General features: G+C 34.2%; 3 protein-coding genes and 2 pseudogenes across 7 annotated transcripts; 2 read left to right on the forward strand and 3 right to left on the reverse strand.

The window, feature by feature from the left end:
• Positions 1-7,995: 7,995 nt before the first annotated feature.
• On the forward strand, positions 7,996-10,551 carry LOC125204885 (putative FBD-associated F-box protein At1g78730). Of its 3 annotated transcripts, none has more exons than XM_048103645.2 (5): positions 7,996-8,067; positions 8,165-8,227; positions 8,908-9,765; positions 9,851-9,988; positions 10,074-10,551. In XM_048103645.2, the coding sequence occupies exons 2-5, from the start codon at positions 8,210-8,212 to the stop codon at positions 10,437-10,439; spliced, it is 1,380 nt and encodes a 459-aa protein (XP_047959602.1). In that variant the 5' UTR covers positions 7,996-8,067; positions 8,165-8,209; the 3' UTR covers positions 10,440-10,551. The 3 variants fall into 3 exon arrangements, with proteins under 3 accessions (XP_047959602.1, XP_047959603.1, XP_047959604.1); XM_048103647.2 differs by having other exon boundaries at positions 8,016-8,043; XM_048103646.2 differs by having other exon boundaries at positions 8,011-8,227.
• Positions 10,552-12,899: 2,348 nt separating this feature from the next.
• On the reverse strand, positions 12,900-22,438 carry LOC125205157 (protein ROOT HAIR DEFECTIVE 3-like). Of its 2 annotated transcripts, XM_089061721.1 has the most exons (23): positions 22,279-22,437; positions 21,286-21,435; positions 20,794-20,860; positions 20,618-20,720; positions 20,062-20,132; positions 19,851-19,914; positions 19,705-19,770; positions 19,301-19,348; positions 19,135-19,197; positions 18,986-19,042; positions 18,689-18,847; positions 18,539-18,607; positions 18,372-18,463; positions 17,435-17,513; positions 17,005-17,170; positions 16,541-16,665; positions 15,950-16,212; positions 15,753-15,849; positions 15,506-15,655; positions 15,131-15,235; positions 14,035-14,129; positions 13,819-13,915; positions 12,900-13,504 (listed from the first exon to the last, which is right to left on the reverse strand). In XM_089061721.1, exons 1-23 carry the CDS (start codon positions 22,280-22,282, stop codon positions 13,253-13,255), a joined length of 2,442 nt encoding a protein of 813 aa, XP_088917847.1. In that variant the 5' UTR covers positions 22,283-22,437; the 3' UTR covers positions 12,900-13,252. The 2 variants fall into 2 exon arrangements, with proteins under 2 accessions (XP_088917847.1, XP_088917848.1); XM_089061722.1 differs by lacking the exon at positions 14,035-14,129 and having other exon boundaries at positions 13,268-13,504; positions 22,279-22,438.
• Positions 22,439-29,714: 7,276 nt separating this feature from the next.
• Positions 29,715-37,837, forward strand: LOC125199024 (WD-40 repeat-containing protein MSI4-like). Its single transcript, XM_048097212.2, has 15 exons — positions 29,715-29,913; positions 31,161-31,224; positions 31,458-31,544; positions 31,720-31,782; positions 32,486-32,551; positions 32,682-32,756; positions 33,243-33,318; positions 34,257-34,455; positions 34,689-34,770; positions 36,182-36,255; positions 36,338-36,449; positions 36,590-36,664; positions 37,015-37,094; positions 37,194-37,293; positions 37,406-37,837. The coding sequence occupies exons 1-15, from the start codon at positions 29,792-29,794 to the stop codon at positions 37,511-37,513; spliced, it is 1,383 nt and encodes a 460-aa protein (XP_047953169.1). The 5' UTR covers positions 29,715-29,791; the 3' UTR covers positions 37,514-37,837.
• Positions 37,838-40,491: 2,654 nt separating this feature from the next.
• Positions 40,492-43,745, reverse strand: LOC148923002 (putative disease resistance protein At4g27220; annotated as a pseudogene).
• Positions 43,746-52,105: 8,360 nt separating this feature from the next.
• On the reverse strand, positions 52,106-56,565 carry LOC125185511 (disease resistance protein SUMM2-like; annotated as a pseudogene). The gene is made up of 2 exons (XR_016132446.1): positions 56,435-56,565; positions 52,106-56,084 (listed from the first exon to the last, which is right to left on the reverse strand). The product of XR_016132446.1 is annotated as a disease resistance protein SUMM2-like (transcript).
• Between the last annotated feature and the right edge of the window lie 15,524 nt (positions 56,566-72,089).

A 72,089-nucleotide genomic window follows, 5' to 3' on the forward strand; every position in this document is an offset into this window, starting at 1 on the left:
AATTGAAGAATTCGAAAATAATATCTTTTATATTTCTTGGAGGATAATTTTTACCATTCCTAAACTCTTTTTCTAGCCTATAAATACCAAAACCTAATTCACAATCTCGATCTCAGAACCTCCAATCCTTTCCCCTCTACACATTCTTCCATTCCATATTCCACACATCAATTCATCCATCTTCCATTGGAGCGGAGTTCTGCAGATCTAGGCAAGAGAGACTGAAGATTGAAGATTCAACCTTGGGTTTTATCTATTTCTTTCATGTCTAGTACTTTTATTGATTTTTACTACTTGTTGAGTAGTTAAATATCTTTTGTATGGTTTTTGGTGAAGACTATTATGAACATGTTTTGATTTATTGAATTGAACTTTTTCTTAGCTCTTGTGATTGTTTTGCTTGTTCTTGTGCTTTTATTGTTCTTTTGTCTGGCCAACTTTAGAACTATGTCCGTTTAACTAAATTAATCGAGAGATAGCTAGTTTTACGTGGTAAAAGGAACGGGTACAACACATAGGTTTATCTGCACTCGAGAGAGGGGACCCTTTGTGAGGGCTTGAGTCTTAGGAACTTAAGGAGTTAGAATCTAATCTATTAGAAGGAGACTTTGATAGTTATAGTCTAATCTACTGGATAGGTACACTCGAGAGGGGGCTTATCTGATAATCGTGACTTTCCTAATAATCCTGGAGACACATAAAGGTAAAGGTTTCATGAGATTAATCATCACTAGGTTATATTAGTTGGATCCCAAAACTCTACATTCTTTAGCCTGTTTTGTATTATTTTATTTTATTTATTTATATTTATGTCTAGTTTATAAAACCAAAAACCAAAAATAATGTGTGTCTATAGATAGTATATGGCGCTTAGTATATGATAGACAGTTGCAATCTTATTACCCGTGTTCGATATCCCGGTACTGACCTTTAGCTATACTAGATCTACCCTATAAACTTGCAGGTATTTTTAGTGCTAATAAATAGTGCATCAGGCACGTCCGCCGTTCGTTTGATTGTTCTTCGATGGTGGATATTTTCAAAATGTTTCGTTCTTTGCTTCCGCAACTACACATGCTCAAGATATTTACCGAGAGCAAATTTGAACGTTGGGTAAGCATGCGATTGATTTTCAATAAATTAGCTAGGATAATATATACGTTTATTAAGATTGGGGTGCACTAGGGTCAATAAGTTATATTCTGTCAAAAATCAAATCAAATCTCGATGGTCGTGATAGTATTATCAGAGCTACATTATTACACTAAAAGAGTTCATTGTTAGTCGAGCTACATTATTAAAATACACGATCTAGCCGAAGTACATTATTAGACTACACAATCTACACTTTTAGATGACACGTGGCATTAATCTAACGGTTACATCACAAGATCCAATGATTGAGATTTGCTTTGATTTTTGACAGAATTTTATTTATTGATTTGATCACATCCCAAAGATGATATACACATATATTGTTCAGGACAATTTGCCGTTGAAGATGCCTAATCTTAAGGAATTGGTAGCTGTTCTTGAGAGTGATTACTGTGACAAGAGGCCTCTCGTGCAATTCATAGATTGGTTTAGTATGACACCTTCTTTGCATAGATTTGTGTTAGAGGTAACTATCTATTCATTTCTTGAAATCTTCCAAGTAACTTATTTGATGTATAGTTGGATAATGATTAATTACTCCTTCTTCTTTGATTAATAGGCATCACACCAAGAGATGTACAAAGCGTGTTATCATTGTTATGGAGATGATGACATACATGTCTCCTAGCCAAATGGACGATGAAATATTTGCGAGGAATCGCGCAAAGGACCAACTTCGACACTATCCTCATGTCAACATTCTTTAGACCAGGTTTGTCGTTTTCATTTGGAAATGAACATCAAAATATCAATTTTATTTCTGGATAGTCATGTTTGATTTTATTACTACTACTAAATTATAAGCCTGCTTTACTTTTATGATATGTATTGATGAACTATAAATAAACTTAATTTGTGGGATTAAGTTATAGTCCATTTGAATTAAAATACGAAACTATAATGGACTGATTACATCCCCAATCTACATCCCTAGTTCGGCATACCATGGATGCAAAAAAATTACTTTAGTATACTCTTTTAAACTAATACTCCTCAAATAATGTCATATCTTAGTTAAATCAAGCACATTTCAATTGAAGCTCAGTAGACTATTAGTTTGCACTATTATAGTATAAATTCGTATTGCACACTCTTGGCTCAATGTTACAAGTAATTTGGACAACCTTTTAATTAATTAGGAGTATTTTTGTGATTTAAGTTATGCATTAACTATTTTCAACTTTAAACTAGTACTTCAGATCAACCTCGTCTTCATCATCTTCGTCGTCATCACAACTCAACTTTCTTTATCTTCATGTTATTCTTGGTCATGCAGTGATGAGATTAAACTTAACTCATGGTTATAGTTATAGAGTTTATCTCATCAACATCAAGCATCGAATACAAACAAGAGGAAAACCTGAAAGTAATGTAAAGAAGCACAATTTATGTAGAGAATAAAATGAGGGAGGGGTACTTCAGATAACAAAGTTCTCATTTTTGTGATTGTAGTCTTATACATTATGTTTAGTACCTTCGTGTATTTGGCTTATGAAATCGGTCTATATTTTGCCTATTTTGACAAATACATTAGAGTACTAGTCCATGACCTAATTAGAGTACTAATCCATGCCGAATTAAAGAAGCACAATTTATGTAGAGAATAAAAACTAGAAAGAGGGGAAGGGTACTTTAGATAACTATTTCTCGTTTTTGTAAATTTAGTCCTGAACATTAGGTTTGCGATGAGAATAAAATCAGAAAGACGGAGGGGTACTTCAAATAACTATTTCACGTTTTTTAATTCTAATCCTTAAAACTCGTGCACACAAGATATGTGTGTATTTTTTAAAATCTGAAATTTTCGATAAGAATCACATAATATGAGTACTATTTTTAAATATTACTTTTTATTTTAATTTTAAATTTTTGATCAAGAAGAAAAATCACAAAAAATGGTAGATATGAATATAATATTAATTAATAATTTTCCGTCGATTTTACTAGCTCACTTTTCAATTTGAAAATACCAAATATTATGATAACGATAGCCTTCGTATTTTCTCTTTTATTCTATTTTTTGACCAAGTTGGAGGATTGACACAAGATACTAAATTACAACATAGATGCACTCTGAAAATTAAAACCAAAAAGATACAGAGAAAAGTTCTGAAGAGTCGTACCATTGCTAGTAAGGCATCAAAACCATTTGTAAAACGCATACAGAGCCGCTCTTTTTCTTCTAAATGCTCAGTCTGGAGTATAAATTTTAATGAAAAATTTATAGTAACAATATACGAGTGAGGGAGTGATCAATTGTTAACTCACTCTCTAGTTGCTAACTATAATTAATTTAAGATCATATAATTTTAGAAATCTAGTGGTCTAAAATTTGTCACGTGTAATTTTCATTTTTATTAACTAAATTGAAAAAGATAAAAAAAAACTACCAAATTAGGGTTTTGGATGAAAATATCAATATAGTGTTTTGCAAATATCAACATAATGCTTTGAGAATGTCAACACATTGCTTATGTCGACACATGGATTTAAAAATGACATTCTACGTGTATTATATTTACATATTTTATATACTGTGTTGACATTTGTTGTTGTACGAAAAAATTGAAATTTTTTTAATTTTTTTTCAAATTTTGACATCGGTACATATGCAAGTGCGATCTCGTTAGAATCCTTATGAAATTATCGTTAATTTGATATATGTTGTGCGAAAAAATAATTTAAATCAAGAAAGTTATGTGTTTTAAGGTTATGTGGTATTTTTCAAAAGTTAGTTATAATTAATTTGTTATAAATTGACCTTAATACCCTTATTGACGTTTTTTTGTTGGTCGTATCGACATTCCGAACTGATAATCTAGGCTCTTTATTTGAATATCTAAGGGCTATTATTTAATTATAGTTTGCAATTAAGTATTTAGTTAGCAATATAATACTCCCCTGTAAAAGAGAATAACAATAAAATATGTAGAGCATGTTTATGCATAAAAAATTGTTGTTAGAAAAATGAATCCTAGAAATATGATTTCTAACAACTTTACATTTCTTTTTTAGGAAACCATTAAATTTTATACAATTTAATTTAAATATTAAACTAAAAATAATTTAATTTTCATTAATAAAATAAAAAATATAGCAATAACTATAATCAATCATTTTAAAATTACAATAATATTTTCCTAATAAATTAACAATTAATAATATACTGATAATAATTACTTATTATATTTATTAGAGTGACCTAAAAAAAATGGTCCATGGACTATGGATTTATCTTGCCATAGTCTCTGGACTTTAAAAATATCGTCAGACATCCTTGGACTAAGGGTCTCGAAAATGGTCCATTTTATATACCCTTTTGGAGGTTTGGACAATTTGATCTTTTTACACTTTTAACATTTTAAATATAATATTATTTCAGTTATATACTAAATCTGATATTATTTCAAAATTATTATTCTTCTTCCCTTTTGTCATCCTTCACTTTGTTTCTTTATTTTAATATTAGATTTAATTTTATAAAATTAAATTTTAAATTTTGATTTTTAAATATCAATTAATTTTTTTAGTTTAAACTATTAATTCATGGACACTATAAATATTGATTAAAACTATTATTTTTTATTTAATATAATATTCAGCTGAATTGAAGAAGTATAGAAAAATAATATTAATAATGATGGAAAAATAAGAGCTATTCTATTTAGAATTTGTTCGGTTGTTATAATTGCTTATGACTGAATATTATGAAGTTGACTAAAAATTTGATCCTACTAAAATTTTTATATAGGAGTATTTTTGTTGAAATTTTCTAGTAAATTTTGATTGTCTTCAAATTAATAAACGAAAATTATATTAGGCATACATTATATGCATATTTATTTTAGAATAAATCATTTTATATGATCTATTTATGATTAAAACTATTAAATATTGATTAAAACTAAGGCGTTGTCATACCTTATTGATTAAATATTAGATACTATCAAATATTGATTATGACTATTAATTTTTGTTATTTAATAATATTTATAATTAAAAATTTTTATGATATTTATAAATCGAAATTTAAAATTTAATTTTATAAAATTAAATCTAATATTGAAATAAAGAAACAAAATGAAGGATGACAAAAGGGAAGAATAATGATAATTTTGAAATAATATCAGATTTAGTACATAACTGAAATAATATCAGATTTAACATGTTAAAAGTGTAAAAAGACCAAATTGCCCAAACCTCCGAAAGGGTATTTTCGACCGAAAACAATGAAAAATGGTCATTTTCGAGATAAACCCTTAGTCCAGGGATGTCTGGCGATATTTTTAAAGTCCAGAAACTATGGACGAGATAAACCCATAGTCCAAGGACATTTTTATAGTTCACTCTATTTATTATTATAAAAATAATTAAATAATTAGATTAAGATTTATAATTACTACTACTAGTTTATAAAATCATAATAATCAATAATATAGTAATTGCATAACTATTATTATAGTTATAGTTATTTATTGTTATTATAGTCGAATGTAATTCATAATTTCAAAATTTCGATAAGACTATCTTGATTCGTTATTAATTTATAATAAAATTATAAAAATAAGCATTATTTAAAATTATATACTCCTTTCATCTTGTTCACGAACAAGATGATCACCTCTCCTTTTTTGTTTGTCTCAATTAAGATGACCACATTCAAATTTTGAAAATAATCTCCTCTCTCCTCTCTCCTCATTATAATATTCAACTACTTTTTTCCTCTCTACTTTATTCCACCTAATAACACTTCCTAAAATCTCGAGTCACTCAAGAATGTGGTCATCTTGAGTGAGACGGAGGGAGTAATTAATAATTAAATAATTATATTATAATGGCTTAATAAATTATTAGTTATTGGCATACTAATTAAACATAATAATAAGTACTCCCTCCGTCCCGTTTAAGAAGACACGTTTTCCTTTTAAATTTGTCCCAACTAAGATGACACATTTCCTTTTTTGGTAACTTTCTCTCTCCAATTAATACACTCAACCACTTTTTCTCACTCCTATTAAAATATTCATCTTTCTTTATCTCTCTATTTTAATACTTACACTCATCTTCTCTCTTCAATTAAACACTTTAACCAATAACTCCTAAAATCTCGTGCCGGCTAAGCAATGTGTCATCTTAGCCGGGACGGAGGGAGTATAATTTATACATATATAAATGTGGAGTTTTGAAAAGAATAACAAAAATGCCATTACGAATAATTTAGTAAATTCAGCAAAATAAAACAGTTTTTAATTCATGTAATAATTGACGGAAGTGGATTATATGAGTTTTATTTGGAGTAATGGCTATTGGTTACAATTGGAAGTGGACCTGTGAATCTTTTATTTTAGTGAGAATAGTGGCTCTTAATTAGTCTTGTAATGTGGTGAGACAGTTAAACACTTGTCCATAAAAGGGACTATAATCTTGATTGGGTCATCCGATGAAGCCCCGTAGAAAAGGATCTTTGCAGTCTTCATGCAGACGAGGATGTCTCTTCCTAGAGAAGAATCACCCCAGACACGCAAAAAGGCAGATCAGATGAGGCAGCTGGAGAGGTTCAATGTTGCAGGTGGTGAGGTTGCGATCGATGATGGGCTCGACATTAGGGGTGGCCGAAGGTGACAACCTTCTCAGCCAGGGAGAAGATGATGACACTGATCTCCACTCCGCAGAGGGTGCAGAGCTCGCTGGCCTGCTTGAAGAAACTGACTTGGTGGTGGTTTGTGTTCCCCATGCTAGGCTTCTTTGCCACAGTGTGTTGTTGGTTTTGTGACGAGTGATGAGAGATAGAGGGAGGTGTGTTGTTGGTTTTGTGACGAGTGATGAGAGATAGAGGGAGGTTTGTGTGATTTTTTTTAGAGAGAATGGAAGATTTGTGTTGGATATATACAGGATTGTGGGATGGAGAGCTGGAAATTTGGATTCTTGGTTATTTATTATTGTGTGAATTTTGTTTTTCTGGTGAGTTTATGTTTTAGTTGTCGTTATTGAATGTTGATTAATTGATCAATCGTTATTTTGAAATTTGGAGCACAAATCAATCTCATACACATATGTTCCACCATTAATAATAATCTATTTATAAAGAATTTAAAAAATGGTATGTAAAATTATTAATATGCAAATTCAATATACTAACAAATACGTTTATAATATTATAGTGAAATAATAAATTAAATATAAAATTTCATCAAAAATTTTATCGCAACAAATTGGTGAAACATGTAATGGAAATTGAGAAATGTATAAAAGTGGTGATTTAATTACCTACTTTTATAACTTATGAGTGAACCAAAATCAATTAAGAAATTATGATTTAATTGACTAATCATAAAATAGATATAAATAATTTAATTAAACTATCATAATGTTAATAATAATATGTATGTATAATTTTGCCAAAATCACCAATCAATATATTTGTGTTTTATTTTCTTTTCTTTGTTTAATTTTATATTTTTTAATAATTATTTTTATTTTATATATTTATGATTTCAGATTATATATAATGATATTTTTATGAATTTTATAAAATCATTATATTATAAAATAAGTTTAAATAAAAGAAAATGGGACGTGCATCTCACATGGATGATACTACTTATAATTAAATACTGTATGTTTTTAGATTATAAATTATATTAAAAAAATAAAATAGTTATTAATATATAATAAACATAAGTTTCTAAAAAATTTAGAAATAAGATTACTTTCTAAGTTTAATTCTAAAAATATTAAAAAAACATTAGATTCTAAAATTATATTAAATAAATAAAAAATTAAGGAATTAGATTCTAATGATTAATATATTGAATATGTTAATTTAGTTTTCAGATCAAAGCAGTATCAATTTAAGTAACCGCTGCTCTTCTTCTCCAGAATTCCCAAGTTGTTGTTCTCGTCTAAGTTCAAGTGTTTAATTCTTCACCTAATTATCTTCTTGTTTCCATTTTTTTTAATTGTATGATGTTAATTTAGTTTTCTTCACTCCTTCGTTTCTCTTCTATAGAAGCATCGTGGTAGGGCGGCTGATTAATAGAGTCCGGCGGCAGTCATGGATTTGTATGAACCGGTAATTTCTTCGTTGCTATTTATACATTGATTATTGTTTATGCTAATAATTTGATTTTCAGGGATTGAATTAATATGCCTTCAATATATTTGTGTGGTGGAATTAGCATGAAATATTAGGGTTCATAAGTTTTTCTAGTAGAGTAGGAATTAGCATTCTCCCAAATTAAATACTCCTCCGTCCTTTTGTAGTAGTGACATTTCTTTTCGACACGAGAATTAAGAAAAATTGTGATAAGTGTGCTAATAATTTGATTTTCAGGAATTGAATTAATATGCCTTCAATATATTTGTGTGGTGGAATTAGCATGAAATATTAGGGTTCATAAGTTTTTCTAGTAGAGTAGGAATTAGCATTCTCCCAAATTAAATACTCCTCCGTCCTTTTGTAGTAGTGACATTTCTTTTCGATACGAGAATTAAGAAAAATTGTGATAAGTAAATTAAGTAAATAGAGAATAAAGTACTAAGAGAGAAGAAAGGTGGTGTTTTACTGTGCCAAAATCCTTTTCCTGACTCTGCTAGTATTAGAGTTAATAGATTTTCGCAGGGTCATGAAATTAGGATGCTAAGGGGCAAGGGCCTAAGGCTAATTTTGTGCTTTTCAGTTGTGATGCTCAGGGTGATCGAATTAGGTTGCTCTCGGATGAAATATGGGGCTAATATTGTAATAATTTTCAGGTTGATCGAATTAGCAAGCTACCGGATGAACTGTTAGGGTTGATATTGTCTTTCCTGAACTTGAAAGAAGCAATGGCAACTAGTATACTTTGCTCTCGATGGAGGTACGCATGGATCTTCACATCCAATCTAGATCTACATGTCGATTTGATGGAAACATCACAAATATTACGGAAGTATGGAATTTATAGCAGCACCATGTTAGAATCCATGTATGTTAGCTGGGTTGATCACCTACTCACACTGCTCCCCGAATCTTCCATTAATCTTGTTAAATTCAGAGTGTCGTTCCATTTTTTATCTTCATCTTTCAAATCACGGATCAATGATTGGGTTAGCTACGCGGTGCGTAGAAAGGTTGAGAGTCTTGATTTGATCTTGATCACCTCCTTAAATGAAAAGTGTTACAATTTTCCATACAAACAAGGAAATTTCCCCGACAATCTGAAGCTGCTGAAGAAATTGTGTTTGTGTTCTGTGGATGTGAGTGGTGAGGCTGTGGCATTTTTGTTGGGGAACTGTCGTCTCCTCGAGAAACTCTCGGTGTCTCATACGGATGCGCTTTCATTTCTAGAAGTTGTTCAGACCTCTCCGCTGTTCAAAAGCCTTGAAATCATCGGGTGCAAGAGCCTCAAATCATTTGTGGTTCGTGAATCGGAGCTTGTCTGCATCAAGTATGCCGGTCCACATTGTAAATTCGTGCTCGTTGATGCTCCTCTGCTTGCTCAGCTCTGGATTTGGGCGGCTCCGCGTACGTCTGGTCTTCCTTCCATGGCACACATTTTCAAAATGTTTGATTCTTTGCTTCCACAACTACACATGCTCAAGATATTTGCCACACGCAAATTTGAACAATGGGTACGCATGTGATTGATTTTCAATATATTAGCTACGATAATGTATATGTTTATTAAGATGATATACATATATATATGTTGTACAGGACCGTTTGCCGAAGAAGATGCCTAATCTTAAGGAATTGGTAGTTGTTCTTGAGAGTGATTACTGTGACAAGTGGCCTCTCGTGCAATTCATAAATTGGTTTAGTGTGACACCTTCCTTGCAAAGATTTGTGGTAGAGGTAACTATCTATTCATTTTCTAAAATCTTCTAACTTATTTGGTGTATTGTTGTATAATGATCAATTACTCCTACTTGATTAATAGGCATCACACCAAGAGATGAACAAAGCGTGTTTTCGGTATTGTAGTGATCATTACTTGCTTGATGGTAGTGATGCTTGGGTTCGGGAGATTAACAGAGATTTTCCTTTTCTTCAAACGACTCCTCCTCGCGGGAAGGAAATAGAGTTTGTTGGTTATCGTGGCGTGTTTAATCATCTTCAATTGATTATACAGATTGTGAAGCACCGTGCTGCTATAGACAAGATAATTATTGATCCACGGCCATTCGAGATTCGCAGTTATATGCCGTGGGATTGCATTTCTCTTAACCAAATGGACGATGAAATATTTGCAAGGAATCTTGCAAAGGACCAACTTGGAAATTATCCCCATGTCAACATTCTTTAGCTCAGCAGTGTTTGTCGTTTTCATTTGTTAATGAACATCAAAATATCAATTTTATTTCTAGATTTTCACACTTGATTTTATTACTATATATAAACCTGCATTAGTTTTATGATATGTATTGATCAACTATAAAATAAACTTAATTTGAAATAATAAAATATACTCCATTTGTATTAAAGAATACGTGTCTATAAGGGGCTTCTTGGTATGATGAAATGGAATAAAGATGGAATGGAATGAAATGGAATGGAATAGAGATGGAAATGGAAAGAGGATGAGAATGGAATAGTGATTCTATTCCATTATTGTGCTTGGTGAATGTAAGAAATACTAATGGAATGGAATTGTGTAGTGTGTAAATTATGTGTAGTGTGTGTGATGTGTGCAATGTGTAGTTTGTGGAGTGTGTGTGTATAGTGTGCATATTGTGTGTGAATTTTTTTAATAATAATTGTAAAATTTTAGTTTTATTATATAAATTTAAAAAATTCTAAAAATTGGGTGATATTGAATTTAAATATAATATAATATATTTTGTAATTTGTTAAAATCTAAAATAAGAAGAAAAAAGAATGAAATTGAATGGTCATTCGGAAGGAATGACTATTCCATGGGAAATGAAATGGTGCTAAAGAAATAAAATATCAAGCAAATGAATAAAATGAAGGTAGGAATACCATTCTACTATACCAAGTAGCTCTTAATAGACTCATTAGCTTGAAACCTGGTGGTTGGTCGATTAACATCCTACATCCCTAATTTGGCATTAGATGGATGCAAATAAATAGTTTAGTATACTCTTTTAAACTAGGGATATTAACGCTTAATATCATGTAATTTTTAAAAAGTTGGGTTTTTTCCACGAGCTTTGAAATAGGCAAAAAATACCACGAATTTTATCCCGGGTTTATTATTTCCCACCAATGAAAAATTTCGGCTATATTAATAGATTGAAGAATAAATTTGGAGGGTGTGCTTCAAACAAAACTATTCTCAAAGATTGAAAATCTTGAAACTCTCAAGTTTTTGTCGAGAGATTACCAAAAAAATGATATTATTTGCCGGAATTTTTTCATTGGTGGAAAATAACAAACTCAGGATAAAGTTCATGATATAATTTATCAATTTCAAAGTTTGTGGGAGAAATCCAACTTTTTGAAAGTTCCATGATACTATGATACTAGGTGTCAATATCAGTTTAAACTAATACTCACATAATGTCATATTCTAGTTAAACTAGTTAAATCAAGTACAGTTTAATTAAAGCTCGGTAGTCTATTAATTTGCACTATTAAACACAATCTTGGCTCAGTGTTACAAGTAACTTGGACAACCTTTTAATTAATTATTTTTGTGATTTAAGTTATGCATTAACTATTTTCAGACTCTAGACTCGTACTTTAGATCAACATGGTCTAATCATCATCGCCGTCATCATAACTTTCTTCATCTTCATGTTCTTCTTCTTGGTCATGCAGTGATGAGATTAAATGTAACTCCTCTCTCATGGTTATGGTTATAGAGTTTATCTCTATTTTTGACCATCTCATCAACATAAGCATTCAATAACTTCACCTCAACATTCGTGCACATACAACAGAGGAAAACATGAAAGTAATGTAAAGAAGCACAATTTATGAAGAGAAAAAAAATTAGAAAGAGGGAGGAGTACTTAAGATGACTATTTCTCATTTTTGTGATCTTAGTCCTGAACATGATGTTTAGTTCCTTTGTGCAGTTTTTTTTCTTTTTTGCCTATTTTGACATATGTCATTAGTCAACCCCTTTTGACCCAATTAGAGTACTAGTCCATGCCGAATTAAGTGACTAAGTATGATTAATTATTTGTTTGTTTTTAAAAAAAATTTAAATCAAAACTGCTTTAGTCTTGTCTTTTTTCCTCTCATTCTTTTTTATCTTCACCTATTTCTTTTTACTCTCACCTCATTTCAGTCTTCTTTCCTTCCAATTCAAATTTCATTTATCTAATTTATTTTTTTGAAAAACAAACCAAGTTTAATTTGATTGGCACTACAAATTGATCACTAAGAAATAAAAAAAAAAAAGAAGACATTTAATACATTATTTAATGGAAAGAGGGGGTGTGATCAATTGCTAACTTTTATAAATTGCTAACTCATCAATGCAGTGTATTAAAAATGTCAACACGATAATATTAAAATGTCAACACATAATTTTGTTGAACTTCAATATAATGTGTTGATATTATGTGTTGACATTTTGATGTCACCGTATTGACATTTTTAATACACTGTATTGATGAGTAAGCTGAGTTATCAACTTAAATAGTTAGCAATATAACGCACCCAGTGTGTGAATACATAAATATAGCTATGCGTGTATTTTTTTTAATCTGAAATTTTCGATAAGAAACACATAGTATGTATCTTTAAGTATTACTCCGTATTTTCGATTTCAATTTTAGATCTCCTTCCAAACTTGGCAGAATCAATCAAAAGAGCTGCATTGCTTCATAACACACAAAATGGGTCATCAAAATTCCCAGTGCATGTTTAGATTTTCACCTTCTAGTGATACAAAACTGAAGGTCGAAGAAAGGACGGACCAGTCCACGACCGCGACAAACAGAAGCAAAGGTGACGAATGGATGAATCAGAAATACAACTCTACAACACCCACATTCGAATATACTTATACTATCTACCTTTCTCATTGTACTCCTTTCAACTATGTCACATAGATTATTCACCAACAAACCACTAGAGCATCCAGCATTATGCTCTACGACTAATTAGAAGCCAGTAGTGTAAGGAGCAAATGCAAATCAGAGCTTACTGCGCTTTTCTGCTGCTGGATGAGGGGCTCGAGTATTCTGTTCCGTTTTCTGAAGTAGTTACTTCAGAGGAAGCACTTGAAGATATTTCACTGTGATCATTTGTTGTGCTTCGTAAGGTGTTGGCTGGAATGGCAGGGTTCTGCTGAGGATCTGCATTAGCAGGCCTTTGGCCTTCCTCTGCCAGCCTTCTTAAGAGGTTCATAACAGTAGGGAGAAATCTGCTCGCCAACGCTAAAATTCCAGGTAGCTGTAAGAATAGAAATGAAACAAAAGCAGTCATTGATTGAATTATGTTAGTAAGTCATAAATTGAGCCCCAGTGTCTCAAACTACTCCCTAGATCCACATTTGATAGCGGACATCCTAGTCGAGTAAATTTCTATCATTGTATACCAAGTTGATCTGTTTTTAATGTCTAAGCCCAGCAAAAAACAAATTGTATTAACCGGTATAAAGATTCTTATGGATAGGGTATAAAGATTCTTATGCTCTATCCATGAAAAGTCTCCACTTAGAACTTCAAAAGTTAGAAAAAAGGGCTAAACAGGAGTAGGATACTTACAATTCCATTTTGGAATACACCAGCAATGTCTAATTGCACATATACGGCTTTGCCGACCAGACACATAACAAAAATGACACCAAAATACAATGGATTTCTGTCAAAGAAACAATAGCATAGGCAAAGATCAGTATATAGATGTTAACGTATGAACTACTTAGGGTAATTCCACTGCCTCCCAGAAACAAGAAATCAGATCATATGTGAAAAGAGTACCTCAAAAGGGACATAAGTTCATTAAAACCCAAAACAACCAAAGCAAGTATTATCCATGGAGATGGTAACCAGTTGTTATTTCGCCTGCTAGCCTCCTAAAATTGTGGAACATAAGAAAACATAAGTACCTACGCAGGACACACCTGTATCTCTCTTTAATAGGGGTGGCGAAACGGGTTACCCGTGGGTATCCGCACCCGACAAGTCGGGTACCCGTACCCGTTTTAGCAAAATTTGTTGTCCCAATACCCGCCCCGCGACATACCGGGATTACCCGATACCCGTGTCGGGTATCCCGTACCCGCCATTGCGGGTACCCGTACCCGACCCGAAATCCTAATAAAAAATTTGAAAACCATAATAACCGTCAATAGTCCCTAATTTACTTTATTAATATCGATGGTAAACGTTGAATATATTTAGAATAAAAGTGAAGGGACACTCTATATCTAGTTCCGGTGAGTTTTCAATTGTATATTAGTTGGAATATGAAAATGTTTTAAAAGAACTCTTAGATTATACTATAAGTATAAAGTACTACCACTACTCCGCCTTGATAAAGACATTTCATTTTCTTCACTCATTTTGGAAATATAATAATATAAATATTCCTCTCTACATTATTATTTCTCTTACTTTATTTTTTCTAGTTCTAAATATTTATTTTTAATTTTTCAAAATGAGTGCGTATATTGCTATTATTATTTAACTATTTACTTTTTTCATCCACTTTAACTATTTGAAACACCTCTATTAATATGGAAAGGGTGGAGTATTAAAAGATGGAATATGGCTAATACTAATAATAACGGGTATTAACGGGACTAACGGGTATACCCACACGGGTAGCGGGTATACCCGCTACCCGCAAAATTCTAAAACACACTACCCGATCCCGCCCCGTTTCCCGTTATCGTCGGGTAGCGGGTACCCAATACCCGGCGGGTAGTTGGTCGAGATGGAAATTACCCATTACCCGCTACCCATTTTGCCACCCCTACTCTTTAAACAATTGGAGAACCAATCTATATATGGTGTAGTTTTATGATGCACGCTGCACCAGGAGTTTCTGAAGCATTAAGCATGCAAATATTACCTGAGCAGTAATCGCTTGCCTAACTGTATACTCAGTCTGCTCTTTAAATCGCCTCCACAAAGTTTTACACTGAACTGGAGTTAATAGGGTTTTGGATAATGGAACCTGAAAGCCAAAAGTAAAAAAAAAAGCCAAGTATTAAGTGTCTGAGCTTGACTAAATATCTCATAATGAATCCAAACCCACCCTCTTTAATTATCCAATTGCTCATACATCAAGAATAATATTACACAAACCAATCATCAATAAAAATATAAGAATTTCTAATAGCAAAAAGTATTCTACCTAGTAGGTTACACAGGATAAGACACCAAAATGATTTCACTCTCAAAAGCAAGAAGGCCAATAATACAAGTAAAGAATAGCACCAAATACCTCATCCCAACTACTTGAGGCAAGAGGATCCTTTGAAATACCACTACGGGAAGCAGCCCCACTAACAAGAGCAAGAGACAGCGTGTTTTCAATAGGATCAACATCATCATCCAAACGAACAGCAGCCAGAACAGAAAGTACTTTCAAAGACTGGATTCGTAAACAAGAACAATTGAACATGACAAAGTTAATACATCATTACAGAAACCAGTAATCCCAAGGTAAAAAGTAGTGAAGAGTGTCATACGGCAGAGCGAGCAGTTATGGTGATTGCTCGAATATCTTCTTTGCCAGTCCAGACTCGTGGCATTTCGTCAGAATCATGGCTAAATTTTATTATAAACCTGCCAGAAATAGTCTGATTAGTTCACATTGGCAAACAAGTATGAGAAAAATCTCCAAGACACGGCCCTAGGTTATTAAGAAGCAGAATTCAGCACCTACCTGTCTTTCATATGGTTCGAAACCCTTCCGGCTGCTTCTTTTGCCTTTGCTTCTACCACCCCTCGTGCATAGTCCTCCAACCTCACGAGCATTTTGTCCTTTGTTATATCATCTATTTCAAAACCAGAAATAGCACTAGAAAACCCACTAATTACTGCTTCTGTCTCACGGCGAAGAAGCTTTCTTATTGCTGGCCATGTTTCGTCACTGGCTCCTTCTAACAAAGCCTCAACAGGTGCAGCCAACGATTCGTTCAATTTTTTCTGAACATGGAAACCATCAGAGATAGAAACAAGAATTGCATCATACAAAATAAACACACACCAACCTTTCTGGTTATTATAATATAATCTCACGAACAGCTATTTAGAACTAGTGAGAGTGCAGCTAAGAATTTATAACCTTAACTTTGACAGCGTATCAATTATATAGATAAAATGATATATGCTTTTCATAATGACATAATCTAAACATGTATCTTTTGTGGCATAAGTTGGAATAATATTAGTATAAAAGAGCTTGAAAAAGTCAACTACATGCATATTACTGTAAAGAGGTTTTACATAAATTGGACTAGGCAGAATTGCATACCTCAAACAGGGTAGTAAGATCAGACAACTTGGCAGCATGAACTGCAGCAATATGAGCATCTATATCTTGCTTAAGCTTCTCTCTCACTTTAGAAGAGTCCCAATTTGTTTGACAAATCTGTGCATCTACAAATCATACATGGCCCATTGAATCAAGATATTCCCAATCACAACAATATATTAAGTAAATTCTGACATTAAGGAACATCTCATTATTCAGTATTCACGAGATAAAATGTTCTCAACCTCATCAGGAACAATCCTAGAGTTTACTAAACAAAAGAAAAATATCTCCCACTAGCAGTCATTCTTATGTGTCTTATCCAAATGCATTCCAAAATGTTTTCATTAACCAGGAAAAGAAGAGAAAAAGCAAAAAGAAAAGTGAATCTTGTGATTCAGCAAAGAGAGTTCTTTTCCATCAAGTAACACCAGGCATGGCATTTTATATATATAGAACTGTACCTGTAGATGCTTCATCAAACTGTGCCATACAATAAGCGGTGCAGTCACGAGCAGCCACAGCAAATCCTTTACCCTCATTCAAGGTATTATCAAATACTTCTTTGAGTCTGTCCAAGGTCCCAGAACATATATGTCCCAACAGGGACTGGTATGCTGGTTGGATGAGCTATTTATATACAATTAAAAGACAAAGGAAATAAACTGTCAAAAAAAAGAAGAAAAAGGAAAAACAAATAAATGGATGAGAACAATCAAATGTGAAAACAGTACATGCCCCCTGAATATCAAGTCTTATATAGAAAACTACCAATGCGAGCTAATAATTATGAAATAAAACTGATTGTGGAGGCATGCAAGACAACTCCAGTTTATGTAAAGTGTAAGCCAGGAATGTTAGGTTAGAAACAATATGAAGCTTTAGAACAATTACATGCAAAAGCTTCTCTTCCAATTGTTTCCGCTTTGAAGATCTAACACCTTCATCAAAATATGTAGCCTCTGTGTCATACCTATTGAAGGCAAGAGTAAACACAACACACAATTTAGCATCTTGATTTTCATAGAGCTAATATAGTTTACACTTTACAGTCAAAAGTACAAAATAATTAATCGGTTTTCCTGGAAGTTATCACCAATAAATTAACCCATTATCTCACTTTTGTTGACAAATAAAAAGGTTTGGCTTCACAATCACAAAAGTAGCATGATATTTATTTTCCTTCTCTTTTCTTCATATAATAAAAATAGGTATAAAAGATGTTCTCGTCAACACAATATGAGTTTTAGTAACCAAGTGGACACAAAAAAATATGAAAATGGAAGCATTATAGACTTGAGGGACAATTCTCGGCTTAAACTAAAGCCTATGGGCTTCATAGCACTCAGACCAATCAGATGTGATGAAAGTCCTCCATATTTCCTATAACCAGACCCTCAACCATGTTATCCACTTAAATAACGAAGAGCCTAAAGTTCTTCAATTCCACACTGCTTAAAGGCAATATTTTATGGTAATCATCAATTATTGTTAATATTATCCCAATTTTCCAATTACCAGATCCATCTACCATGTTGATCACTTCAATGCACTATGATACCAATGCGTCTAAGGTTTCTTAAATACTATCACAACGGTCAAAGGAAATACTTTAAAACCACACTAGTACTTTATGATTGTAACAAACTGGTCCTTGTTGCTTCGGGAAAAAGTGTTTAACATTGCATCTTCAATATACTGTTTCATGGACAAACATTTTACGCTCTACATAAACTTGTGAATTTGTCAATAGCAACAGAATCTTGATCATGGCATGCAAATATATCATGGAACAGCTAGAAAAAAAAATGCAGACAAGCAATTTACTTACTCCGATAAGCAAGCATCAAGAATGGAGGTCAGCTTCTTCCCAAACCCAGGTACATGCTGTGATTGTACTATCTCTTCTAAATGACTCCATGCCTTCATATTATAGGCCAAAAAATTAATGAAATACATCAGGGTACTACCCTGTTACCTGTAAAGCAGAAAAAGTACCTCATTCTCAACAAAAGATGAGAACTTCATCTTTGCAATCTCTTCACAGCGTACAGTGGCAACCATGACCTACGATAAAACGATGAATTACATGAAAGAAATTGCATGAACAGTTCAGTGTGGATTTGAAACAGACGTTAAGTTTAATACCTTGTGAGCAGGCAGGTCAAGGTCCTTATTTTCCTTAATGACCTTCCATATCTGTTGTGCACTGAATGAAAATCCTGAAGCAGGCACCACGCCACGCCTATCCCCAGCAAGCCCGCCAGGTACGATAGAATGGAAAAACCGTTGTCTAAGATTCGCCACCTTTAATAAAAGCACATAAATCACTAGCGTTAAATTCGTATCTGCATAAAACAACTACTCATTCTTCCCCATTCCTCAGTGAGCACAACCCTTTCATATACATCAATGCCTCAGAAGAATTCAAACAAGAACACAAACCTGTTCTTTAAATTGTTCTTCCTTCTCTTCATAACTAGAGAGAGCCACAACCTCAACCTGCAATTCGATCATTTAGCAAAAGAATTATATTTAGTTTTTTACACAATTACACAGAAAGATAAAAATTTTATTAATAAGCGACATCTTACATTGAAAAATTCACTTAATGGAGTTTCCTTATGTGCTTCTGGCTTAGGAACAGAATCCCATATCTTTTAAAAAAGTGTGCAGATAACATGGAAGGAAGAATGTTAGAAACCAACTGCAATAAAACCTACAAGAGGTAATAGGAACAAGAAGCAGCATATTATGTACCTTCTGAATGTCCTCCCTTAAAATTGGCTCCAAGTTTTCCAATGGTGTCTATCACAATGCAGAGCAAAAGAAAAAATTTATACTTCCTCCATTTTTTAAAAATAGCAACTCTTTCCTTTTTAGTCCGTTCCTTAAAAATAGCAACTTTCAAACTTTCCACTTTAGGAAACTTTTACACCCCTAATAAAGTGGACCCCATCATCCACTAATATTAATTTTATTACTTTTTTCTCTCCCTCTCTCTTACTTTACCAATTTTTCTCTCCCTCTCTCTTATTTTACCTCTCCCTCTCTCTTACTTTACCAAATTGTGCATTAAAACCCGTGCCGTTTCAAACCTCCCTATTTTTAAAAAACGGAGGGAGTATCACGAATAAATCATAAACTAGGAAAGAAAAACATACCCTGGTTTTATCACGAATAATAAACATCAAAGTTGTCCTACGAGGACTGAATAATCTCATCATAACCTATATGCATAGTAATATGTAAATCAGCATATTGATCTGATAATTTAAGTGAAGTGTGCCTAGATTAAATTGACAGTCACCTGAAATACTGTTTTTAAGAGGGGTTTATTTGCAGCCTGTTCACGCCCTATATCATGACACCACCTGCATAATATTTTTTCCCTTAGCATCTCCAGATAAACACAATTAGAAGACTGTGACAACTATCTCAATATAAGTTAGCTAGCAATAAGAACCAGTCAAACAATAAAATGACAACCAGGTCACCATTTGTGCTATCAAGAATCTTACATATTTATGAGTACTATGTCAGAAACAGCAAGAGCAAAAAGAGCACTCTGCTTTTCAAATGCAGTGTCATCCTGAAAAGATAAAAAAACAGTAAGAGAATTATAAGACTAAGATGTTCATAATGTGAACTCAAACAAACACGCACATATGCATAAGAACCTCAACCTAGAAGCAATAAGCAAAAGCAACATAATCAAAATTGGAATGCCAATGAATGCAATCAATAGGAAAATGCCTAGGTTCTCCCATGATTTCAAAGACTTAAAGAAGATCGAGGGTGTAGAAACTGGAAACACAAAGCATATAACAAGGTGCAAGATTATTTTCAGAAATTCAGAATTGCAATAATAGAAGAACAGGGTATAGGTAAAGATCCATCAGAAGTTTGGGAGAATAACTGTGTTGCACTTGACAAAAAAATAGAAGGACCAGCACCAATGAGAACTGAATGGAATAGATGAAATCTTTCAAGATCTCTAATAGTGCAGAAGATATGCCAAGAAAACAAAAAAAAAAAGGATATATGTCAATTCAGCAAGTAGAAATTCAATAGCACCTCCCCTCTTTCTCTTCCATCGCTACCCTCTAAATCCATAACGAGAGTACAAGGCTCAATGCCAACACAGTGTGCCATCCATATGCCTTTTGTAGTTTGTGACCTGAAAAGATCCAAACGTTATTTTACATCCGAATAGAGAAAATTACTTTAAGCTCAAGTCAATAGGTACATGCCTCCCCCTTAAAGCATCCATTTCTCTGAAATTCGTACCAAAAAGGTGATTCAACAATGTACTCTTCCCTGCCAAATTTCATAAACAGTATTACAAAAAGTCAGTTGCTAATTTAGCATATATCAATACCATAACCACCAAAAGTACAAATAAAACAAAATTCAAGCAAAATATAATCCATGCTTGCATGAAACTGAATAAACAATACTTCCTCCGTCCCAGATAATTTGACCCAGTATTCCATTTCGGGCCGTCCCACATAATTTGTCCCACTTCACTTTTACCATTTTTGGTAGTGGACCCCATATTCCACTATCTCATTCCTACTCACATTTTATTATAAAATAATACTTTAAAAGTAGGACCCACATCCCACCAACTTTTTCAACTCACTTTCTATTAGATTTCTTAAAACCCGTGCCGGGTCAAAGTGTCCCAAATTATCTGGGACGGAGGGAGTAACAAAAATCCCTGTCAAATCCAGAATACACACCACTGCTCTGAGGACCCATGATGGCTACAACAGCATAAGACAACCCACACTCAGCAAGTTTAATTTCCTTCACAAAATTGTCAACTCCAGCAACATTGAAAGTTCCATCCCCTTCTATGAGGTGAGTTGAACAACAGTGGTCTCTTTTATCTGAAAAAGCAAATGCAGCTGTATTAAAAAAATGTGACCTCTGCATTCTGCAATACCATTCACTTCTAAACAAAATATCCAAAATATGTACCGAAAGTAGAAATTAGTACCATTTAACAGTTGTGGATTATCATGAGGTGAAAACATTACAAACAAGCAACTGAGAGCATCAAAGCATAAAATAAGCAATGTGATTTAACATATAGCGCAGAAACACGTGAAAGCCAACGGAAACGGGAAGGAAAAGCTACTACGTTGCATGTGATATAATTCTGATATCTGGTACGTGTTCCTACGAGGAACAGGAAACTCCACCATATTCGCTCTCATCACAGATATTTACATGGTACAAAAGTTCAATTCAACAGAAACACATGAACAAAATAAAGTAGACCGGCTGAGAACTTTATTCCCAATGATATACAAAAAAATAATCCCGATCAAATGGAACCTTATTCAACTAAATGACAATCCATTTTCCACCATCTCTAGCATTTCAACATTCACATCCACATCAAAACAACACACTATACCAAATTTCAAATCACACAGAGCGCCAATCACGATTCAGCGCACCTAAACACTACTTTTTGAAAACAATTGAACTAGCATCCGCCTAAACAACATAACACGAGCAAAACAGCAGACAATTTTGACCTGCTTGCATTCCAAGTCGAAGAAAATGAAACTCGCTATTCAACTAAATTAACAAATGAAAATTGCTAGATTGATTCTCTACACCCCAAGCAATCACTTTACAGTTGATAGGAACAGATCACTGAGATTGAAGATACTGTTGCTGCACAAAACTGAAGATTTAGTTCAACAGGATCGGAAACCTACCCATATCGGCGAGCAATGAGGTTGCTCCGAACAATGGCGGTGGATTGGCGGAGACGACGAGATCGTAGAACTTGAAGAGAGAATGGGAAGTTGGAATTTCAGTAGATGATCTCAATTGGGGTCATTCATACAAATAGCTTGTGATTGTGTGTGTGTTCGTGCGTGTAATATACATATAATATTTGTATATATTTTCTGTATTCAAACTGTAAAAAATGACGATGGGAAAACAATAAGAATATCAGAAGAAAAATATGGATTCTATTTTTTGTTTGTTTTATGATGGATTTTATACTGATATTATGGAATTAAAATTTTACAAAATAAAATTTCATTGTACTACTACTATTTATTATTTAACTTCTTTTTGTTTGGAAGGAAATGAAAATAATTATTCTCTCTTTTACTTTCATTTTCTCTCTTTTACTTTTTTTTCTCTCTTCATCTCTCTATCTTTTCCATTTTCAATTTTATTCTCTTTTTACTTAACTCAACTCACCCACCTAACACAATTATTTTTAATCTTTATGCTAAAAAGAAACGACTCCTTTATTATTATAGAATAAAGGGAGTAATTTATTGCCCTATAACGTTTGAATGTGCTCTATTTTTTGTGGACGGCCAAAAATGGTAATTGTGCTCTATTTTTTGTAGACGAATGAAGTATTATTGATTGGATACAATCAGTGGCAGATATAGGATTTAAGGTTTGAGGGTACGAATTATACAACAAATAATTATGATATAAATAAAATTATAAAATATAAATATAATTGTAAATAGTAAATACTAAGAAAAATTTATTTGAGGTACTAGTTTATTAAAAATAATATTATATAAAATAATAAAAATAATAGAATATAATATAAAAAATAAAAAGCAATTAAAAAAAGTAAGAATATTTTTATTTGAAGTATGAGTTTTACTACAAATAATATAACTGATAAAATATAGTAATAGGGTATAATATAAAAAATCAAAGCAATTAAAATAAATAGTACATAATACGAGAAAAAAACATAATATAATCTAATATCTAGGAAAGAAAATGGCAGTACAAATAAATACTCCCTCCGTCCCAAGATAAGTGACTTGTATTCCTTTTTGGGGTGTCCCACTATAAGTGACCTATTTCCATTTTTAGCAAAAAGTCATATCTCTTACTTTATTCTCCACCTACTTTATTCTCTCTTCTCTCCTCTACTTTTCACTCTCTCATACTTTACTCTCTCCACTTTAACTTATTTAAATACCATTCCTTCAATCACGTGCCTAAAAGAAGTAGGTCACTTATCTTGGAACGGATGGAGTACTACTCTACATAACTAAAAGAAACAAAAAAAGTATAGAAAATATGAGTGCAGAAATAAAAAAAATATATAAGCGCAAGTGATCAATATCAGTATAAGTCAAAATGTGAATTGGGGAGTACTACATACTACATACTATATTTAATATGAGGGTACATTAGTCTTTAAAAAATTGTTACTCTCTAGATGCATAAATTTCATCAATTTAGTATTAAATACACAAAATTTTAATAATTTTTTAATATTATGGCCGGCATAATGTGGCCATTTAGCATCACTCTTAAAAAATTGATACTCTCTAGATGCATAAATTTCATCAATTTAGCATTAAATATACAGAATTTTAATAATTTTTTAATATTATGGCCGGCCATAATGCGGCCATTTAGCATCACTCTTATATTAAACTATTCAAATCCGCCTGAAGAAACTTTTTAATTGATTTATTGAGATTTTCCTTGTTACTTAATGGAGTTTATAACTATGAGTGTGACAATAAATATTTTAATTCTACCAAATATGTATCATATAAGTCATAATTAAAACTTGTTGTCGACAGATTAGATCATTATTTGGGCAATCAAGTCAGATTAGATCATTTATTTGGTCAATCAAATCAAAATCACGTAATATGGGGACTTGGGATATTTTGTGGTCGAAATCCAAATTTTATGGAATCATCAACTACTAGTCTATAGAATGCATGTCATTGGAGGTGTTTGGTATGGCAAGCAACAAATCTATGTGACCAAATTTTGTACAACCAAAATCTAGTTTATTTGACCAAAAATAGGTTTATTTATGCATTTAATTAAAATATTTAGATGCATATATAATACATGGAAATTGCATAATATTGTGGTCATATATTTATAACTTTTGTATTATTTTTTTATTTTTTTAGAACCATAAATATAATTAATGCATACTTTAATTCAAATATTAAAAACAATAGAAAGAAAATTCAAATATAAATATAAAAAATGAGGTTAAAAGCTAATAAATCTTTTTAACTTATCCAATTGCTATATTTATAATTTTAATATATAACTAATCCATCAAATTATTAATATAACCTTATTTTGGTTGTACAAAATTTGGTTGTTTATCATTATTCGTATGGCAAAATAGTAGTATTAAATGCCCAAAAACAAACCATTTCACATGTTTGATTTGTCAAATACCCTTTCAAGAGGGTTTGCAAAAATGCTAAAGACCCGCCTCGTTTGTACCCATTTCATTAGTTAAGGTATTTCCCCAATTTTGAAAGATACATTTTCTGGCTCGGAGTGTTCATTTTATTGAAAATCTGAAATAACAAAAATGTCCCCATCTTCTTCATTCACTTAAATTTCTCGCCCAATTTTTCCAATTTCACGCTGTTGTCTACTCTCGTTTTCTCTCCTAATATTCATCAATTGGCATCGGCTTCTCTTAGGACTTCTAATTAAATACCCACGACGACCAAGGTAAGCTTCCACCTGCGAATTTGAATCCTAATTTCGTGCGTGAAGCCCACAAATTTTTGTGTATACCTCTTCACAAAATGGGAAAATTAGAGTTAAAAATTGGCCAAGAACAAAATTACCGTGAAGAGAGAACCAGCAAATGTGATTTCTCGGGTTCTCCGGAAAATTGTGAAATCAATACTCAAGCCTGCGAAGAGGCGAAATCTTGATGAAGAGGTCGCGAGGAAGCTGTGAAATTTGGCGGAGCATCACTAAATTTATTTCTAGGGTTAGATGAGGATAATATTGGAAATAAGAAAATTATATGAGGATATTGATGATATTACGAGCTATTCTTAATTGCCTAAAATCCAAACCAAACATCCGAATATGTTTATAGAAACCATAAAAGTCAAACCAAACAATAGAAATATTTCTCTCATTCCATAAAAAGAGAATCACTAACAAGAGCCATCCCTTTTTTTTAAACACCATATTTGTCAAACCATTGAAAATCTTACTTTCCAGTTTATATACCCTAAACTATATAGTACGGCACATAATATTCAAAGAGTCGATTATTACTTTCGCCAAGGTACTATAAGAAAATTTGTATTTTATTTATGATTTAATCGACTTAGCTTGGATAATAAGTTTTGAAATTTGAATTTTGGGTCCTTTTAATTTCCATGGCCTAATTTAGTTGACTCGATCATTACTTTTTTTTGTTTTTCTTTTTTTAACGGAGTTTATAGAATTCAAAATTTTCATGCATATAATAAATACTAAGTGCTGTACTTAACTAGCTAGTATCCATATATACTCGACAATTAGTTCAACATCACTTTATTATTATATAAATTTGAAATATAATAAATGTAATAAATAATAAATTAGATAGATAATTAAAATTAATAATAGGAGAATACGCAATGCATTTTTGATATCGGATTGTAGCTATACCAATAATAAAAGAAAGCACAATGCAAATTATACTTAGATTTATTTGTTATAGTTAACTCGCCATTATTTAATGCACATCAATTTAAGTAAAAACATAAAAAAGTATCAAAATTGTAAAATTTCATTATAATCATATATTATATTACTATAAAATTAAAAAAATTTGTAGACAAGATATATAGAATAAAAATAAATTATTAATATCATTACAAATATGAGTAATAAATTTATTGTACAGGTTTTATATCTCTAGATTTGCATAACAATAATTGATGTATACCACAATAAATCCGATTCATCAAATACATATATATAAATTTTAAGTATTTATTATAATTATTGTTTTTTTCCATACTAATTATTTAATATAGAATTATAAAAATATTATAAAAGTGATAAAAAAATATCTGTAAAAAAAGAAAATGACTTAACTATCTTGGAATGACTCGACAAGAAATACAACTCAACTACCTTAGGACATGTCAAAAAAGAATACAACTCAAATATCTTCGGATTACTCGAGTATAATTTAATTGATTAGTGTATTTAGATTTTAGCATTTCAATTTTTTTTAAAAGGGTTTTTGGCTTTTTAAACCAAAACCTTTCCCCGAATTCCGGTTTTTCCCATGAACTATGAGATTTGTTTTTAAAACCACGAACTTTCATTTCGTTAGGATTTTCCCCTGGCGGGTCAACGACGAAACCCGGGTTGTATACATGTCAATTTTAATCCTGTTTGTCACTAAATTGATTACTTAGATACTATTTGGCACAATAATACATACGGTCACAATTATTACATAACAAATGACAACCTTTGAATAAACAAAACACAACTTTAACATTTTAAATTATGCTATTCGGGTCGGAAATGTGCTATTCGGGTCGGGTTGGGAAAATCCTAACGAAATGAAAGTTCGTGGTTTTAAAAACAAATCTCATAGTTCATGGGAAAAACCGGAATTCGGGGAAAGGTTTTGGTTTAAAAAGCCAAAAACCCTTTTTAAAATTCATTATACATAGAGCACTTTTTTTAACATTATTATTGTTTTGGTCATGTTTTTATTAATCTTTTAATGTATCACATAATTTTATTTACTATTTTATAAATATCATCATTATTAATACTACTTTTTCAACTTTAAATATAAATAAAACTTTAAAATAAATTTATGTCAATAAAATATTTTATTAATAGCACAAAATGAAAAATTAAAAAAACTCACATTAAATATATGAATAGAGTAAATTGTAGAGATTTAAAACTATCTTTGAGAAGCCAATTTGTCTACATTTTACTATGGGACAGTGTTGATATCAAACAAATTTTGTCCAATTGCCATGTTCCCTAAAATGACATTTTTGCAAATAGTCCAAAAATTCAACATTTATATTAGTATAACTAGCTAGTATAAATATAGATATAAATTGGAGGAAAATGATGTTAATTTGAGGGGTGGCAGATGGAGCCCTCTAATGGACTATCATTTTTTCTAACAAAGAGAAAACGTCTCATTTTGTCATCGGCAAGCTTATGTCGCAGCCTCATAGACACAAATCCAACATTATTGATATTTAAAAATATATAGTATTATTTAAAATAAAAACTTAAGAAGAAAAGATCTAGAATTAAAATTGTAAACATGTGACTACTAATGACTATGAATTTTGTACATGGACACAAAAAAAATACAAATACTATGAAATTAATATATTAATATGGTTTTATGATAGTTTAATTTAACTTCATTATTAAAATTATTATCAATATTAATTAGTTAATATTTAGTATAGTACGATATACAAAAACATGAAAACGTCACTCCTATTCGTTCGTGTATGGAGAGAGTAATTGGTATTGTATTTGAAACATTGAGTGCAAGTAATTTTATATTCAATTCAATACTTGAACTAATACCCCCTTTCCGCCATTAGGAATCTCGTTTATTGGCAGCACGGATTTTAAAAAATGTTAAGAAAAGTGAGTGGACAAAAGCTGTGGAATATATATCTCACTAGTATATGAAGTATTAATTTTAAATGAAATATGAGTGGAATTTGAGACCCTATTATCATTTATAATAAAAGTGAGCTAGGACTCATATTCGCGGATTGAAAGAATACTAATTAAGGTCCTCACACTATTTTCTAGTCACATGGAGTATGTTTTATTGCTTTTGGGTTAGTGTCTGATTTCTAGAAAAGAATACTACCCCCTTCTATAAATTTTGTCATATTTAGATCATACACAAATTTTAAGAAATATGATGAAAAATGTGTCGAAAAAGATAGTGGAATGTGAGTCTTGCAAGTTACTCCCTCCGTCCCCGATAAATTGTCACTCTTTGACCGGACACGGATTTTGAGATATGTAAAGAAATGTTGGTTGAAAAAATTAGTGGAATGTGAGACTCACTTTTTTATATTGATTTTATAATAATATGTGAGTGAAGTGAGTTAGTGGAATATGAGATCTACTTACCATTTATGGTAAAAATGAAGTGTGATAATTATTGAGGGACGGATCGAAATAGAAAAGAGTGACAATTAATCGGGGACGGAGGTAGTATATAGTACTCCCTTGGTCTCACAAGAATATGCACTCTTTCCTCTTTAGTTCGTCCCACAAAAATATGTACAGTACTTTATAATTTTGAAAAGTCTTTTCTTTGTAATGAGGTGAGCTACATTCTCCACTAGTTAACAATACTTTAATTACTTTTTCTCACATCTCTCTTACTTTACCAATTTTACATTAAAATATGTGCTGAATCTAAAATCTATATTCATTAGGGATGGAGGGAGTGGTACTTATTAGTTTTATAATAAAATACTTCCTCCGTTCCATAATAATAGAGATATTTTATTTTGCGCACTCATTTTTAAAAAATAATTATAAATAGTTAAAGTGGAAAATAAGTAAGGTAAGAGAGATAATATTATAGATAAGACTCTTCTCTATATTATTCTGTCTCATACTTTACTCTCTTTTTATTTCAATTATATATAATCATTTTTTTAAAACTATTATAAAAAATGAAATGTCTCTTATTAGTGTGGAATGGAGGGAGATGAGTGACAATGAGTTAAATGAATATTAGGTCTACTACGATAAAATTTAAAATATAATAAATTTTCTGAAAAGGATAAAATGGAAAAAATATGACAAACTTTATGAGATCGAGAGATTACTAGGCAGATCACGTCACATCAATTAATTTGCTATGTCACTAATAAATTAGTGGAGTAAAAGTAATCACTGACTAGAAATTTTTAGTCGAGGAATTTAAGTTGCTTCTATTTCCATTGTTTTATAATAGTATAACCATTTTAACATTTTGGTACATATTATAATAGTAAAATCATTTCTTATTTTAGAGAAGTCAACATATTTCTTATCATTTACTTAATCTCTCTTTATCTGTCAATTTTTTTCATTTGCTATTTTATTAATCTTTTTACTTATATTACTTGACATAATTTTTTTAAATTGTATGCCAAAAAGAAACGGCTTCACTGTCAAGAAAAACGAAGGGAGTACAAAATTGGATCCTGGTTGCAAAATTATACTACTACTGAATTTGCAATAAAATCCAAAATTAAGTAATTGAAGTATATCAATTATTTCTCTGTATAAAATTAAGTGCCCCTATTTGGTTTTCGTACATGAGTCAATATATAATCAACTCTACAGTCTACACTATTAAACCCCCAAAACCCATCATTTATACACACACTGAGGCATTCACTCTAGGGAGCATCAGCATCGCCTGAGTGAGAGAGAGAGAAAATGAAGGAGAGAGCGGCTGAGCGCACGGTAGAGGAGCGCTACACGCAGTGGAAGTCGCTCGTACCAGTTCTCTACGACTGGTTGGCCAATCACAATCTCGTTTGGCCGTCCCTCTCATGCCGGTATAATTCTTCTTATTTCCCCCCCTTTTCATGTTCCTAGGGTTTAATTTTCGTTATGTTTGTGTTTATTCTACTTCCGGAGGTTGATTTTTGGTTGGTTTTCCGGTCACGGATGAATTTTGCAGTGTTTGATTCACTCACGGTGTGCTATTATGTGGCTCTGATTTCACATTTTCTTCGCCTAATTTGGGAATTTTAGTAGTGGTTGCTAATTGACGTACATTATACCCCATTGCGTTCATAGTTTCCTTTGTGCACATTCTTTCATGTGATAACCCTCATAGAATGTCCCTAGGAGGGACTGAATTTAGAAAGACTGGAATGAGATCCTTTCCAGGAAAATGAAAGCAAAGCCCTTACAAGTTTTTGTTGCTTGATCAGTTATAATCATAGAATATTTGTGTGCTCCTTAGAACTTTCACGTTATATCAACGATTCGGAAAATAATAAACCAATATGTTGATTTTTAAGACTAATATTTGATGAATTGAGGTATGAATGTCACACTGAATCAGTTTTGGTATTTTTTTTCCTGGAAATTGTCGAAATTGTGAAGTGCTTTTAATTCATTAATGTGTGATGAGCTGGTTGCTTCCTGTAATAGCTGATTATTAATCATACAATTGCAGTGTCCGTTAACTAAACGACACAAGATTTGTTTAAATCATGGAAAGCTTTTAATTCTTTTATGTATGATGAGTGGTATGCTACATATAACTGATTTTTAATAATAACAATTATAATATCCAATAAGTACACAACAATACAACTTATTAAAAAGGGATCGGAGGGTGATGAAATGAGCCAGGAGCCCGGGATTGAGAATGTGCTCCGCAGAACCTTCATGTTATACCAACTATTCTTCAGATAACAGTTCACAATATTGATATTATGATTTGTTCTGATAAGTTGAGCTATTAATGTTATGCTGAGTCTTATGGGGATTCTATCTGGAGATATTAAAAAGTGTGGAGAGATTTTAATTCATTAATGTGTGATGAGCTGATTTGCTACCTGTAATTGTAGTTTTAGCTACAATTCATAGTGTCTTCTTACTAGTTACTACACAACAATAAAACTTGTTCTGTATACCTACATGCTTGTATCTTTTTCAGAGATTCTTGATTTATAGCCTTTCTTTTAAGTAGTGAAAATTAAGCAGGGATTTCACTTTCTGTAAAGGTGCTCCCACTTTTGGTTGCTGAGTTAGAAAAAATTCATGAATTATATTTCCACCACCATTGCAGTTGGGGACCTCAAATTGAGCAAGCAACATACAAGAATCGTCAAAGGCTATATCTTTCGGAACAGGTGAGGTTCACATCCTTTTGACCATCACATTCTTATTTTCATTCTGTATATAAAAATTTCTTTAGTATACTTCGTGGATTATTCCTCTCATTTCATTTTTTAGGACATGTATCATTGTTTTTAAAAGTCAAGTTTGAATTTAGTTGCATTGGATCATGCCCTCCATCAATTGTCTAATCTTGATAATATCTAATTTTAACTTTTCACCCTCCCATGATTCTTTCCTCATGTAGACAGATGGCAGCGTTCCAAACACACTAGTCATAGCAAATGTTGAAGTTGTAAAAGCTAGGGTTGCAGCTGCAGAGCACATATCACAGGTGATGAATTTGTTAAAGAGTTGAATGCATGAAACTTTAACAGTTTACATATGTAAATGTAGTTAAGTGTTCATGCAATTATATGCAATCAGCTTCAGAAATTTCCAGCTTAATTGAAGCTTGTGACTAATTCTCACTGAGCTCCTTCATTTTATAATACTTACCAATGTTTCAGTTTAATGAAGAATCACGATCACCTTTTGTGAAGAAGAGCAAGACCATCATTCATCCTGGCGAGGTATCTTACATACTGTTGTCTAAGCATCATACAGCTAATTGTCCTACATGTTTAGCGTCACTGCTTTTATTTTTGGTTTATGGGCTGTATCTACCCACTCCATAGTTTGTCTTTTTTTGTCTGAATGAGGGTACCTCAATTTCAGTGAGCTGAGAATCATACCGCTGAAGATATTCAATAAATGGTAAAATGTTAGTTACTCCTCTGTAATAGCTGTAGCTTCCATCTGGACCTGAGGGGATGCGTTAGTTACATTAAATATATTTAAAATTGTTAGTCCTCTCAAATAGCTTAATTTACTAGGTGGGATGTCCGCTTATAGCAATAGACTTAACACGGAGTAGTAAACTATGGATTGTAAGGAACTGGTGAATGATGCCATCTATTACATGTTTCGGTGTTAAATATGCTGCTCCTCTTGAGTATGATAAAAAGATGAAATGTGTATAACGTGATGAGGACCTATTATCTTCATAAACTAGCAGCTAATTATGTTGTGCTGGATTTCGTTTATAACTTAAGTGTCCCTAATACCCTCCCCCTACCCCTACTCACAAAGTCATCATTTGTTTGTAATTTGGTGTCAGAATTTGTGTAACATGTCATTATCAAATTGCATATTTTAAAACTTCTTGATTTGAATCCAAAAGAAACAAGAAAAGCTGAAAAAGAAAAAAAGGTGCGATGATGTTTTTTATTGTAGGTGAATCGAATCAGGGAACTGCCACAGAATAGCAATATTGTGGCAACTCATACCGATAGTCCTGATGTAAGCTTTAGTTTGAATAGTTTTTATTTCTGCCAATTTTATGTAGTAATATGTTTCATTTCTTCTCTTTGCTTGACTTGACATTAAATTCAGAGAACGGTTATATGAACTAATCTTGAATTGGGGTTAGGTACTCATTTGGGATGTCGAAAGTCAGCCTAATCGTCAACCCGTTTTAGGTGCCACACCATCACGCCCTGATTTGGTAAGAAGTTGGATCTTATAATTGCGATATTGGTTATCTTGCTTGTATGTAATCTGGCCACTGAATCCAATTCTATCTTGTAACACTGTTGATAATGGTTAAATGTGTAGGTTTGCATAGGAATCTTATTGTTTTCTATTGTTTTCTCTATGTAGTGAGCTGATAGTTTAGACTTTTAGGGTGCATTCTCTTTGGTTGCAAAATTATCATGAGAAAATAAGGGATAAGAAAATTCTCTCCCTTTAAATTTCTCCTTTCTTTTCCCATATGTTTTATCAAAAAAAGAATTCCAGTCTTTCTTATTCCTCCTTATCAATTCATATAGGAGTGAAAAAGATGAATAAGAAAAGTGAAGGAAGATGATTTTCTATATCCCTCATTTTCCCATGATAAATTTGCAACCAAAGAAAATGCACCAGTAGTTGGTGTCATTATTTTCTGATTCAGTTCATAATGGTGTTTTATACATTGTTCACATTCTTGCAGATACTGACTGGACATCAAGATAATGCTGAATTTGCACTAGCCATGTGTCCTACAGAACCATTTGTGCTCTCTGGAGGTTAAAACTCTCATATCTCTATGTGTCTGCATGTGTGCCGCGCATCCATGTTCCTGTAATTATACTTTCAGATTTCATTGTATATGCCTGCAATACTTGTAATGTTTTAAAGTATAGAGCCATATTGGAGAAAAGAATAAATTGTCACAGGAACTCAGGAAGAGAGTTTCCTATATGCCTGCAATACTTGTATTGCTTGCTAGGGTTAGTACTAGGTTAAATCTCTTCATAAAATAACAACTACTAATAAATAAGGAACACCTTGATACAAAGGATATTCTACAACTCTCCCCTCAAACTGGAGCATATTGATCATGTCCAGCTTGGTACTACTCGTCTGTACTTAGCTTTGTCCTCCTGCTCCAAGAAGTATCCATTGTCATCTAGATATAGAAGATGCTCGACATCAATACCAAATCACTCTTTCATGCTTAAGCAAAATGTCTGCTCATACTTATTTTTGGTTGATGTACATTTTTCTAGCAATACTATCCCGTATATATATATATGGCAAACAAGATAGGTTATTGAAAGAATTGAGCAAATCAATACAATGGATTTTGACTTAATTAGTGTCGAGGCTTGTTATGACCAAGATCTTTTAGACTCAATTGGTTTTGCATGCTAAAAATCTTCAGCTATCCACATAAATCAGCTATTGGTAATTGGTACAGGTTCAGCTTATACAAATAATTAGTACATTTTGCAAAGTAGTAGTGGGATTCAATTGCAATTTACTGGGGACAATGTGACAAAGTTTTTGACTTTAGGAAACCATCTTATCTTTATAAAATGTGGTAAATAGTATTAGTTGGTAGTTATCTTAGCAAAATTTGTTCTAGTACCTCTTTCTTTAGCTTTCCCCCCCATTGTTTTACTTCACTTGTGCAAAAATTTCCTAGTTCATCATGTCATTGAAAATGTAACATTTGTGACAGGCAAGGACAAGTCCGTGGTGTTGTGGAGCATCCACGACCATATATCTTCTTTGGCTGCAGATCAGGGGGCTCATAAATCTCCAGGTTCTAAGGGTAATTTATCTAATGGCAAAGCTGGTGATGGAACAGCTGTTGAAGCACGTGGGATATTTCAGGGGCATGGGGACACTGTCGAAGATGTCCAATTTAACCCATCAAGGTAGTGATGTTCTCTATTTAAAAATCAAAACCTGATATTCACTTTGGTAGGGAAAGTAAGTATTAAGTAATATATAAAGTCATTTCTCATGCGATTTCTTGTCATGATTGAAATTCCATCTCTGATGTCACGAATTATGGTCATGTTTTACTAAAAGTTCCTCTTGTTTACGAAGCATCTGTAGTACTGTATAAATTATTTACAACAGTTTTTTTTATCAACTCTTCATATAGTGCACAGGAGTTCTGCAGTGTTGGTGATGATTCTTGCCTGATTCTGTGGGATGCAAGAACTGGCTCTTCTCCTGTTGTCAAGGTAATTTTGTATCTTGAGCTTTCATCAATTTCTAGTGAGTGCTTTACAAAATGTGCACTGAAATTCTCTTTCTTTTTATGTTTTGTTATCACTTTTACATGAATACCCGAATTTCGTAATCTGCACAAGCCGTAAAATGTGACAAAATTTCATCTCTGTTAAGATCTATGTATAAATTGAAGGTTTCATGGAAAGTATTGGCCTGCCTAACAAATACTCCCTCCGTCCAATACCAATAGACTTGGTAGTGGACTATAGTTGACAACATGAGTTTTAATGCGAAATTTGTAAAGTAGGACTTTAGGAGAGATATATAGAGAGAAAATGGTTGGAGCATTATTAATGGAGAATGAGGCCCATCTCTTTCGAGTGAGAAACTTACTGTAAATGGAAGGGGACAAATTTTTATTGACTGACCAAAATGTGAATACAACACTATTGGTTGTGTACGAAGGGAGTATATCAGAAGTAATATTGACATATTCAACTCGATTATGATAATCGGTTCATTCTTACAATAACAATTTATTTTGCAATTTTTCCTTTTTTTTTATAATTGTGACATTAAACTTTAAAAGACCGCGCCACGGCTACGGTGGATTCGAACTTGAGACCTGTGACTCCAGCCATTAACCACTCTACTGCTAGGCTAGGCCACACACACACACACACAGAGAGAGAGACATAAATTTACTTCTTTTAATGATGCTTTACTTCAACTTAACTTTTGGTGCATATGCTCTGGTGTTATGCACCTATTGTCATGCTAATTTAATTTCTTTTTCAAAATTTGCTTGAATTACCTACTCTTTTCCCTCTCGGTTAGTACTCCCTCCATCCCTAAAAAATAGAAAAATTTGTAAATGGCACGGGTTTTAATATGCAATTGGTAAAGTAAGAGAGGTAGGAAAAAATAAGATATCGAGGGGAAAAGGTAGTGGAAGGAGTGTTAGTGGATTATGGGGTCCACATTAAAAATGATGTATATGATTATTATTTGTTGAAAACTTTTCATATTTAGACTTAGTCTAATTTTTGGGGACGGCCCAAAATGGTAAAACTAGTCTTTTTTTTGAGGACGGAGGGAGTATATTACATATACAATTAGCTCTCTTGTGCTGTTACAATTTTACTTTTGGGTTTGTTTGGTTGACAAGGGGTTTTAGTCAGTTTGAAAGAAACCTAATTAAGGTAAGATTTGGGCTATTTTGCCCTGTATAAATAGCTTCCTTCCTGTAATTGTTTCTGAAATATATAGTGAAAAATCACTGGCTTGATAGCGCCCTAGCCGTGTAACCTATTCTGGTGTGGTTTGCTTGTTTTGTTCCTTATTTCGTGACATTACATTACCTTTTATCTCTTTCAATTTATACAAAAGCTAATTTTCTTGATTTTGATTTTTCACGGACAGGTTGAAAAAGCTCACAATGCCGACCTTCACTGTGTTGATTGGAATCCCAATGACGTGAATCTGATTTTGACAGGGTAATTGTTCACTTCCAATCCACCAAAAACATTTAATCACGCATCAATGACCAAGGGGATGGATATCCCATGTCCTTTTCAGGTCTGCTGATAATACTGTTCATATGTATGATCGCCGAAATCTTACCTCAGGGGGAGTCGGAGCCCCTGTTCATATTTTTGAAGGCCATTCTGCTGCGGTGCTTTGTGTCCAGGTATTGGAGCCTGATTACAAGCCACCTTTTGGGTTCTAGTTTTATGTCTGCTTTTTTCATCCTTTTCTATATATTCTTTTCCCAGGACACTTCTAGATCTATTTTAACTAGCAAAAATGACTGACAAATAATTTTTTTAGTGGTCTCCGGCTAAAGCATCTGTCTTCGGCAGTGCTGCAGAGGATGGCATCTTAAATATATGGGATCATGCAAAGGTAAGAGATCTCTACTTATTTCTATTGATTTACTTTACTTTCCAAGCACCATGAGTGTTCTCTGTGAACCAACTTACATACAACTTTCAAAGTTTGTCTCCAGTTCTCCTATCTCTGTCCTTTTCTTCCTCAAGCAAAAATCACACCTTTCCAACTTTTCTTTATCATCAGAAGCATGAAAAATTATAGGCAGATGGAAGAAGTGATACTTAATAGTTGTAGGTTGGAAACTTGAAAGGATGAATCTTGGTTCCAGTGAACTGCTACACATCAAAACACAAAAAAAATGATTTTAAAACAACTTTTTAATTACGGTCTTTTGCATTCTGAAAAATTTGCGTACGATGCAGATCGGAAAGGCAGGAAATGATGTTGGATCGGGAGATTCAAGCTATCCCCCTGGCTTATTTTTTAAACATGCTGGTCACAGGTTCGTGTATAATCACCATTCCTTTGCATTGGTGTTGCCCGAAAAATGTCACTATCTTTGCCTTCAACTTCAAATAATATTTACTCCTACATATGACAGGGACAAGGTGGTTGATTTTCACTGGAATGCAGCAGATCCGTGGACTATTGTTAGCGTGTCTGAGGATGGAGAAAAGACTGGTGGGGGAGGCACACTGCAGGTAATATGAAGTTTACTTGCTTTTCAATCTGATTTGCATTTTCATCATTACTTCACATGACAACTGAATAATTGTCCGTCCATCTGATATCTTCTGCTTGGTGGTGGCTTAGATCTGGAGGATGATCGACCTAATTTATCGACCAGAAGAGGAGGTGATAGCTGAGCTGGATAAGTTCAAATCTCATCTTTTGACGTGCTCCACTTCATCCAGCTCCTGATCTCGTGTCACCCAAGCTTCGGCTTTTACCTTCTATTATAACGAACCTTGGACGCTTTAAACATGGTTTTAACGAGGTTTTACTCTAAAATTTGTGCGGAAAATGGATGGTTCTTTGTCGATTTGGTTAATATTATATCCTGCTCGTGCGAGTGAAAAAATAGATGGTTCATTATTACTTATTTTGCAGTATAGATTTTCAGCATGCTTTGGATGACTGCTTCCATGCTGATAGTTTACTCTATTTTGTATGCCATCTTTTATTATAAGATCATCGATAAGCACTTTGGGTATGGATTACAATTTGATATCACTTTTTACTTAACGTTATTGCTGAATCTACTAGATTCTTATTTCATTGTTTAATTTTTATGAAATTAGATTATGAGGAAACCCAGATCATAGATCTAATCTTATTTTAACATAGCTTTGTTAACAACGCGATTCGAATAGGCATATATGTTATGCATTTTGATTGAAGACTAGGCATATATATCTCGAATTTTCTTCAGACAACCATCTTTCCCACTTAAAGAATCCTGGTAATTTTTGTGCGTTTTATAAAAATGATAATAAATAGTGGAAATTTTTGTGCGTTTTATAAAAATGATAATAAATAGTGGAAGTTGAGAAATGGTAAAGTTAGCAAAAGAATAATAATGAGACGACTGATAATAACAAAACTAACAAAACTTAAAAGCCTTTTAATGAAGAACCGGATAACTTCAGTCTCAAGGGCGCAAATCAAACAAGGGAGAAAATCCAATTATCTAAAATGCTCTACTTGAATATGTTATTTTCACATTGAAAATAACTTCAAGGGTCCTTTGATTATTAATTTATTTTAATTTCCAAAGATTAGACTTATTTCAATATTTATTATTCGAGTAAAAGTCAATTTTGATCCTAAACATCTGACCAAAATACGAATTTGGTCGAAAACATTTACTTTTTAAAATAGAGTTCCATAACAAATGAAAATGTCACCGAAGTAGTCTTGTTTTTTACGGTTTGTCAAAAAACTAACGATCAACGCTATTACACATGGCATGACCATTAGTTTTTTGACGAAAACCGTAAAAAAAAGGATCACTCCGACATGATTTCATTTGTTATAGACTTGTTTTTAAAAAAGTGAATGTTTTGGACCAAATTCGTATTTTGGTCATATGTTTTGGACCAAAATTTAACCGTTAGTTTTTTTGACAGAACCATAAAAAAGGACTAATTTGGTGACATTTTCATTTGTTATGGACCTGTTTTTCAGAAAGTGAATGTTTTGGACAAAATTCGTATTTTGGTTATATGTTCGGGACAAAAATTGACCTTTACTTTTATTAATCTCCATCCACAAAATATGATTATACTAAGGAGTGGCCCGAAGTTTTTAAATATAAGTGAAAATATATTAACAACTGTGTGGATTTTGCCCGTCTCAAGGAGCAAGGTGGTAGCCTTGGAGACTGACGGAAAATGCCACAGATACGGGTACTGAGCAGGAAATGGCCACAACGTGCGCGCGACACCGCATGGCCGAGACCCGAGATGCCCAATGACAGGACGAGTGAACGGATACTAGCTAATATTAATATTGTGGATTCAAGAAACATACGTGCCTGGATTTGTTCCTGCAAAATTAACCAATAACCCAAACAATAAATAGGACAACTCAAGCTTAAACAATAAATAGGATTTGTCCCGGGAGGCGGAATCCCTTCGACAACTCAAGCTTAAACAAAGTGCATAAAATAAAACAGATTGAAACGTAAATTCAAATATTCATTCCATGATTGAAGACAATAATAATAGCCTTATTTATACTAATACTAATTTAATGAGCAAGACAACCAAGATAAGGAAAAGATATGCAATCCCTAAATTATCTAACTAAATAATGCAACTAAATAATAATGCAAGATATGATAGAGATATGGATAATGAACGTATCACAACACAAGAACTAGCAAACATACCTTAACAAATAATCTAAACCCGGCAACCACAAGGGATTTTGGATAAATCTTCAATGATGAAGATGAGTGCTCACAATGGAGTCTTTGTTCTTACAAATATCATTCAAAGCTAAATGGCAAAAACCCTATATATGAGTATATATACTAGGAGTAAAAGTGCTAAACAAAAGAGGCAAAAGGAGCTCAAAATCGCCAGTCGCAGAAAACGCCCGGTCGGGCGTTTTCCTTCTCAGAACCAGGCAAAACTCTCTGGAACCGGGCGTTTTCAGGGGGAGAAACGCTCGGGTCGGGCGTTTTGCTTGAATCCTCCAAAACCATTTTCTTCATCTTCGAAAGGGCTTCACGTGAGTATCTTGCACTCCTCAACCGGAGTCCGTATGAGAGAGTTATGACCATTATACGAAAGTCGCGCATTGAAGAGCGAGTGACTTCAAAAGAAATGCCCGGACGGGCGTTGCTTCCTCCGGGTCGTGTGTAACTTCTATTCTCTCATTCCATGAGGCCTTGAGCACCATATTTAGCTTCCGATCGTCCCTCACTCGAGCACTCTCTTCGGAGAAGCTTATTTCGCGGATGAATGTGCTCAAGTCTTCTTGCATCTTCTTTGTCATTGCCCTCGTCATTGGTCGATGGATGTCCTTGACCGGGTTGATCAAATGACGTGTGACTTGTGGATTCGCATCACTAGCAAAGCTTGTATGCTTCGAGGCCATTTCGATTAGGTGAGGAGCGACTCAAGTACGGAGGATATCTTGATATAAGTGATGAACACATACCGAGCCGATAACAAGACCACCTTTAAATATGTTCGTGCACCGGTGCATGGGAAATGGTAGGAGCGAGATTGATTAGACTGACGAAGCAGGTGGGACCGTCGATGTGAAGGCAAGCAGGAGTGGTCCGAATGGACAAAAGGCGGCGAAGCAGAATGGTAAGGGGAAAGGGAATACGTTGGCACAAGCAACGCCACTTTGCAGAATGTGGTAGATTATTGAAGACACTTGAAGAAAATACAAACGAGACATCGTTGTGAAATTTATATTTCAAAGTCATTAGCAAAGGGCATGTATCTGTGTAGTTACAAAACATGAATCCAGAAAACATTTGCACCAAAAGCTATGCATTATCAGTAGTATTACACAAAAACTTACTACATTAAACTTGATCAACGGTGAGTAGAGAAGAAACGAGAGAGGTTGGGATCGTCTGACATCAATGATTCCCACAATTCTGGGTTCACCCTTATCTTAAATCGTTGAGGCACAGCCAAAAGCACAGGAAGTTTGTTCATCAATCTTGGGCACTCTGTTATGGAGATAATTTGAATGGAATTGCAAATGACGGCTGTCCCCTTGCATAGGCTCTTCAGTTTCGGAAGCTCTTCTAAACACAACTGATGTAATTTGGGGAGGATGAGGAAACGTCTTCCTCCATCATTGAACAAATCTTCTATTTCTCCACACTTTCTCACAGAAATCCATTCAAGGTTGGGAACACCTGATAGAAGTATCCCAACCTTCCTCAGTCTTGGCAGCTCCTGTAACAATAAAAATTTTAATTTAGGGAGCGTGAGGGAACTTGTTCCTTCATCTTCGAATATCTCTTCTATTTCTTCACACTCGCTCATATGAATAGCTTCAAGGTTGGGGACTCCTGATAATGGTATCCTCATCTTCATCTTGTTACACTTATCAATTCTTAGCTCTGTCAGAGAGGAAAACACAGGTTGTGCAAGTGCAGCAGCTGATGCTCCTATTTCCCCCTTTTCGATCAATCCCTTCATAGCATCCAACTCAACCAGTTCAATTTCTTCAAGAGTAGACACTTGAGATGATAATCCTGACTCACTCCTCAAAATGTACTCTATTCCTACACAACTTTGAATTCTCAATCTCTTCAATCCATCCACAAACCAAATGCTCAGACCCTCACATTTACTAATTGTTAGCTCCACAATTCCCTCTGCTAATGCTCCCTCATCTTCAAGGTTGCATTCGGACAGGAACAACTCTTTATTGTAACATAATCCTCTTCTTGCTTGGAAACTTTTATCATACGATCCCACTCCTATTGTGTAGCAAGTATCATGCACCCGACTTCCCCAACTTGTAATAAAAGAATGAAAATCATTCACATTTTTCATCCTTCCACTAAACTCCTCTAGCAGTTTCAGATTTTCAATTTCTTCAATTATAACTCGTATACAGAATGGCAATTCTAAGTGCTGAAGATTCCCAAGTTTAAGAAACAATCCTCTTGGAAGTATCTTCAATTTACATGCATCCAATGCGAGGAATTTGAGATTGAATAATTCCCCAACTCCATGAGGGACTTCCTTGATGGCTGTATACGAGAGGTTTAACTCCCTGAGTTCTTTCATCTCTCCCAAGTATGGAACATTTTCCAGCTTATCACAACCCCGAAGGAGCAGTGCCTTGAGGTTCTTCATGGCACAGAATGAGTTTGGCAGCTTTGTTATTTTAGTAAAGCACAAATCAAGAGTGAACAGTCCTTGCATTTTAGAAAAGAATGAATCTGAGATAAACTCCAACCAACCATTACCACATAAAAGCAATGTAGAGAGCTTAGGACAATCGGGAGACATTCCTTCTTCAATTCTCCTTATGCCACTGTTCATAAAGGACACCTTCTCCAGATCCTTTGCCCATTCTGCTTCTTTGGGAATTTCCTTCAAGGTAAAATCACCTGCTCTTACCATATATTTCCCCTCACATATCTTCCATGCCATACTTCTTACAAGATCATGCATCTTCACGCATTCAATAGGACCAAATTCATCAGGAACAACACACCTTTCCAATAAGCACACATTCACTAATTTATCCAATATGGAATGTCCTTGCTCAACTTGCGCTCTCCTTGTCTTTCTTTCATCCACCAACCCTCCTGATATGAAATATCTAACCAAATACTCTCTCCTCATTTCATTATCTTCAGGATGTAACGCACAATGGAGGAAACAATGTTGTAATGTATTGAGCTCATTATTCTGACAATGATGGTTCCTTTTCAACCGATCAAAACTATATTTCAATACTTTATAAACATCACCGTCTCCCATGTCATCATTCCCCGAGACACGTTCTTTTAGTTCTGCATAAGCATTTCTCCATGTATGAATGGCTCTCTCGCCCCGCATGCTTCCAGCCACTGTAACAATTCCTAGGGGCAGACCACCACACAACTCTGCCACAGATCTGGCAATATCTTCTACCGAAGAATCAAGTTCTATCTCATTTCTTAGCGTTTCATTAAACAATTTCCATGCCTCGTGATGATGTAGAGTTTGCACTGGAATCAATTTTTGGCAACAAATTTGACGACACACTTCTAAGGAGCGAGTAGTTATAATAAGCCTACAACACTCAACAGAAATGGGACAACCAACCTTTAATAGATCAATATTTTCCCACACATCATCTAATATCAGCACTGAATTCTTCATCTCAGACAAAGTTGTATTAAGTCTCGCCGCCCTTATGTCTTCATTATACTCACCCACAAACTCCAGACCTATGAAACAAGCTATTTTATCTTGTAAAGTCGTAACACTAAATTCTTGAGAGACTGTAACCCAAATCACACGTCCCTGAGAGTGTTGGAGGAGTCGATTGTGAATGTGCTTTGCCAGTGTCGTTTTGCCCACACCACCCATGCCATAAACACCAATGCTCGACACTTGCCTACTCTCCAAAAGTGTCAAAATCATTTCCAAATTTTCATCAAAAGCTTCACCAACCATCCCATTTGTTAACAACTTATCTCCCCTACTTCCACAAACATCAAGGACAAGTTCACCAAAATTCCGACTTTGCTCAACAAGCTTGTCAACCTCATCATTTGGTTTAGCTGGTAACCCTCCATCCATCAATCTCATAATAAATCCTTCAGATTCCACTTGAGTCTCCAACTCAACAACTTGATTTTCAATGGACCTCACTTCTTCCAACCAATCCTCAACTTCACGCTTCCTTTTCTTTCGACCAGAAAGCTCTGAGTTCTTGATTTCCTCCTCAACATCAGATGCCTTAGCACCTAATGACTTCAACTTTTTCTGTAGAGCTTTTAGATTGAGCTCAAAGTCCTTTATACTTTTCACATTGTTGTGTGCATTATCCGCCGTTTGTTCAACCAACTTTGACAAAATTGACTCCCATATCTTAGTCAAAATTGGCTCGAAAATCCGGCTTAACATTTTCACCAATTTGCTCTTCCCAGAGAAAACATAAACCAAAAACAAGAATTATTTGATGAGAAAAATAGCTACTGCAGTATAATCTAACTTTTCTAGTGATCATCTATACAGTCCGAGAATGAATTTGCAAGTAATGATTATTGAGCAAAGTATAAATTCAATACATGTTGAATATGTGAACATCATGCTAAGCGCTAGCAACCTACAAGCAAGATGTTAGAGTTGACTTTAATACAGATGATCATTTAAAATTTCCTTCATTTTTACATGTACAACAAATTAAAACTTCCATATTAGCAAGACCTTGTAAAATTCTTAACAACAAAAAAAAGCAGAGATGTAAATTAGTACGAGAATTGTTACCTGAGAGAAGTTAAACGATGAGCTGAGATTGAATATAATTGTAGATCTAGAAAGAGAGAATCATAAGATGTGTAAATATGATCGTGGAGATAGGAAGAAGCGAGAGAGAGACTTATCAGCCAAGAAGTTGACTTGACCTAGTAATGTTAGATTAAACCTATTCTATTCTAATTATTTTTAGTAGTATAAAATTATTTATCATAGGACAAACAATAGGCCAAAAAAAAATAGTTCAGAATTGTATTATTGATTTTCTTAAATACTAAAAACATCTTGTACTTAGTAATATGAGTTGCTATCATTATTTGGGGTACATTTGATTTTATTTTCACATTGAAGATAAACTGTAGGGCCCTCTGTTTATTAATTTAGTCTAATCACTACAAAAAAACTCGAGAAATATAGTAACAGATTAACAGATTTAGCGAAATTTAGTGACAACAAAATTTAGGCAATTAACAGATTTAGACAGATCCGTCAATAATAAGCTTGTCAGTAAAAAATAATTAGTGATGGATTTCCGTTACTAAATTTACAATGACGGAAATCAGAGGTGCCAGCCATGGCAAATTCGGATTATTGACGGACTATTCTGTCACGAATTAGTGACTGACATTTTTCAGTTGCTTATCCATCACTAATCCCTGAAATTTCCGCTGCCATCACTAATTCCGTCATTAATCAGCGTTTTTTTTTTTGTAGTGAATTCTAAAGATTAAATTTTGATTTCATTTTATTACTCTCTCCGTCTAAAAAAATTGGCACGAGAGAGTGCGAAGATGTTTTCTGTTCATCCACAAAAATAATTGATTATTAATTTTATTTTTCACTTTTTTGTGCTTGCAGTTGGGGAATGGACGATGTTCAAATGACAACTTTTAGCAAATTTTTTTAGTTCCTTTTTCATTTTATCTTCCAATTTCTCCCTCAAATGTTCATTTTTTCCTCAAAATTCCTACACTCCTCACTAGGCGAATAATATGTCTTTCCAAGAATATCCTCAATATCTTAGACTTGTATGTCGATGTTAGGGAAAGTCTCATCATCTCCGACCAACAAAAAGCAGCATCTCTTTGTGATAAAATGGTCTAGAGGTACAACAGGATACACCATCTTACTCAAAAAGTTCAGGATATTATTTTTGTACATGTATATGTTGGTCTACTTTAACATTTTGAGAATACATTATGAGTCATACCAAATGCATATACCTACTAGCAAAGCTTATATGCTTCATTGCTTCGAGACCATTTCCATTAGCTGAGGAGCGACTCAACTCAAGTACGAAGGATATGTTGATGTAAGTGATGAACACACACCAAGTCGATAACACGAAGACCTTTAAGTATGTTTGTGCACGGGAGAAGGTAGGCCAATTCAAAAAGCGATGAGGTATCAGCGAGTCCGATTAGACTGAAGAAGCGGATGGGACCGTTGATGCAAAGGCAAGCAGGAGTGGTGAAGCGGAATGGTAAGGAGAAAGGGAATACCTTGGTACAAGCATGTGACATACTTGGATTTTACATGGTTTTAGAGAGTGGTTATGTATGAATTTGATCATATTTTGTCTATTATTGGACATGTTTATATCTACTTCTCTATTATGTTGGTATGTTGACCATTTTGTTAAGAATGTGTAGAAAAAGGTACAAAATATGTGGATGTGCAGCAGCATTGCTTTGAGACAATATTTACTAGAGATTTTGAAGTCCAATCATCCCATAATGCATATCATTCTCTTCGTCTTTGAAAGAGCTTCGTGTGGGTATCTTTCACGCTTCAATCGGAGTTCGGTAGAAAAAGTTATGGCCGTTACAAGAGCACTGCGCTATCAAGAAGCTTACACCGGGTGAATTATTACACTGTAAATTCACCTGACCGGGTCCTGTAATTCTGTGCGAAAATGGCCAGAAAGGGGTCGAAAATGACCACCCGGCCGGGTGAATTTTGCTCTTTATAATTCCACCAGGCCGGGTATGCTATTTTGGCGTATTCTTTTGCCAAAAACGCGATTTTTGATGGGAGATTAAAGGGAAAATGCCTAGGGTTAAAGAGGATTCAACACTTACCGCCTCCAACCCTCACACACCCCCAAGAACACCTTTGAGAGAGGGAATTGAAGATTAAAGACTTCCAATCGGAGTATCTTAATCTTTTCTCCATGTATTTCTTAGAATCTTTTGTTTTGAACATGGTTTTTATGAAGAACATGAGTAGCTAAACCCTATTTTGTAGAATTCTTGGTGATGGTACATTGATTTCATAGTTTTTATCCAATTAATTTTGTTCTTACCTTGCTCTTGTAGTTATTTGATTATTCTTGGGCTTATTCCTTTCAATTGCTTGATCACCACTTGGTTGTGTAGGATTAATTAGATTAATCGGGAGATGAAATAATTAATCTGGAAATAAGAATAATTCACACCTTAATGCAATAAAACTCGGGAGAGTTGAGGTTTTGAGTGAGGTCTTTGACCTAATCGAGCTTTTGGGAGTTGGGGGTTTTAGGATTAGAAGGGGACTTCAATCTTAGCACCTAATCTACAGGTTTCTCACCTCGGGAGGGGGTTTAATCTATAATTGTGGTTGACTTAGTAACTCTAGAGACATCAAAAGGTAAGGCAATTTGATTGGATAAGAGCTTGGAATTGTGCATCGGATTCTTGAGTTCTACAATTTTCTCTATATTATCTTTTCACTCCGTGTTTACTTGCTTTTATTTATTTATTCATTATATATTTTTTGTAGTGTTAGAACAAAACCAAACATTTCCCGAGTCTCTAGATAGTAGTCAATATTTGTTCGTGGTAGTTAAGTTGATACAAATTAGTCTCTGTGGGATATGATACTCTTGCTTGCTAATTGCTACACCAGCCCCGTACACTTGCGGATATCACTTGTGTTAAAATAAGTTGAGTCAAGTTTTTGGCGCCGTTGCCGGGGACTATTTTGTGTCGTTAGAGCTTAATATCGTGATAATAATTGAGATTACTAGTCTAGATTTTATTTGCTTTATTTTCATTTTCATTTTTATTTTTTTTGAGTTCTCTAATCTTGGTGTTTCTTTTCTCAGGTTGTATGCGCACTCGTTCTAAAGGTCCACCTTTAGAACCCATCGATCCCGAGATCGAAGCATCCAACAGGAGGAGGAACGCCCAGAGGAGGTTGAACCAGAGGATCCGCGTATCTTCACCGGGTCATAGGCGTCCACCATCCCCCGTTCAGAGAACTCCAGTACCTATTCCTTCTCCACCTCCGTCACCTTTACAGTACGAGCATAATTCTCCAATCCTAATGGAGAACAATGAGAACAACAATGAGGATCCAGTTATTCGTCAACTCCGAGATCAGATGGCCAACATGCAGAGGCAGTTGGATGAGCGGAACGCGAGACCACCAGTTCAGCCCGTGCAGAATCTGTATGCATATAGACGAGTTGCTAATCCACCAATCAATAATGCCGGGATTGCGGCCAACAGCTTTGAGTTAAAGCCGGGATTGATAAACAGGGCAGAAGCACATGCATTTGGTGGAACAGGTTCGGAAGATGCCAACAAGCATTTGACCAAGTTCATACAAATCAGCAACATGGTGAAGGCTAATGGGGTCTCCGATGATCAAAGCCTACATGGTGGCGTCCGCATCGGATGTTGACAAGATGGACATGATGTCCAAGCAGCTGGATTTCTTGACTAGTAAGTTTGGCTATATGGAAACAGAGCCAACCGGGCTCGAAAGTGAAGCGTGAATTACGTGCATCAAGGCGGCAACAATCAGAATTTCAACAACAACTACCGCCACAATCAAGGGGGTGGTAACTTCAACAACTTTGGGAATAGAGCACATCCCAACTTGTCTTATGGGAATCCTAACAATGCCCTACAGCCACCTCCGGGGTTTCAAGTGTCGAATGGACAAGTCGTTGAGCCGAAGAAGAATGAGATTGGAGATGTCTTGATAACGTTTATGAAGCAGACGGGGGAAATTATGGCCAATTCAATTCTGATAAGAGACTGAAGCAGGTAGAGACAGATGTGCAGAGCTTGAGTATTCACATGAAGAGCATCGATACTCAGATGAGCCAGATTTCACAGGCTGTGGGTATTCAACATCAACCGGGCCAGTTTCCCTCACATACCATTGTCAATCCCAAAGATTGCAAGGATTGCAAAGCCATCTGTGCGACCATTCAACCCGATGAAGTGGAAAAAGAGGTGGATGAAGAGACTGCAGAGGATAATGTTGTTGAGAAAGAGAAGAAACAACCTGAACCACTTCGATTGGAGCCATATACTCCTAAGATACCGTTCCCTAGCCGAATCAAGAAGAAGGTTGTGGATGAGAAATTTGAGAAATTGTTGGACATCTTTAGGAAGGTGAATGTGAATATCCCACTAGTAGAGGCTCTGCAACAAATGCCTATGTATGCAAGGTTCCTAAAAGACGTGATCTCCAAGAAGAAAAAGTGGGTAGACTACGAAACAGTGAGCATGTCGGAGAATTGTAGTGCCATAATCCAGAAGAAATTGCCGGCAAAGCTTAAGGACCCTGGAAGTTTCAACATATCATGTGTCATTGGTGACGACAAACACACGAAGGCACTTTGTGATTTGGGGGCGAGCATCAACTTGATGCCCCTATCCTTCTTTAGGAAGATGAAAATTGGCACTCTCAAGCCGACTAGAATCACGCTCCAAATGGCTGATAGATCCGTCACCTATCCTGAAGGGATCATAGAAGATGTGTTAGTGCGGCTAAATGACTTTATATTTCCCGTTGATTTTGTCGTGCTTGACATGGAAGAAGATAGGAATGTGCCGCTTATCCTTGGTCGGCCATTCTTAGCGACGGGGAAAGCATTGATTGATGTTTCAAGGGGAGAGCTTACCCTCCGCATTGGCACCAAACACCATATCTTGTCCATCTACAATGCCATGGGGAGTCCTAAGGTGGAAGAGCTTACTATGAAGAAAGAGTGCAAAGTTGTGCACGTTGTACAGGTTAAGAAGGATCAAATGGTAAAGCCCAAGGTCGAGAATATTTCCTTACCACAGTGTCTATTTGGCCCATGTGGTGGATCAATTCATTGCAAAGGAAGACAAAGAGAGCCCAAGAAGGCGAAGGAAAAGGAAGCAGGAATATCGATCACACCGAAAGTAGAGCTCAAATCGAATGATAACATGGTGAAGAAGACTTGGTGGAAGAAGAGGTTGTTGGCAAGAATGTACCTGGTTGAACACGAAGAAGAAGCCAACAATCCCATTGATATGGGAGTGAAATGATGAAAGCTGTATGAAGACGCCGAGCCAACGACGATAACCAAAGGCACTATAGGGGAGGTAACCCCTAGTAGGTAACTTTTAGATTATTTTTGCTTTAGTTTGCCTATCATATAAGTCTCCCTTCTCCACCAACTCTTCAAACTTATTCTTTGCATAGCCTTGAATAAGTTTGGGGGGTGATATGGTGGATAGTGAGCATTATGAGGTATTTTACTACTTTATGTTTGTTTCAAATTGATTAGTTGTCTTTTGTTGCTTTTATTTATGTTTTAGGGTAGATTTGTTTTGCTTTAGACCTCTGTGAGTTGTTTTGTTTTTGGTTGTTGTGGAATTGAATTTGAACTTGTTTGAATTTTGATTTACTTGGGGTAAAGACTAGTTGTTAATGATAAAAACTTCATCCATCTTTTAAGCTATCATGGTTTTTGACTTAAGAGTTTGAGTAATAGGTGCATAAGTAACGAATTGCTTGTTTGCCTTGATTCATGCTATTACCCGAGTGAGATTTGAGCCAAAACTTCTTTTTTTGTGTGATTTTATCATATGCTTGTTGTTGTTTCTAGAACTTGCTCCTAATCATATGAAATCTACATAGTGAATGTGAATTTAGGAGATGACGTTAGGCATTCTTTGTTCTCCCCTTCACAAGTGTATATATTTTTGTCTTAATCCCTAGTTAGCCCTTCTAGCCTAAAAAGTGTCACGATGTCAAATAATTGTTAAGTCACCGTCAAGAGTGATAAACCTACAAACTTGGAAGCACATATGGGGCGTTGTAAAAAAATAATAATGGAGGTATAAGCTAGACGAAGTCTAGAGGAACAAGAAAAAAAAAACAATAAATTTGTGGAGGTATAAGCTAGACAAAGTCTAGAAGAGTTATTGGTTGGGTTTCTAAATAAGTGGGGACCAGATGGGAGGAAGAAGTTCGACAAAGTCTTACTTATCTGAAATTTGTTATGGAAAATGGTCTTTTGTTGGGATTTGTAATATGCGAATACTTGGGCTTCTCTTACTTTTCAGCCACTTTAGCCAAAATGTTCCCTACCGTCCAAAAAGCCACATTACAACCTTAATAAAGTCATTTATGATTTTAGATTCACATTCACATTCTAGTAGAGGAGATGTTTGATTTGGAACAAGCCTATGGTAAACACTACTTGTATTTTGATTTGAGAGTATTATTTCTATACATACACTTTTGAGAGTGAGATACACACACACATATCTTGAGAGAAGCATGAATCCAAGGTGATATACAAGTTAGTAGTAAAAGTGCACTCGACGGCTTGACTTAATATAATTTGTATTTTGATATGCTCTTTTATTCCATACTCTTTGAAACAATGATGATGTCTAAACCCCTTTAAATCCAAGTCTTCTTTTAGTTCTTTTTCTTCATTGCTCGAGGACTATCAATTATTTAAGTTTGGGGGAGTTGACATACTTGGATTTTACATGGTTTTAGAGAGTGGTTATGTATGAATTTGATCATATTTTGTCTATTATTGGACAAAATATTATTCTCTCTCTTAATTTACCATTTCTCCTCTTTAACTATTTTTTTTTTTATCATTTTTACAAAAAGATGGCAAAAAAGTCAATGGGACTGCTAAAGCGGGACGGAGGGAGTATAAGAATATCTTCGATATGCACTATGGGTAATATGGATTATGGAATTTCAATTTAATCTTAAATTTTATTTTTGTAATTGTTGTATCCTATGTAATATATGTAATATGTTTGTTACCTATTGATCCTAAACAATATGTTTTGATCCAAAGTTAACTACTACTTCCGTCTCAAAGAAATAGGTCATTTGGGTTCGATACGAGTTTTAGTGCATAATTGGTAAAGTAAGAGAGAAGGAGAAAAAGAAGTTGAAAATGTGTAGTGTGTGGTCCATAAATAAAAAAAGTACTCCCTCTGTCCCGCTTAAGATGACACGTTTTCCTTTTTAGTTTGTCCCAACTAAGATGACACATTTCCTTTTTTGGAAACTTTATCTCTTCAATTAATACACCCAACAACTTTTTCTACTCCTATTAAAATATTTATCTTTCTTTCTCTCTCTATTTTCATATTTGCACCTATTTTTTTTCTCTTCAATTAAACACTTTAACCAATAACTCCTAAAATCTCGTGCCGGCCAAAGAATGTGTCATCTTAGCCGGGACGGAGGGAGTAAAAATTAAGGAGAAAAAGGTTATGAATATAGACTATTTATATGTGACGGGTGAAAAGAAAAATATGACATAATTCTATAGGACGAAGGGAGTATTTTGTTAAAAACTTTACGGTCAAACTTATTTTGACCAAATTTGAGACTTAATATTGAACTAAAATAACCCAATTAACCAAATTAATATTAATTTGATTAACCTAATGATAATTAATTAGGTTAATCGTATTAATCTGATTCAAAATTAACTTATTCAATTGGCCAAACCAAGTTTTTGACGAAATTGGTAATTTTTAGACTAAAACATATTGTTTGAAACTAAAATGTAACACACTTAATGTATACTACTAAAAGTTTTTTAGGACATATATAAGGGACCAATTTTGGTCTAGTCTTGAAGAAATATTTTTGAGAAATACTCTCTCCGTTCCTTCATAGTTGAGTCATTTTTCCATTTCAGGAAGTTCCCTCATAGTTGAGTCATATCCATTTATAGTAATTTTTTCCTCTCTCTTACTTTACTCTCTCTTACTTTATTCTCTCTACTTTATTCACTTTTTACTTTATTTTCTCTACCTTTTTTTCTTTCTTATTTTTTTATCTATTTATTTAACACACTCAACATTCATTTCTTAAACTCCGTGCCGAAAAGTTCCGCCTCAACTATGAGGGAACGGAGGGAGTAGTTCAGAATTGTATTATTGAAATCTTTTTAATCTATATTAATTCTTGAATGAGTACAGTGATAATAATCTGTGATCATTTCCGAACCTCCACCTCCACCACCATTTAAATAAAATGGATGCATTTCTGATAAAGCATGACTCATTATTGTCTAACATCAATTTATGAACTTATGGATATATGGGTGTGTTGACGCATAAGCAAAGGGAATGTATCGTGTGATTACATACATGAATCCAGAAACATTTGCGCCAAAAACAATGCATTAATAGATATAACTATTATCAGAGGGGTGTGATCAATTGTTAACTTTCTTAAGTTGCTAATTTGCTAACTCAACAATGCAGTGTATTAAAAATGTCAACACGATGACATTATAATGTCAACACATAATTTTGTTGAACTTCAATATAATATGTTGATATTATGTGTTGACATTTTGATGTCACTGTGTTGACATTTTTAATACATTGTATTGATAAGTTAGCAGAGTTAGCAATTTAAATAGTTAGCAATATAACACACCCCTATTATCAGATATGGAAAATAGAGAGAGGTTGGGATGGTCCGACTCCAATGATTCCCACAGTTCTGGGTTGACCCTTATCTTAAATCGTCGAGGCACAGCCAAATCCACAAGCACAGGAAGTTTGTTCATCAATCTTGGGCACTTTTTTATGAATATAGCTTCAATTGAGTTGCAAATGATGGTTGTTCCCTTGCATAGGCTCTTCAGTCTTGGAAGCTCTTCCAACTTCAACTGTTTTAATTTGGGCAGGGTGAGGCATCCTCTTCCTTCATCATCGATTACATCTTCTAATCCTCCACACTCACTCACAGAAATAGTTATAAGGTTAGGAACTCCTGATAGTGATATCCCCACCTTCCTCAGTCTTGGAAGATCATATAACCATACTTCTTTTAATTTGGGGAGTGTGAGGAAATATCGATCTTCATCTTTGAATATCTCTTCTATTTCTTCACAATTGCTGATATGAATAACTCCAAGGTTGGGAGCTCTTGATAGTATCCCCACCTTCCTTAGTCTTGGCAGCCCATGTAACCTTAAGGTTTTTAATTTAGCGAGGGCGAGGGAACTTCTTCCTTCGTCTTCGAATATCTCTTCTACTTCATCACACTCGATGATATCAATAACTTCAAGGTTGGCAGCTCTTGATAGTATCCCCACCTTCCTCAGTTTTGGCAGCCCTGTACTTGTTTTAATTTAGGGAGGGTGAGGGAACCGGTTCCTTCATCCTCGAATATCTCTTCTATTTCTTCACACTCGCTTATATCAATAAGTTCGAGGTTGGGAGCTCCTGGTAGTGGTATCCTCATCTTGTTACACTTATCAATTCTTAACCGTATCAGAGAAGAAAACACAGGCCATGCAAGTGCAGCTGATGCTCCTATTTCCCCCTCTTCGACCAACCCCTTCATATCATCCAACCCAACCAATTCAATTTCTGTAAGAGTAGCCATTTGACATTTCTTCAAAATGTATTCTATGTCTCCACACCATTTAATTTTCAATCTCTCCAATCCATCCACAAAGCATATGGTCGGACCCTCACATTCAATAATTGTTAGTTGCTCAATTCCCTCTGCTAATATTCTCTCATCTTCAAGGTTGCATTCGGACAGGAACAACTGTTTATTATAACATGCTCCTCCTGTTATTTCGAATGTATCTTCATGATACGATCCCACTAATATTATGTAGCAAGTGTCATGCACCCGATTTCTCCAACTTGTAATTAAAGAATTAAAATCATTCACATTGTCCACTCTTCCACTAAACTCCTCTAGCAGTTTCAGATTCTCAATTTCTTCAATTACTACTTGTACACAAAATGGTAATTCTAAATGCTGAAGATTCCCAAGTTTATGGAACAAACCTCTTGGAAGTATCTTCAAGTTAGACGATTCCAACGCGAGGAATTTGAGATTGAATAATTCTCCAACTCCTTGAGGTACTTCCATGATGGCTGTGAGCGAGAGGTTTAACTCCCTGATTTCTTTCATCTCTCCCAAGTATGGCACATTTTTCAGCTTATAACACGACTCAAGGAGCAATGCCTTGAGGCTCTTCATGGCACAGACTGAGTTTGGCAGCATTGTTATGACAGTCCAGCTCAAATCAAGAGTACATAGTCCTTGCATTTTAGAAAAGAATGAATCTGGGATAAACTCCAGCCGATGATTATTGCATAAAAGCAATGTAGAGAGCTTAGGACAATCGGGAGACATTCCTTCTTCAATTCTCCTTATGCCATTTTCCATTATGGACACCTTCTCCAGATCTTTTGCCCATTCTGCTTCTTTTGGAATTTCCGTCAAAGACAAATCACCTGCTCTTACCATATATTTCCCCTCACATATCTTCAATGCCATACTTCTGACAAGATCATGCATCTTCACGCATTCCGTAGGACCAAAGTCATCGGGAACAACTTGTTCCAATAAGCACACATTCACTAATTTATCCAATATGGAATGTCCTTGCTCAACTTCTGCTCTCCTTGTCTTTCTTTCATCCACCAACCCTTCTGAAATGAACTCCCTAACCAAAGCCTCTCGCTCTATTTCTTTATCTTCAGGATATAACGCGCAATGCAGGAAACAATGTTGCAATGTATTGAACTCATTACTCTGACTATGATGATTACTCTTCAACCGATCAAAACTATATTTCAATACTTTATAAACATCACCATCTCCCATGCCATCATTCCCCGAGACACATTCTTTTAGTTCAACATAAGCATTTCTCCATGTATGAATGGCTCTCTCTCCCCTCATGCTTGCAGCCACTGTAACAATTGCTAGGGGCAGACCACCACACAATTTTGCCACATATCCGCAATCTCTTCTGCCGAAGAATCAAGTTCTATCTCATTTCTTAGTGTTTCATTAAACAATTTCCATGCCTCATGATGATGTAGAGTTTGCACTGGAATCAATTTTTGGCAACAAATTTGACGACACACTTCTAAGGAGCGAGTGGTTATAATCAGCCTGCAACACTCGACAGAAACGGGACATCCAACCTTTAAAAGATCAATATTTTCCCACACATCATCTAATATCAGCACTGAATTCTTCATCTGAGACAAAGTTGTATTAAGTCTCGCCGCCCTTATGTCTTCATTATTCTCACCTACAAACTCCAGACCTATGAAACGAGCTATTTTATCTTGTAAAGTCGTAACACTAAATTCTTGAGAGACTGTAACCCAAATCACACGTCCCTGAGAGTGTTGGAGGAGTTGATTGTGAATGTGCTTTGCCAGTGTCATTTTGCCCACACCACCCATGCCATAAACACCAATGCTCGACACTTGCCCACTCTCCAAAAGTGTCAAAATCATTTCCAAATTTTCATCAAAAGCTTCACCAACCATCCCATTTGTTAACAACTTATCTCCCCTACTTCCACAAACATCAAGGACAAGTTCACCAAAATTCCGACTTTGCTCAACAAGCATGTCAACCTCGCCATTTAGTTTATCTGGTAACCCTCCATCCATCAATCTCATAATAAATCCTTCAGATTCCGGTTGAGTCCCCAACTCAACAACTTGATTTTCAATGGACCTCACTTCTTCCAACCATTCCTCAACTTCACGCTTCCTTTTCTTTCGACCAGAAAGCTCTGAGTTCTTGATTTCCTCCTCAACATCAGATGCCTTAGCACCTAATGACTTCAACTTTTTCTGCAGAGCTTTTAGATTGAGCTCAAAGTCCTTTATACTTTTCACATTGTTGTGTGCATGATCCGCCATTTGTTCAACCAACTTTGACAAAATTGACTCCCATATCTTAGTCAAAATTGGCTCAAAAATCCGGCTTAACATTTTCACCACTTTGCTCTTGCCAGAAAAAAACATAAACCAAAAACGAGAATTATTTGATGAGAAAAATAGCTACTGCAGTATAATCTAACTTTTCTAGTGATCATCTATACAGTCCGAGAATGAATTTGCAAGTAATGATTATTGAACAAAGTAGAAATACAATATATGTTGAATATGTGAACATAATGCTAAGCGCTAGCAACCTACAAGCAAGATGTTAGAGTTGACTTTAATACAGATGATCATTTAAAATTTTGCTTCATTTTTACATGTACAACAAATTAAAACTTTCATATTAGCAAGATCTTGTAAAATTCTTAACAACAAAAAAAAGCAGAGATGTAAATTAGTACGAGAATTGTTACCTGAGAGAAGTTAAACGATGAGCTGAGATTGAATATAATTGTAGATCTAGAAAGAGAGAATCATAAGATGTGTAAATATGATCGTGGAGATAGGAAGAAGCGAGAGAGAGACTTATCAGCCAAGAAGTTGACTTGACCTAGTAATGTTAGATTAAACCTATTCTATTCTAATTATTTTTAGTAGTATAAAATTATTTATCATAGGACAAACAATAGGTCATTATGGAAGTCTTGAATAATATAATTGAGAAAATTAGCCAAAAAAAATAGTTCAGAATTGTATTATTGATTTTCTTAAATACTAAAAACATCTTGTCCTTAGTAATATGAGTTGCTATCATTATTTGGGGTGCATTTGATTTTCTTTTAACCTACACTATGTGTACTAGTAATAACAAAAATTAAAAGCGATTTAATGAAGAAACTGGATAACTTCAAGGGCGCAAATCAAACAAGGGAGAAGATCCAATCATCTAAAATGCTCTAGTTGAATTAGTTATTTTCACATTGAAGATAAACTGAAGGGCCCTCTGGTTATTTAATTTAGTCTAATTCTAAAGATTAAATTTTGATTTCATATTTATTACTCCCTCCGTATAAAAAGAAGTGGCACGAGAGAGTGCGAAGTTGTTTTCTTTTCATCCGCAAAAAAAATTGATTATTAATTTTATTTTTCACTTTTTTGTGCTAGCAGTTGGGGAATGGGCGATGGTCAAATGACAACTTTTAGCAAAAAAATTTCAGTTCCATTTACATTTTATCTTCCAATTTCTCCCTCAACTGTTCATTTTTTTCTCAAAATTCCAGCACGGCCAACACTCCTCATTAGGCGAATAATATGTCTTTTCGAAGAATATCCTCATCATCTCCGACCAATAAAAAGTAGCATCTTTTTTTCATAAAATGGTCTAGAGGTATAACAGGATACACCATCTTTCTCAAAAAGTTTAAGGATATTATTTGTGTACATGTATATGTTGGTTTACTTTAACATTTTGAGAATACATTATGAGTCATACCAAATGCATATACCTACTAGCAAAGCTTATATATGCTTCATTGCTTCGAAACCATTTCCATTAGGTGAGGAGCGACTCAACTCAACTCAAGTACAAAGGATATGTTGATATAAGTGATGAACACACACCAAGAAGACCTTTAAGTATGTTCGTGCATGGGAGAATGTAGGCAGGGGCGGAGGCACGATGGGGCCGGGGGCCCTTGGGCCCTCACCCATTTGATTATTACCTATATATTTTATATTTTATATGTAAGTAGAAATGTAAATATGAAATGCTAGCCTAGTTGGGTAGATTTCTATTCTTCTATCAGTGAGGTAGTGGTTTCGAAACCCTCCTGGGATTTTTGTATTTTGGACTCTACTTCTTATATTTTGTAGTAGTCATCTTTTGGATATTTTGGACTCTATTTCTTCTATTTTGTATTCATCATTTTGGACTCTATTTCTTCTATTTTGTATTCATTTATGTTTATTAGGTTTATATGCTAGTAATTTTGTATAAATAAGTATTTACTTATCATAATAAATACTATGTAGTACTATAATATTAATAAATTTCATTTTAAAATTTATACACATAATTCATTTGTGACGTTTTTATTTTATGAAATTAGTAACTTTTGTTAGTTTTCTCATATTCATTTATGTTTTATGAATTTTCTCACATTAACTTTGATTGAATTTTTTTCACTAGTAATTTTTTACATAAATCATTTTAATTTATAATCATAAAAGAATGTTTTTTATAATTTAATATTATCAAATAATTATTTGAGTTTATAAATATTATAAAATATAATAATATGATATTAATAAAATCAATTTTAATGTGATTCCCATTATTATAAAAAATCAATAATAGCTGATAATAACTCTTTGATTTGATAAATACTAGGAGTATGAAAATATATCATAAAATATTAGTAAAAATATGTGCCATGCTATAAAATCTATTCACTAATTAATTTTCTCATCGTCTCAATCATGGCTTTTTATATTGCTCACGTTCGAGTTGTTTCCGCATTGTTAGCTCTGAACACACTCAAAAAATTTTAATGGCAGTTTGGGCCCCCATCGTTAAAATTCTGTCTCTGCCACCGAATGTAGGCCACTTCAAAAAGTGAGTCCGATTAGACTGACGAAGCGGGTGGGACCGTCGATGCAAAGGCAAGCAGGAGAAAGGCGGTGAAGCAGAATGGTAAGGAGAAAGGGAATACCTTGGTACAAGCATGTAATTATTCTAACTGTATTGGAATTTCGTGTTATAAAATTATTTGCATATAAATGATAAATAAGAAAGATTAAAGAAAATATTAGTTATGACTCATGATAAATGAGTAGTGATAAAGAAAAACAAGATAAGAATATGTTATACATGAATGTTGGATTTGACAATTTCCTTCCAGAATAATAGTCCCTCCGTCCCGGCTAAGATGACCATTCTTTATCCGGAACGAAATTTTAGGAGTTATTGGTTAATGTATTTAATTAGAGAGAGAAAAGGTGGGTAGAAGTACTAAAATAGAGAGAGAAAGAAAGGTGAATATTTTAATAGTGGTGGGAAAAAGTAGTTGGGTGTATTAATTGGAGAGAGAAAATTTCCAAAAAAGGAAATGTGTTGTCATCTTAGTTGGAACAAACTAAAAAGGAAAACGTGTCATCTTAAGTGGGACGAAGGGAGTAATATTTTATCATTCGTAAACCTCATAGGATGCATTTCTTATAAGGGAAAAGATAAATTAACAAAAATTGTGTATACAAAATACCCTTTAATTTAGTTCTATATTTTAGGATATAATTTTATGACTAATTTATCCTTATTTAATGTTCGTTATTTTTAACTCTATTAGTTTAGAAACATATCATTGATTTAGATTATGACTTATTTATGGTAATACTAATTAACACACTACATAATTAAAGTATTATATTTAATCATAAAATAATTACTAGTAGAACTATATAATTTAATATAGTACCATATTTCTTTTTGAAAGAAATTCATATTTGATCATTTTATACATTAGTATCTAGTGTTTTTGTCATTTATATTATTTTTTCATAACTTGTTTGATTTTTTTTAAATTTTTTATTTCAAATTATCATACGATATAAATCATCAATGTTGTGAAAGTAAAATAATTTAATATATGAAAAAAATAAATTAAAATAGTAAAGCATTTCTATATTTGATACGTGGACTACATGAGAAAATATTATAGGCATAATGGTTTAACATTTCTTGCAATATCTTTTTATTTTTGTGTTATTTTCCTTCAAAGCTATTTTTCCTTAGCTTGTTCCCTTTTTCATTATATATCCAAAAGCAGATATATGGATACTATTTATATTAATTTACTTTTAGCTATGAGTATTTTTATATTAAGGTAATATTAATTATTAGTATTTCTTTCTTAATTAACGTGAAGGGTGTTTATAGTAGAAATTAAATACATATACAAGTAGTTGCATTTATTTATAATTTTAAGAATCATTCAATCATGAAATATTTCGATTCAAATTATTTTTTTAACTTATTTTTTAATATTATATCAATTTTAATTTCATTGCATGATTTTTTATATTTTGGATGTAGCGAATAAAATGAAATCGACTTAATGATAATTAATTTGTTGAATGACCGTACTCATAAGTTAAGTACATATTCTTGTTTTTTTATAGTTTACAATTTTTATCGTAGTCATTTTATAATTTACAATTTTTCGATGCGACTAACTAACGTAGCTTTAATGTATTTTTTAAGTAGTACATATTGAATTTATTTATGTTCCATGGTTTTTAAATAATGTTGAGTCATGAGAAAATTGAATTAATATTATCGATTAGATGTGTGATAATAAAAATTAAATATATATACATGTAGTCACTTTTTAGAATTACTCAATAATAAATTAGTTGAATAGGAATGACTATTATTATTTCAATTTAATATTTATTATTATTATTATTATTATTATTATTATTATTATTATTATTATTATTATATAAGTAAACCGATTTAATTATCATTAATTGGTTGGATGACAGTACAATAAATTAAGTAGTATATATATACTGCAGTTATTTTTATAATTTACAATTTAAGAGTCATTCGATTTGAATGATTTTATCATTTTAATTTATTTGTTACTTTTACATATCAATTAGTTGGATGACAATACTAAATCAAACTATATACATGCAGTCATTTTTATAATTTATAATTATTCAAATTATTTAATACTAATATAATTGAATGTGAATGAATATTATCGTTTTAATCAATTTTATAGTACACAAAAAACCGACATAATCACCATTAATTAGTTGGATGGGAGTACTAAGAAATTAAGTATATATTACATATATAGTCATTTTTATAATTTACAATTTTAAAATAGTTGAACAATAAAATAGTTGGATGTAAATGATTATTATTATTTTATAACAAATTTAATTTTGTTTCATGGTTTTTGAGTCAAGATATTAAATATACAAAAAAAATCGATTTAATCATTATAATTAGTTTTATGATAATATTAAGAAATTAGGTAAATATACATGTGGTTGTTTTATAATTTACAACTTTAAAATTTACTAATAGAGTATTAATATAGTTGGATACGAATGACTGTTATTTGTTAATATTTAGGTTTTACTATTTTATATTCATTTCATAATTTCGAGTAAAGATATACAAGACTCAAAGAAATCGATGTGATGATATTTAATTAGTTGGATGAGATACTAATTAATTAAGTATACTTACAAATAGCTATTTTTATAATTTATTTATTTTTTATTACACAATGAAATAGTTTGTTTTGAACAACTATTATTTATTTTTTATTACTGATTAATCAAAATAATAATTTTCAACTAGTTGGACGGTAATGCTAAAAATTAAAATAATAGTAATATTTAATTAGTTGGATGACAATTTAAATGCATTATGTGACTTTTTTTAATGACTACTAACATTTTATATGTCAATTTATTATTAGATTTTATTACATAAGATATTTGAGTGTTGAGAAAATATAAGAAATTTAATATTCTTAAAATGCTTACCCAATTTTTATAAAAATGTATGGTGAAGAATGTGATAAATTTATCTTTTTAGTTTTAATTTAGCTATAATTATGTAGCTTTATGATAGAATGTATTATCTTTCCTAAATGTGCAGTGATTAAACTTAGAAACTTAATCTTCCCTAAATAGTTATAAAAGGGTAAATATGTAATGTTAAATCATTGTGAATGTAAAATATCTAAAATATCCAATTTTGTATATACAATGTAATGGAAAGTGAGTTGAAAAAATTAGTGGATTGTGGGTCCTACTTTTATATATTAGGGGTTAATTCTTTTTTTATTCTAGGATACATTAGCCATTCCATCTTAATACTGGACTTTATTTAGCTTCCCAGTTTGGGAAAAATGCATGAGGATCATGCGTCTTCCGTTAATGAAACGTATGAGGATCATGCGTTTTACTGAAAAACGCATAAGGATTATGCGTTTTTGAATTTTTAAATATTTTTATTGAAAGACGCATGACCCTCATGCGTCTTTCCCTAACATGCATAACGGACATGCGTCTTTATTTTGAACATAAATCACGAGAGACAGAGGCAGAATACCATTCTGCGAGAAAGATGAGAGAAAAAAAAAGAGGCAGCACGATTTTGAGCCAATTTCCGCGATTTCTTCCATTTTGCCGGCGATTTCTTCCATTTTGTCGTTATATTTAGGTAAGTTTATCTCTTACTCTTAATTATTGAATAATATTGTTAGATTAGGTTGGTTTTCCCTGATTTATTAAATTAGGGTTTATAGGAAAAAAATTGTCCCTAATTTTTGTATTTGTTATATTTTCTTATGTAGAAATCATGCAAATATTTATGAGTTTGTACTGGGGTGGTAAAATAGTTCAACTTCCACACTTGGGTATTTGTTATGATCCACCTTGGGCGAGAGGCTCCATTATTGTAACAGCCCGCCCTCGTAGGGTACAATAAATGCGGCGGCTGCTACCCAAAACCGACTCTAAAGAAGTAAACATAGGCTAGGGTTTCATTTAAAGAGTATTGACCAAAAGAATTGAAGGAGATATCAGAGTATTAAATGCATCAACTTAACCTAGAAGATTAAAGGAAGAAAAATATCATAAATGGCGATCAAAATATCTTAAGAGCACGGCTCATTATCCAAGACAAATCACAAGAAAAGACTAAGGCTTCAAACCGAAGGCAAGATGCAAATATTCCAAAAAGAAATTCCAAAGAGTATAAAAAATTCAGCGGAAAACGACCAAGAGAAAAGCATAGCTATGTATGGTGACACAACTACACTTAGAGTTCGACACATCTATGTTAATTAATTAAGCTGCTCAACACCCGCCACCGCTCGTCATCATTCAACCTGCACATAAGGAAAACACATGCAGGGCTGAGTATTTTGAAATACTCAGTGAGCTCGTTGCCAAAACATTTTATAAGTTATGCCACCCTTACCAAGTGAACTCGAGTTTTTAAGTAGTTAAGAGAAATATCACGAGTATCACAAAATATATTTTCATAGACTGGCCAGTCAAAATAACCTCCCATTTTCTCATCAAATTAACAATCACAAACATTCCATGGTGCGACGAAAGTGTGGCCACACTTTTCGCCCACGAGACCGGCCGACTAGCAAGGACGACTCTCGATCCCATTGTGTACACAGCCTGGTAGGGCTTGCGGCCCATACTCAGACCCGAATTCGTATAAGCATATCCAACAATCGCATTTAAACAAACATAGGCATGGCATAACAGTTAAACCACCCTTATAACACCAAACAACATTTTGATAAAATAAAAGAGAGTTTTAGAGTAAAGCCCACCTCGATTGCTTAGTTTTCAAGTAGTTTCGCTTTTCTGTTATCCGGCTTCGCAACCAAAGTTTCACCTTATAATCACATAGGCACATATCACAAATTAGGTTCAATACTACTCTTACTCATGCATGTCTCATTACTTTTCCCTCTTCCCAACGATTTATCTTATCATTACTAATTAATCAAGATCATGTTTATCACACACGAAGACTTAACCATCATACACACACCGCACAACGCCACAACACACACACACACGGCACACACACACTCACGCCACACATACACACGACACACACACACATATACAAGTTCCCATACCCTTTTTATCCCTCTTTCACTCAACCAAGATGCATGAGGGTTCAAGGAGACCGATTAATCGGTTAGAAGAAGAAAAAGAAGATGTAGAAGGAGAACAAGCATAACTCTTAAACAAAAATACCTCTTCGAGGAAAACGATCGGTAGAAAACAAGTATTAGCCTTGATTCTTCAAAGTTCTTGGATTAAACTTCAATTCTTCTCCAAAACATAGCAAAATATTGGAGAGTAGAAGAAGAAAATTTGAGAGAGTGTGTGGGAGGTGGGGGCCGAAAATATGGGGGCTAGGGTTGGGGTTTTGGTTCTTATTTATAGAGTTCAACAAGATCTTTAGGTAATTAGAATAGAATATTTGGTAAGATCTCATTCTCCGCAATTAAATAAATAAATAAATAAATAAATATTGTGAAGTAGGGAAGAAGAATTAACAAAAATAGATTAGGGTACTAGGCATGAGATTTTCAAAAATATGGCCTTCCAAAAGCCAAGATTTTGTTTTGGTATTTTTCCATATAGAATAAAATATCATGGAGAAAAATAAAAATAAGGAAAATCCTCCATGAAGCAAGACAAGGGGCGATTTCTATGCCTTTTAAATAAGGCATGGATTTTTGAATATTGACTAAAATAAAGTAAGGCAAGATCTCTTGAAGTATGGAAAGATTTGGTAGAATATTTAAATTCTAGGTATGGAAGGAAATCAAGTAAGGAATCAATTAAATAAGCAAAATAATATTTCCTTTCCACATAGTGATTTTGGAAAATCACTATTAGACAAGGGGCTCGGTTTTTCCATCTTCGAAATAAGGAAATAATTTGCTCTTGGAATTTAATTTGGATAAATATCCCAAGGAATAAATAAATTCCGGAAAAATAGAAATTCTTTCTCCAAGGGGTCTAGGGTTCGAAAATTACAAGAATTAGGGTGACAAGTATTTATGGAAATTTTCTCTAATATTCTCACCCACCCTTAAATAATTAATTTACCACATAATCTCACAAATAAATAAATCACATGCCACATCATTAAATCAAATAGTTTGACTTCTCAAACTTTCAACACAAACCCTAACTCAAATCGACCATATCAACTCATAAAATAAAAGCATTCTCGATTCCACGTCATCACTAATTAATTCTAGGGCTCAAAAATTAGGGTTCTAAATTCCGGGATGTTACAATTATATTGAATTCGTGCATTTCGTATTCTGAATTAGTTGCAATGATATGTGGTGCAATGAGAATAGATATGAATCAACACGTCATTCAAATATCATGGAGTCATTGTCTAGTCTTTGCATCCAGTATGAGTTATATATGTACTGAGATTTACACTGATCAAAGTGTGGAGTTTATGTTCAACGAGGCTCAAAATTCTACTCGTTGTATTGAATTGTTTGTTGAGTATTCACATGTGAGAAGTTCAGAAATCACACCAGCTGTTGATTATGGCGTTGTTGATTGTGGTATTGGATGATCGGCGAGGGTTGAACATGTGACCTCTGATCGTGATATGAGTATTGCAGATGCTGTTAATGTTGGTGTTGGAATGAATAACGACTTAGATGTTGCAGATACCCTTGATGATAATACTCGCACTGTACGAGATAATGATGAACCATTGTCGCCAGCAACATCTGAGGCAGATGCCAGTCTAAGTGACGATTCTCCTGGTGATGCTTCTGATGATGAGACCTTAGTATGTAAATCCGTTGTGCAAGGTGAACAACCACTTCCAAAATATGTTCCCAAGGGGATGAAATTCTTTCGCACATTACCAAGTGGTCCTTCTGAGGTACCTGATGAAGTTGGTAATGAACACAACAACATGTACTGGGATGAGAGACATCCATATCGGATTGCTATGCGAACAAAATTTGACTCCAAGCTGTATGTGAAGACGGCTATGACTATGTGGAGTGTGTGGCATCAAAGGCAGTTTAAGGTCGTTGAGAGCAAGTTAAGAAGGTGGCATGCCGTATGCAAATTTCCAGCTGGAACGACAGAAGATGGGATAGCTATTATCAGCGAGACCGACGCTGAAAAAGCGAATGAATGTTCGTGGGAAGTTTCTGTTACACAAAGGGCTGATTCACTTGGATTTTACATGGTTTTAGAGGGTATTTTTACTTTTTTTAGATCATATATTGTGTACTTTGAGACATTGTTATAGCTACTTCTCTATTATGTTGGTATTTTGACCATTTTATGAAGAATGTGTAGAAAAATGTACAAAATATGTGGATGTGCAGCTACTCAATGTTCTAGACAGCTTTTCTGGATATTTTGAAGTTCGATTCGCATTTAATTCATACAATTCTCTTCGTCTTAGAAAGAGCCTCGAGTGGATATCTTAAACGTCTCAATCGGAGTTCATTAGAAGAAGTTATAGACGTTTTACCAAGACTGCGCATAGTAGTGACATAGTTGGCGACCCGCCAGGTTCGTTTGCAAACGAACCAAGCGACCCGCCACCAAAACATGAGAAAAACGCCGTAGGCAGCTGGCAACTGATATACTTGGATTTTGCTTGGTTTTAGAGAGTAATCTTGTATGGTTTTGATCACATTTCGTCTATTATCGGATATGATTATGATTACTTCTCTATTATTTTGGTATTTGACCATTTTGTTAAGAATGTGTAGAAAAGGTACAAAATATATGGATGTACAGCAGCCTTGGTTTGAGACAATATTAACTGGAGATTTTGAAGTACAATTAGCCCCTAATGCATATCAGTCTCTTCGTCTTCGAAAGAGCTTTGCGTTGGTATCTTGCACGCCTCAATCGGAGTTCGGTAGAAGAAGTTATGGCCGTTATAAGAACACTACGCATTCCAAAAAATTCCACGCGGCCGGGTGAATTAACCACCCGGCCAGGTATGGTGTTCTGCGCGGAAACAGTCAGAAAGTGGTCCAAAATGTCCACCTGGCCGGGTGAATTTTACTCTTTAGAATTCCACCCGGCCGGTACGCTATTTTAGCGTATTTTTATGCCAAAAATGCGATTTTTGATGGGGGATTAAAAAGGAAGAACGCCTAGGTTTCATAATTCTCCATTCTACCGCCTCCAATACATTCCACACTTTCCCAAGAACAATTTAAAGAGAGATTTGAAGATTGAAGACTACAAATCGAGAGATTGGAGTCTCTAATCCATAGAACCATTCCACAGGAGTATTTATTTGCTTTCTTTGATGTATTTGATTGAATCCATTGTTTTGGTTTTCATGAAGAACATGAGTAGCTAAATTTTATTGTGGAGTTTTGGTGAAGACTACAATGGATGTTTGTGATTAATTCAAGGACTTGTTTTGATTGCTTAGCTCTTGTGATTTCTTTGTTCATTCTTGTGCCTTTTCAATTCAATTTCTTAGCTATCAATTGGGTTTGTTTACCTTTATAGTTGTAATCAAGAGATACCTATCTATGTTTGATAAAAGAGTGAGCATCACTTTGATAATCTACACTCGAGATAGGGGAACTTTAGTAAGGGATTGAGTCTTTTGTTTTATGGAGTTAATCTAAACATATTAGAAGGAGACTTCAATATTAATGGTTAATCAACGGGATGAGTACACTCGCGAGGGGGCTCAACCTAGACTAGCGACTTTCCTAGTAATCCTAGAGACATAAAATGGGTAATCAAAGTTGTTGAATCAATTTCACGACAATTCCATTGTAGTTGGATCCAAAACTCTACTCTCCTCTTTGTGGTATCCTTTCACTTATTTTTATTTCCTCTTGTTACTTTTAATTTCTTTTTCATTGTTATATGCTTATAGTTGTGTTAGAACAAAACCATTTCTCTTTGGATTGTCTAGATAGTAGTCGAAACTTGTTCGTGGTACTTGAGTTGATACAATCTTGTCTCTGTGGGATACGATACTCTTGCTTGCTAATTGCTACACTAGCCTCGTACACTTGTGGGTATTATTTGTGTTAAAATAAGTCGAGTCAAGTTTTTGGCGCCGTTGCCAGGGATAATTTTGTGTCAATATAGCTTAATATCGTGATAATAATAGAGATTACTAATCTAGATTTTATTTGATTTTTTTTTTTGGAGTTCTCTAATCTTTGTGTTTCTTTGGGCAAGTTGTATGCACACGCGTTCTAAAGGTCCACCTTTAGAGCCAATCGATCCTGAGATCGAAGCATCCAATAGGAAGAGGAACGCACATAGGAGATTAAACCAAAGGATTCGGGTGTCTTCACCCGGTCATAGGCGTCTACCTTCTCCTATCCAGAGAACTCCTTCACCCAGTCCATCTCCATTTCCATCTCCCATACAGTACGATCTGCAGTCTCCAATCCTAATGGCGAACGAGGAGTACAAAAATTTTGAAAACAACAATGAGAACAACGAGGAGAATAACAATGAGAACAATAATGTGGAGCATCCCGATCCCATTGTCCATCAACTTCTTCAACAAATGGCCAATATGCAAAAGCGTTTGGATGCGCAGAATGTGAGACCAGCACCCGTGCAGAATTTGTTTGCATACAGACGAGTGGCTAATCCACCGATCAACAATGGGTGAATTGCCGCCAACAGCTTTGAATTGAAGTCGGGGTTGATAAACAGGGCAGAAGCACATGCATTTGGTGGAACAGGTTCAGAAGATGCCAACAAGCACTTGACCAAGTTCATACAGATCAGCAACACGGTGAAGGCTAATGGGGTCTCAGATGATCAGATTCGCTTCAGACTATTCCCATTCTCTTTGAAGGACGATGCTAGGGATTGGTACGATAACATGGATCCTAACTCGGTCGCTACTTGGGATGCGATGGTTGAGCTTTTCTTGTATAAATACTACCCACCTAGCGAGATACTAAAGCGACAAGCAGAAGTCATCTCCTACGCGATACAGCCTCTGGAGAATATTCAAGAGGCATGGAAGAGATTTAAATATCTGATGAAGAGATGCCCCAACCACGGTTTAAGCCCGGGACAACAAGTCATAACTTTCTACAGAGGAGCCACTCCAGAGGCAGTGCGCGAATTGAATATGAGCGCAGGGGGGTCACTCCTTAGGTTGAGAGAAGAAGAGTCTCTAGAAGTGATTGAAAGGGTAGCCGCCAACGATGGGGGATGGAAGAATGAGAGAAGCAAGACCTACAGGGTAGCTTCCACATCGGACATTGACAGGATGGACATGATGTCCAAGCAGCTGGACTTCTTGACAAGCAAGCTAGGCTTTATGGGAACAGAGCCAACTGGGCTCGAATGTGAAGAAGTAAATTATGTGCATCAAGGCGGCAACAACAGGAATTTCAACAACTACCGCCAGAATCAAGGGGGTGGTAACTTCAATAACTTTGGGAACCGTACACATCCCAACTTGTCCTATGGGAATCCTAACAACGCCCTGCAGCCACCACCGGGATTCGAAGTGTCGAATGGTCAAGTCATTAAGACGAAGAAGAATGAGCTTGGAGATGTCTTGATGGCGTTTATGAAGCAAACAGGGGAGTGTATGGCCAACTCCGATAAGAGACGATTCATCTTAGGAGTGGCAGACAGGGGAGTGGTAAACAGGGGAGTGTAGGCCAAATCAACCAATTGTGAACCCCAAAGATTGTAAGGCGATTCATCTTAGGAGTGGCAGAAACTATGAGGGTCCTTCTATGCCAGAGACCGCAGTTGAAAAGGAAGCGGAAGCTAAGGAAGTGCCGGAAGAAGAGAAAGAAGAAGAGGAGATAGAGGCGGACTCACCTAATATGCCATCCGAGGTTCAACCCGAGGCAATTGTTCTACCCAAGCCAAAGGAAGTTAAAATTCCTTTCCCTCAAGTGGTGCAAAAAAAAGAAGTTAGATGAAAAGTTTGCGAAATTTCTTGAGATCTTCAAGAGGGTGCACCTCAACATACCTCTCATTGAGGCTCTCCAACAAATGCCCGGCTACCTCAAGTTCTTGAAAGAGATTATGTCCAAGAAGAAGAAGTTGGTTGATTATGAAACTGTGAGCTTGACCGAGAATTGCAATGCAATCATCCAACAAAAGATGCCGGCAAAGATCAAGGATCCGAGGAGCTTCAACTTCTCTTGTGTGACCGGGAATGATAGGCAAACTAAGGCCTTGTGTGATTTGGGCAAACATAAATCTCATGCCCCTAAGCTTCTTCCGGAAGTTGAAATTTGGTGTCTTGAAGCCGACTACCATCACCCTTCAAATAGCGGATAAATCCGTCAAGTTCCCCAATGGAGTCCTCGAGAATGTCTTAGTGAGGGTGAATGATTTTATCTTCCCCATGGACTTTGTTGTTTTCTACATAAAGGAGAATTCAAATGTTCCTCTCATCCTTGGAAGACCATTCCTTGCAACCGGGAAAGCTTTAATTGATGTCACTAAGGGAGAACTCACCCTTAGGCATGGACATAAGACGGGCATCCTCTCTATGTTGGACAAGATGAAACGCCATGAGATAAAGGAATCAAAGATGGTGGAGGTAGAAGAATGCAAGGTGATGAATGTTGCATATGAGAAAGCTAAGGAGGATGACGATGCAAAACCCAATTGGTGGAAGAAGCGGTTATACAAGCTCTATTTGGCCGCTAAAAAATAAATGACTCACTTTATTCAAAAAAGAAATACAAGTAGCTTATGGTGGAACTGATGGAGTATGTAAATTTATTTATATACGTATCAATTTTAAAATTTGTCCTTAAACTATTAAATTGTTGATTTATTTTGATTTTGCAATCATTTAACATTTTGGTAATAACATAGTTTAATAGTATAAACTATACGAGAAATGATATGCAACACTCCTTAGAGCATCCACAATAGCGGACGGACGGACGGATGAGCGATCGGCTAGCGGCTCTTCCGTCGCCTTCGTCCACTATTGGAGTCGGCTAGCAGGTGACGGACGAACGGGTAGGAAGAGCGGTCGTCCGCGGTGAGCTAGTGTTAGCTGATCGCTCGTCCGCTATTGTGGCGACGCGATCAGTGAGCGATAGGCGAATGCATTTTTCCAATTTTTGTTTTCAAAACTCTATATATACAACTCGTTGCACTTAATTTCATTTGCACCACTTGTATTAAATACACAAATTATATATTGAATTTTTATTAATATAATAATTGATAAATAAATTTAAAACTTCAAATTCACTAAAAATATATTTAAATATCTAAAACATGCATTAAAATTTCACGAAATATCTCAAATATTAGTATTTTATCATGTTTATGATTGAGTTTGAATATATATTTCAAATTTATCATAATTATATATTTTACATTTTATGAATATAGCTAATTTTCATCATTATTTATTGGATTCATCGCATGTTAATCCTATCGGTAGTAACCCGATTAGCCCGTTGGTCTAGCCCGAAACCTGAGTTATTGGGGTTAGGGTTGAACTGAAGTGACTGGCAGCGGAAGCGGTCACATAATCAATTATATAATAATCAGATCTATTTAGCAGATTATTTAGACTAAACCTATTCGCGTAATTATCACATGTATCATGCTCATAACTTGAATTAATTATGCTTTAAGAATATTGAAACCTAAAACATGCTTTTCTATGGAGTAGAAAAATACCTAATTAATTCTCCAAAGAATTGAAGATGGCTAGCTTCTTCTCCATGTGATGCTTTGAGTACTAGACCACAAATCTTCTCTCTGGTTCCCGAACTGTATCCCAATATCAGTGTGTGCTGATCTTACTAGAATACTAGGACTTAAATAAAGAAGACAGAAGAAATCCTTTTCGGAATAGGAGAGGAATTCGAAAATCTCCTCAGCTGGGGAAGGGATTTTCGAAAATTACAACAATGAATTGTGTTATTTCTGTCTCCTTTATTCTCCTATTTATATTAAGTTCCTTTTGGGCCCAGACAGGGATGTATGAAAGGTTTTGGATATGGGCTCATCCAATTTACTTTTTACTAATTAAATTGAACCCACAATTTAATATAAGTTATAATTGGAATATTACGAGCAGCCACTACAGAAGTAATATTGAACTCTCCCCATCCAAATCCGAAATTACAAGTAATCCGGGTTTCCGTTTAACTTTTATTTCCCGTGCTTAAGATTAAAAATGTCCATTAATTAATTAATGTCTGCTACCGACGTAATTAATTAACTTCTTATTAATTCCAAGAGTGGACTTAGCATGAAACACTTATTTATTATTCATAGAGTAATCAAACTCCAACTAGCTAGGTTCCGAATAATAAAACCTTGTTTCACGCTCCTCTTGAGGACATTATCAAACGAGACTCTCCTCGTGCACGATTCAATATAATAGCAATCCTAGCACCGCTAGATATTGATCACCACTACCCAATATATCAGGATAATTGGGTTACGAAAACCCGCACCATTTGATAAGTCAAAGTAGTGCATAATTAATACCGTATGCTCAATGCTAACCTACATTGATTAAGAAACAAATATTATCAAGACCTCGCCTTT

Source organism: Salvia hispanica, chromosome 6, assembly GCF_029641045.1.
Source record: "Salvia hispanica isolate PSC_SH4W2 chromosome 6, Shi_PSC_v1, whole genome shotgun sequence".
Lineage (NCBI taxonomy): Eukaryota > Viridiplantae > Streptophyta > Magnoliopsida > Lamiales > Lamiaceae > Salvia > Salvia hispanica.

Excerpts from the sequence above, each read along its gene's own strand:
- LOC125204885 (XM_048103645.2), top strand. Across the intron at positions 9,766-9,850 it reads CACGCAAATTTGAACAATGG|GACCGTTTGCCGAAGAAGAT; the intron begins GTACGCATGTGA and ends TATGTTGTACAG. Across the intron at positions 9,989-10,073 it reads TGCAAAGATTTGTGGTAGAG|GCATCACACCAAGAGATGAA; the intron begins GTAACTATCTAT and ends CTTGATTAATAG.
- LOC125205157 (XM_089061721.1), bottom strand. Across the intron at positions 20,721-20,793 it reads ATGGATGCTTTAAGGGGGAG|GTCACAAACTACAAAAGGCA; the intron begins GCATGTACCTAT and ends GGATCTTTTCAG. Across the intron at positions 17,514-18,371 it reads CTTGATGCTTGCTTATCGGA|GTATGACACAGAGGCTACAT; the intron begins GTAAGTAAATTG and ends TGCCTTCAATAG.
- LOC125199024 (XM_048097212.2), top strand. The coding sequence starts at position 29,792 with ATGAAGGAGAGAGCGGCTGAGCGCACGGTAGAGGAGCGCTACACGCAG. Across the intron at positions 34,456-34,688 it reads GTCCAATTTAACCCATCAAG|TGCACAGGAGTTCTGCAGTG; the intron begins GTAGTGATGTTC and ends CTCTTCATATAG. Across the intron at positions 37,095-37,193 it reads TTTAAACATGCTGGTCACAG|GGACAAGGTGGTTGATTTTC; the intron begins GTTCGTGTATAA and ends TACATATGACAG.